The sequence below is a fragment of the Gavia stellata genome, chromosome 15 (assembly GCF_030936135.1).
Source record: "Gavia stellata isolate bGavSte3 chromosome 15, bGavSte3.hap2, whole genome shotgun sequence".
Classification (NCBI taxonomy): domain Eukaryota; kingdom Metazoa; phylum Chordata; class Aves; order Gaviiformes; family Gaviidae; genus Gavia; species Gavia stellata.
Genome location: NC_082608.1, coordinates 18,498,195 through 18,566,559, shown reverse-complemented (window position 1 = coordinate 18,566,559; position 68,365 = coordinate 18,498,195). Strand labels below are relative to the sequence as shown.

At 44.2% G+C, this 68,365-nt stretch overlaps 4 protein-coding genes across 4 annotated transcripts; 1 reads left to right on the top strand and 3 right to left on the bottom strand.

Annotated features, from left to right (window-relative positions):
* The first annotated feature begins 8,043 nt into the window (after window positions 1-8,043).
* On the top strand, window positions 8,044-16,448 carry MPHOSPH6 (M-phase phosphoprotein 6). The gene is made up of 5 exons (XM_059824900.1): window positions 8,044-8,126; window positions 12,153-12,265; window positions 13,842-13,932; window positions 14,967-15,064; window positions 15,514-16,448. The coding sequence occupies exons 1-5, from the start codon at window positions 8,076-8,078 to the stop codon at window positions 15,656-15,658; spliced, it is 498 nt and encodes a 165-aa protein (XP_059680883.1). The 5' UTR covers window positions 8,044-8,075; the 3' UTR covers window positions 15,659-16,448.
* A 5,456-nt stretch (window positions 16,449-21,904) lies between these two features.
* On the bottom strand, window positions 21,905-22,777 carry LOC104254174 (arylamine N-acetyltransferase, pineal gland isozyme NAT-10). The gene has a single exon (XM_009807856.2). The coding sequence runs from the start codon at window positions 22,775-22,777 to the stop codon at window positions 21,905-21,907; it is 873 nt and encodes a 290-aa protein (XP_009806158.2).
* A 4,273-nt stretch (window positions 22,778-27,050) lies between these two features.
* LOC104254175 (arylamine N-acetyltransferase, liver isozyme) lies at window positions 27,051-31,027 on the bottom strand. Its single transcript, XM_009807857.2, is given in 3 exon segments — window positions 27,051-27,943; window positions 30,783-30,829; window positions 30,831-31,027. Coding segments are annotated over 3 exon segments (1,137 nt in total).
* A 1,578-nt stretch (window positions 31,028-32,605) lies between these two features.
* LOC104254176 (arylamine N-acetyltransferase, pineal gland isozyme NAT-3) lies at window positions 32,606-34,676 on the bottom strand. The gene has a single exon (XM_009807859.2). The coding sequence runs from the start codon at window positions 34,653-34,655 to the stop codon at window positions 33,783-33,785; it is 873 nt and encodes a 290-aa protein (XP_009806161.1). The 5' UTR covers window positions 34,656-34,676; the 3' UTR covers window positions 32,606-33,782.
* Window positions 34,677-68,365: the final 33,689 nt, after the last annotated feature.

Here is a 68,365-nt window from a genome sequence, read left to right as displayed (position 1 = left end):
CTCAGCTTTCGGGTTTTGTACCCTGTTTGGTTTCCTAACTAGCCCTGCAACTCAGTTCATGGCTCTAGGAAGAGGTGCTCTCTGGTGCTAAAAGCCATTAGAGAGCAGATTTTACTCTAAATTTAGACTGGAACCATCAGGTCTTAACCATACAACCATGGTTTCTGCCACCATGCAGAAAAAAAGACACAGGAGCAATGTCACAATACTAATCACTTGGTATATGGTCCCATGGCATGACGCAATCGATATACCATGAAACGTCACTGTTTATCTACCATCTCTTTTCAATCTTTTCTTTTTAAATGTCATGGAAAGCTAACCAGTCTGATTCTTCTGAGCGAGCTTCTAAAAATACATTTTTCTTCTATAATAGGAAATTCCTCACGATCACTTCTGTGCTTCCTTTCTTCTACAGTTTAGTTGGAAAAACAACACAGATATTCATGTATATTAAAACAGTGCTATGCAATGGCCCATTGCAGGACAACTCAAGAAGAAAATTAAAACAACAACTTGTAAGAAAGGCAACCAGATAACAGATACACTTCCCAAAGGAGGAAAAGGGAGAGTCTCACTGGCCTTTTTCCCAGGGCAGCCCTAAGCCAGTAGCTTTTCCCATTGTTTTATGTTATTACTCCATTGCTTTTACCCTCCTTTTAGACCCTGCCCTTTCTGCACTTTCTTAGCCGGCATTGCAAAAGGTCAGGAAGGTTCATCAGTTCATCTCTTCCCTGTTGTACAAGACTTTCAGACAGGGATTTTTTTCCTTTCTCATCCTCATGTAGCTTTGTAATGAAACACTAACTCGGAACCCATAAATCCAGTTACTTTCAAATAAGTTTCAGATAGGCATCGGGACTTCAGGGACATATTAAAAAAGAAATAGGGTTTTTTTCCTGGGTTTGTCCAGGAGCATCCAAGACTCATAAAACTTTATGTTAAATATCAGCCTCACTTTTCAAAATATTGCAGTGATGAAGAACTAGCTTGAAATTGATTTATTGATCCCTAAAAAGACAGATATATAAGGTTATTAAAGTTAACACTTCAATATGTGCAAAATCTATTATTTGAGCTTGTTAACATTCATGTGTTGGTTAACAGTGGCTATGAAAAGGACAAGGCAGACAGCTCCCTTCTGAAACAACTGCTCATGGACAAGAATTCAGCACTATACCTTTTCTGGTAAGTATCCACATCTAGGCTGAGAAGCGTCAGTTGATGTTTAGTCCCTTCAAAAATTAAGCCACGTACTTAGTCCACGTTCCAAAATTTGTACTCAGTTTTTCCAACTTTGGTGTCTATAGTCGTACCAGGGTCTTACATATGCATCTGAATTATTTAGCTAATTCTTTTTCCTATGCAGTTACTTGCAAGAAGAAGTGAATGTTCACCATGTTTGAAAATCAGCCATGAGTCAAAATACGGATTTAAGGACTGTTGAGTATGCAGCTATATATATTCAGATAAAAGTGTTTCACTTTACAGATGCAAATGAAATACATTTTCAGTCAGAGAAAGCAAGGTTCTTCGTCCTTCATTCTGAATCCATTAGAGTTTTCAATAATTTATTCACATGCAGAGTTTCTGTCGCAGTGGGTTTGTGTTTGTCACATCACCCCAATTTTTCTAATGAGTTGCTAATGAGAGGTCAATTACTAACAGAAATTAGAAAAACATTCATTGAGGAACTGTACTATGGTAAAGTGTGCTACTTCATAATGTTATGATATAAATCATTACAGTTTTCATGAATATTTTACTCTTTTTCATGTTACAGCTTATTTCCCACCTTATAAAATGGCCTCAAGATGATTTTGAAATGAACATGAGCAACTTTCCTAAAAATGTTACCGTATTATAGTTACGATAATTGCAGAAGAATACCTTACTTTTTCCTTTTGTCATTAAAAGTTTGCTCATGCATCAACATCTTGCTGTGAAATCTCCAGCTGATTAAAACAGAGGCGTTAGAACACCAGATTTGCCATGCTGAATCAGAGCACTAATCTGTCACCTACCGCAGCTCCGTTTCCAGCAGTCACCTTCGTTTGGCACTATGTGGGGAAAATGGACATCCCATAAAGCACCTGGCCAGCTGGATCGTATCCAAACTGGTGCTTGCAAAGGGTCCTCCTGACCCCTCTTTCAGGTGACCAGCATTAGCAGCACGGCAAGAAAACAGCCAGACCCTGCAGCACTTCATCCTGACCCCAATGTTGGTGAACTCTACCCATCTTTTTAGTGAAAGACCTTCAGGAACTGGCAGCGGGTAAGAAGTTTAAATGTTTGTTTCACAATTCATCTTCTTCCTGGGCATCTATTTTGCACTTTTTAAAGGTCTTGAATGAATGGTGTAGAAACAGAGGAAAAGAGGCAAAAACAATTCGAGGGACCAAGATGGACAGTGGGTTAGTTGCAGTATCATGCAATTAAATTTAGAGGCCAGGGATATAATTCACTGCTGAAATTCAGCTTTGCGCTGTCGTAAGTTATTATTTCAGAACAGAAGCTGAAATGGCCAGAGAGAGGAAAGTGTACAAGCAGAAATATAATTGGACTTCAGTATTTCATATTGATACCCTGAGACTTCCACTGCTAAAGCACTGTTTCAGAGTCTGGCCAGGGTAACATTGCAGTGAACAAACGTAAGATCTCCCTTATTCAGACCATTAGATTATTCCATTTCCCCTGCAGGTGCTGTAAATCAAAAGCAAAAGACACCCTGTTATGTGCTACAAGATGGTTTTTTTGGCTTTTCTTTCCAAACACATTCTCAACACACATGTTTTTTATGTGAGTCTCATCCACTTCAGCTTTACTGTCTTGAATACAGATTTAAATCGGGGGGAGAGAATGGAAAAAAAAAAATCAGACCTTGAAACCACGCAGCTATCCACAGAAAAGGAATGTGGCAGCTGGCTAAATAAGAACATGAATGCATCATCACATGGATATGATTTTCTCAGTTTCTAAAGAATTACAAGGTCTTTGTCCCTTTGAACAAAGCCCAGCCTGGATTTAGGCGAAAACCTTGCAGTTATTTGACTTAGGTGTGTTCAGAGCCCATCATTTTGGTGCAAAGAAATCCATTGTGCGTATTAGGAGGTAAATCAGTTGGTCCAAAGTACAGTTCTGCCACTTACTCTTAATATCACCTTGGGTAGCACTCACATTTATGTCTCTAATTCCCCCTCCCTTCCCTTCTTCTTGGAATGATAAACATGTTAACAACAATGAGGTGTCCGACTACTAATCGAAAGCAATATAATACTGCACAGATCACCTGCATGATGGAATAAAAAAAAAAAAAAAAGAAGTGAGCGTGAATCTGAGTACCTTCTCCTCATATCAGAGCCTCTACATTGTTTTCAGGAGCATTTTTGTCAGGCAGTGATGAAAGGCTGAGAACAAAGTGAGTAAAATTTCCTTTTACTGCTTAAAAATTCTCGGCTGGTTTGCTATATCAAAAAGCTGTCTATTTAAACAAATCACACGGTTAAAATTGCCAAGTTATAATTCAACAACTAACTCAGAAAATGACAATTTAATCAATCAGAACCAACCCTCCTGAAAAAAAAATTAAAAAAATCTTCAAGCTTTCATGCAATGTGAGTGGTTGAAACTATAAAAAGGTTCAATCACTGTAGAACAAGCCTGCAGCATCAATGTTTATTAAAGTCAGGGGAGCCATTTATTGACCTGGGAAATAGAAAAGCACCAGCAGCACTGCTGGATTGCATTTTTATAGTTAACAAACGGAAGGTGATATTTTCCTTTTCTCTTTTAATTGTGATTCCATCAAATCCAAAAAGTTAAAAGCCTCTCGATTTTTAAAGGAAAGCAAAGAGAAGGACGCTCCACACCGTTCTTCAGTCATTCTCTCTGCTCTGACTCCTAGCACTGGGATATATCAAATCATTGCAACACAGGATCAAATTTTTAGGCTTATCTGCATGCCAGCAGAATGACAGACTGGTGTGTGTTCCCCCCGCCACTTTAGGTGATGGCAGAAGATAGGGAGCTACCATTATGAAGCTGCTTCTTTCTGTAATCAAAAAGGAATTACTGTATTTATTCACATAAAGGTCACCCTGCCACCAGGACAGCGAAAAGCACTCAGAATGAATTGTCTTCACCCAAATTGACAACAGGCACTTTCTCCAGACAAAGACACGTCTTGGTTGTGCTGCAGATTTTGTAACCCTATTTTGCTACAAGCACATTCTCAAGGCACACCTTTTCACGCTGCATAAGTTGTGAACCACGTAACGCTATTAAAAGGAAAGCATCAGCAATGTGAACTGTGCTTATGGATCTGCGTCACCCAAATTAAAGGAGTTTGGCTTCTGCTTCATTCTTTCCATATCGTTCCCCAACCACAGGAAACCTTGGGGTCAACCGAGGAACATGGAGCAGGGATTTAAAACACTCTGCGTGTGTCAGCTGCCACCTAAACCAGTGCCAACGCCAGAAAAGGGGACTTCAAAAGCTAAGAGGATGAGTCAGTGCAGTCTGAGCTGACAGGCCGCATGCTGAAGCCGAGAGCTGTAGCTAACCCATATCCTCCGTGGATTAGGTACAAAGCGGGCTGAGCAAGGCACGCGGGACAGCAGGTTATACGTGCATGCATCAAAGGGTAATGAATATGGTAACAAATCCCCGCTCACCCAGGACCTTCGTAGTTGTCAATATGCTGCATGCATTAACGGCTGAAAGCTTGGTGGGAGCAAGAGAGATAAAAACCTAGTCCTCCTCTTCAAAACAGTGCCTCTCTACCACTTGGAGAATTTCACGCTATTTCTGTACGGAGCATAGGGTACAAAACTGCCTTTCTGATCCCACCCAGTCGTACACAGCACTTCGCACCTTCCTTTCAGGTTTGCAAACAGACCTCTGGCAGCTCTGCTTCTCATTTTCTTCTCATTCATAGAGAAAAACACATAATATCCTTACTTAAAACATAGTGGAGGAGTTTGACACAAATTAATGACTCACCTGTCATACTATAAGAATTTTGATATTTGCAGGGGGGGAAAAAAAGCCTTCAAGTATTTTGAGAGATGTAAAAAGCTGCTTCAGAATTCAAAGACAGCTCATAAAAAATCAAGTCAACTGATAGGTTGGTGTAAGATTTGAGATACCCATTTTGCGCTAAAATCACAATACTCTGAGAATATGAATAAATAAAAGGTTATGGAAAAAGTAACCCACAAGTTCCTTCAAATTAGATCCCATTGGTGTGAAATTAGTTCACAGCTGTCACTTGTGTTGCTCCAAGAGAGATTACTTCTTAAATAATGTTAATGACAACTCTGATTTGACTTCTGTAATTACTAGAGGGAGAAGGGACCACATTTCCTAGGAAGAAAAATCTTTTATCTGCTTGTTTAATGTACAATCTTTGATGAGATGGAGCTCCTTTCCCCTGAGTTATTTCCCTGAGCATTTTTGTTTTGAAAAAGAAATGGATTTCCAGGTTGAAAGCGGAGCTGCTGTGCAGCTGTCAGAGCTGTGGGAGAGGTGTCTAATTGTCATTTACAATGACCCTTGATTCTTCTCTAAATAGAGCATCTCTCCTACCTCGTCTCCTCACCCCCGCTCCGCCTCACAAGCAGGCGTATTTACAGGGCTGGATTCTTCTCTGAGCTACCTCCACCACCACCCGTAAATCATAAAAATTTCTCCTATAATCAATGGAGTGTCTTCAGATTTACCAGACAGTATAATCTGGTCCGTGAGACAGCTGATTGTTATCTATAACCTCCCCATCCAATTCAAGCGATGGGAGATGTAATCCAAAAATTTCCTTTGGACTTTTTTACTGCCAAAATAGATCAAATTCTGTGGCAGCCTTTTTACAATCTCCACTTTTCTAAATAAACATCACATAGCCTGTACTGCCTTTACTGCAAAACACTTCTCCCTGCCTGTATTGAGGTGGGTTGTTAGCTGATGTGCCAACACACAAGATAAACAGTGGCAGCATCTCTGTGCAAGCCTGTCGTGCAGCACCGAGACACGGGGTGCAACGGGGCTCAGGCTGTGGATCCTGAGCTTTCACGCACCAGGGAGCACCAGGAATAAACCTCATGGTTAGATGAGCTGAAAACCCCTTGTACTGTCCCCCTCCCAGTTAGACACTGCATGGCGTTGTAAATTATTAGACTCAGCTCCCAAAGATTAAAGGGTTGGTGGCATCACGCTCCTTTACATCAAAGGTGTCGGGCAGCTGATAGACATCAAAGGTGTCTGGCAGCTGCTGTGTGCAGTGGCTGCATCCAAAAAAGGCTGCAAGCAGGTCTGCTGAACAGGGGGCAGCAGGAATTGATGAGCCAGGTTGCTGCACGGGCAGGACAGGGGGAACAGGAACAGCTCTCGCAAAGGGCACCAAGCAAAGCCAGGCACTGCCATAGCTCCAGTGGCTGGAGAAGGGCTGATGGGTGCGCAGCAATGTATTTAGAAGGAATCATTTGAAGTACGTTCCTGGACTGTAAATTAACTGAAACTGCTCAGAAAAAGCCCTGAGTGACATTGAAGGCCATGCAATTAAATGCAGGGCTCCAATTTGCAATGATCAACAAAAAGCAAATACATCATTAGAATGCAGAGCAAATAGAAAATAACACCAAAAATGGTGATATTATGGCTGAACTGTGCCATTATATTAATTAACAGCTTTCCCCTATTGGTTTGTTCACTAAGATTCAAACATATTCATTCTTTGATGCACATTTATATTCATAAAACTGCAAATTTCATCCCAGCTTTCTTTTGTTGGGAAGGGTTGATAGCTGTTAATGAGAAAGTGAACAGAGAAGGAGCTAAACACGATGAGGCCAAACGAAGCAGGATAGCTCCCACGCTCACAAAGAGACTTTCTCATTGGGGCCTTGAATTTCAGAGCAGCTTCAAGTCGTTTATGGAGCCTGGAAATGAAGGTGCCTTGCCTATATGAAAATTAAATATTTCCATGCAGTGTTATGACTTTGCCTTGAAGCGGTTGTGGCTCCATGTTTCATTCACGTTTGTGGCCATTTTAACCCACTGAGCTTAACTGTGTAATAAGGATGCCTGGATGTGGATAATTCTTCCTCCTCCTTTTCCACTGCAATCAGGTTTTGCCCTTCATTATACATTTTTGTGGACTTTATTAGAGCATAAATCTTTACAGAGTTCTTCAAGCTTTGACCTACAACTTGCATATAAGGGAACTTTCCTCCCTAGATTGTCCTTTGGAGCACAACAGTTCATTAAAGTTTTGAACACTGAACCCTCACTCTTATTGCTTTGTCGTCTGGTTTATGTGCCGAATGTCAAAACAGGCATCAGAAATCTGATTTACGAGGATATATACAGAAATTGTGGTACCTGCTTGTGACTGGGAGCCAGCGGGCAATTTCCTATCAGGATTTCCTCCTCAGCTACCAGGGCCCAGCCCGGCAGCCCAAAGACAGCACTGCCAAGATTGAATTCAAAGATCATGACTCTGGACTAACAAAGCTTTGAAGCTTTTTGTAATATCCTTGAATTTACGTACCTTCCAGTTTTAATCATGTTTGACCATTCTGTGATTATTCCTTTTTGTAAGTAGAAGTCAGTGCCGATTTTAAAAAATTAAAGCTGCAAATGCCACTATGAGATAGACTTTACACTCTCTTCCTTCTCTCTTTGAACCTTCAGAAAATTACGGATGAAACCGTAAGCCCGCAGCACTACAGAACGCACAAGCACTGATAAGAGATCTCAGGTTCCCCTACTAATTTGCCATTTCATAGCGAGTCACATTTATCTCCTGCTCACACACCCGATCTCCCTCACCCCACATAACCGGCTCTGGACAGGAAAGTTGCTTTTTTTAACGTTGTTTTGGCACCAAGGGTGCGCACGCCGGCGCCTGCACACCCCGCGCTCCCCCGGGCCGTGGGCAGGGGCCTGTCCCTGCAGCCGCGCCCCGGACGCGGAAGGTGGAGCCGAACCGCCGCCTCCTCCCGCTCCTCCTCCGGCGTGCGCGGCCGCGGCTGTACGCGAGCGCGGGGATCCCGTGCGGCCTGCGGGCAGCGCCGGCCGCCATGGCCGCGGAGGTGAAGACCAAGCTGTCCAAGAACCTGCTGCGCATGAAGGTGAGGCGGGGGGCGGCGGCGGGGCCTCGAGAGCGGCGGAGGGCAGGGGGAGGCCTGGCGCCCGGCCCGCGGGGTGGTGAGGAGCGGGCGGCCGGGCCCGGCTGCGAGAGGCGCCCGGCTGCTACCGGGGAGCCGCCCGCCGCGGGCCCGGTGCCGGGAGGGGTCCGCGGGAGCGAGAGGACGGGGCCGCCGGCGTGTGCCGCGGCCGCACCGGCAGCCGCCGCCTGTGCCGCGGCCCGTGAGGGGCCGAGCCGTGCTGCGAGCGGAGGCGGGGGGGGCTCCGGGTAAGCCAGGCCCGCGCGTTGGGGCATTTCCCTCGGGTCCGTACTTGGCCACGCAGCGTCTGCCCTGGGCTGACACAGGGGCGCGAGTGTCTCCTACCCGCTGTAATGCACGTTTGAAAAGACGTATTTATCGCTTGCGCTTTCGCTCAGGCCTGCAGCCTTCTGAGCTGCTTCCTTCCCCTTCCGACCCCCTGGCAGGAGGCGGTCACGAACAGCGGTGCTTGGGCACCGGCGGGGGCTCTCAGCGGGGTTGTAAGCTGTAGTGTGCCGGAGGGTTTGGTCCGGGAGAGCAGCTTGGTGACTGCAGCAAAAGGCTCACCCTAGCAAGAGCCGACGTTTGGGCGCGACTGGGAGTCTTTTTGTTCCACCTGGTTTCCCTGCAGTTAGGTTGCTTGTCATGACTAAAAATGGTAAGACTTCTTCCCCCACCACACACACACACACACGTTGAAATTAAAATATTAATGTCGCTTGCCTTACCTGGGGGCGCTTTTAATCTTGGGGGGAAAAAAAAAGAGGTTCTTTTTTGTGATTGTGCCCTTTTTTGTGTCTGTTTACATTGACGGCTAATAAAATACCCAACCTGAATGGCAGTGTTAACCGCCTTTCCCAGCTCATAAATGCGAGGGGTGTTAGTAACATCCTGACGTGCCCGTCACCCTTGGAATTGTGAATCTCACGTCAAGTCCAATGTGAAATTAGTCTCCGCTTACTGGCTAATGGATTCTGCTTCACGTCGTGTACTACAACACCTAATTCAGCAGAGTACATTCTCCCGTGATTGATGGTTCTTTATTGCTGGAAAACAACCAGTGAAAGTTGAGTTGCCATTAATTTTTTTAAAAATCTTAACATCCATTAAATTTTTATAACTGAATATGACGGGGCCTTTGTGGCTTCTTGCTTGTGGTGGTTTATTTAACCATTTTTTTCCCCACATGTTTATATGGGACTGTATTTCAGACACTGGCTGAAAGGAGTTTAGCTGACTTCAGTTCAATCTTTCACATAAAGTGTACCCTGCTACAGTAAGATGGTGGAATATTTACCCCAATTAACAAATGCTGCTAATGAAAGACTAAAACTCGTGCACGGAGGGAACGGAACACATCTTGCCTCGCTCTCAAAAGGGAGTAGATGTTGAGCTTAGTCAGCCAGCAGTGTATGACGGGGTAAGACTCCCATAACCCGGACTGCAGCATCATTATTTTTTTCTTATTTTAATGTAATACTCTCTTTTAAAGTGAAATTTCTGCTCCTGTTTTTTGCCAGTTTATTAACCCCCTGGAGATTTCAAAAGCCAGTTTTTAGATTTTCTTCCTTGGAAGGCCTGTGAATGTGCTGCTGTGACATTTGCAGGTTTACAGTCTGGGCAGCAGTAACCAGCTTTGAAGAGATGAGTGGGTTTTGAAAAGGTCATACACAGATCTTGTATTTAGTACTTTCCTTCTGCAGATCTTCTTGTTTACAAATGTTTTAATTAATCCTTTAGCAGCTGCTTCCTCAGGGACTGAGAAGATGTATTACCACAATTCAACGGGCAGCTGAAGTGTCACCCAAAGGTGACGTGTGGTCAGTGGTAGCATTTTGAAGACCTTTTGTGCTAAGTACTGGACCACATTTGCTCACCTCTTGATGTCAAAGGATGGCTCATGCTTTTAGATCTTGCACCATTTGATCCAGGTCCCATTGCTTGGGGAAACTAATCCAAATAACCACTCAGTTACTGACTTGCATACTCTGTGTCTACCACAATGGGTATGTTTTTAACTCATCCATGTGTGTTTACATTTTAGATAAATGTGATCACATATTTATTTTTTATCTAGTTATTCCTGTAGTAATCTGTAGGAACATAATCTTTAAAATGTAATGTGAAATGATTATTTAGTTGGGTGCTTGTAGCAGAATTTCTCCTGTTGAGATTTCTGACTGGCTAACCAATTTCCTTGAGCAATATGGTTTTCCACATGATAGATTCTCTTATTTTCCTCAAGAAGATACTGTTATTTTAATTGGAAAGCTTTGACATATTTTGGATCAACTCAGAAAAGTCAATTTTTCTTTCATTAAAGATCTTGTACAAATGGATGCAAATAGAAATATAAATGGAAAAAGGGGCACTAGCACTATATTGGCTTTTACTTCTGAGTTTGGTTTGGTTTGCTTGGGCATTTTGTAAAGACCGAAAATGTGTGGGGGTTGTATATAATATATATATTACACATCTGTGTTACCTATATATTTTAAATAAGCTCATAATGCTTTTTTTTTGTGGGAGGGAGGTGTTTTGTGATGCCTTCTTGAGCTTTATCCCCCAACCATTTTAGCTGGGACCTAAACAATGTCCAAGTCTCTGCTAGTGTTCAAGAGACAGATGTGCCCCACTGGCACGTTGTCTGTCAGCCTGCAGGCTTATCTAAACACAAAAATGGTGCTGCATTAAATGAGAGGGGTAAAATTAATTGATATGAAATTCCTCTGCAGTGTTAGACATACAGGTACGCTTTGATAGCCACAAAGCAATTTTCGTACAGGAGTGTGTATAAACTGTACTGTTAGACTTGCCTCTAGCTGGGAATTACATTGGTATGAATGTACACCTCTGACAGATACAGTTATTCAAACACTTTCTGTAGATTGTAAGGGAGGTCCCAGCTCCTAGGGATGCAAGAATGTAAGGATTACTACTGTAAAGTTGTGAAGAGTTCTGTTTTTTCCAGCATGTTTAGTTAACATTGTTGATACTTAAATTGCCACTCAATTCAGGCACCTGACTTGAGACAAATGGAAATAAAAGGGATGTTTCACATCTATCAGGTCTGTAGTTTTGCACTCTCAGCAATTTTTCACAGGCCATGACAGATGTCCTCTTTTATTCCCAACTGTGAGAGAGGTTACTGTTCCTATCTGCCTGTTCCCATCCTCTGCCAAAGATTATCACCGGGGAAGCAATTTGGAGGAATGTCATTGTATTAGGCAAAATTAGCAGCCTTACCCTAAACTAAGTTATTGGTCTCAACAACTTGTCAGACTGTTCCTGCAGTGAGCTAACAGGTGCTTACACATACTGCTTGACTGGTACTTTGGTGGGTCATCAATGAGAAGTTAAGAGCTGGTAACATCTTCCTCTAGCACAGCTGGATACAAAAGACTTCTTTTCATAGCCTCAGTTACTTTTTTCCACTTCCAAAGGCAGGTTCCAGCCTTCAGGAGTACAAATGAAAGACAGTTCATTAAATGAAACCTGAGAAAAGAGAATGGTTGAAAGTATAGATGTTTCAAACAACGGCCAACCTGGTATGACCTACCCCTCGCTCTGAGCTCCAATGCTCTTTGTATGGGTGGCGTTGGTTTCTGATATGCAGCAATAACTTTAACATCATTGCGTTCTCTCCAGCCTTTGCTGAAACATTAGAAAAATCTTAGCACAGTTATGGAGTTGTAACAACTTGGATCCATCAGAACTAACCAGGAAAGGTCTGTTTCTTTGTATGTAAGTACAGATGTGGCTGACTGTTGACTTCCAGTGTATAGCTGTGAACAGCAGTTGTTTACTTTTCCATTGCCTGTTCGCCCAAACTTAGACCAGACCCAGAGAAAAAACACAGAAAGCATTTACTTTCTATCAATTATTAAATACTATGTAATGGATAATTGTCGCCGTGTAATTATTGCATGTTCAGAACATACTCATGATGCAAAAGACTGAAACTGTGTGTTTATGTGTCTTCCTTTTTAGTTCATGCAAAGGGGTTTGGATTCACAAACTAAAAAACAACTAGAAGAGGAAGAAAAGAAGATAATTAGTGAAGAACACTGGTATCTTGATTTACCAGATCTAAAGGAGAAAGAGTAAGCTTGTACCCTTTTTTACTTCTTATCATCATTGGATTGTTGTGGAGTGGGAATAGAATATACATATTTTTGCTATAAAAGAGGTATTATTAATAACCAATTAACAGAAGCAAAAATAGTGACAGACTGGCATTACAGCTTTTTTATTATTTATTTTCAGGGACATTCTCAAGGTTGCCTAGTGCAGTTTGACCTACTTTCATTTCTTCTGTGTGTTGTTTTCTTTCACTCACAGTTTCTTCTAGATGCATGTAATTAGTTTATTTCAGGCAGGGACCAATTCATTCACTGCTGCTTTTTTCCCTTCGTTTGAAAAAAGAAGTTTGAAACCTTGTGTTAGTAAATTCAGTTCCAGTCACACGGTTAGGTCCATTCAGGATAGTTCTGTCTTCTTGAGTCCAGCTCACTTCAAATCCTGTTTTTGAAATAGGAGAGATAATGGCAAAATAAAGAAAAGCTTAGCTAATAAGGAAGAAAATGCCCATTCCTGCTATTTAGAAAGGTGCTTTAAAATAGCAAGAGAACTACTTTTAAAATTGCTTGATTTTTGTCCTTTCAAAAGAGGACAAAAATTCCATTGAGGGAGAACATACACAATTTTTAAAAAGCTGGAATCCAAGGAATTAACTATAGTTGAATAAGGTCATTGATAAACTATTTTCCATTGCTGTTGGTGGATGTGAGAAAAAGGTATTTGAGCTTCAGTTGCAGCAAGGAAGGTTCAAGCTGGACATTGGGAGAATTTTTCTAACAATGAGGCTATTGAAGCGCTGAAATAGATTGCCTAAGGACACACTGGATTCTTCGTCATTGGAAGTCTTTTGAGGACAGGTTAGATGGACCTCTGCTGTTCATGGTGCATGTTGAACTGATCCTACCTCAAGGTGGGAGAATGAGCTAGATCTCTTCAGCCTAACTTCCTATGATCGCAGGAGTTTGTTTTACATGGGAGATGAAGAGGATGAGGGAAGAGGTGCATATGTGTGCGAGGAAAAGAAGGATGGAACAATTCACGGAAGTACTTTTATCTAACGCGTGTATTATGAACGCCTGAGGGTCATGTTTCTTCTCTCACTCCATGCTCATTAAAAGAGGAAAAAAGGAGGGAGAAAGGGGAAATCTTTCTCTGCTGAACAGAGAATTACACGGTGTTTTATATCCTGACAGACTCAACTAATGCCAGTCTAACATCACAATGAAAAATTAATTAGAAGCTTTTGCTGGTATAGTAATGCCACCTGGAGAGTGATATTTATGTGGTATTTCTATTCTGGCAAAAGCATTAATGTAGGTGGAATCATACCAGCAAAGAGTGCTTTTTGTCAGGCGAGTTAATTTTGCTTGTGGAACTGGCACAGCTTTACTGGCAAAAAGTATTCCTTTGTACTCCAAGCTCCTTGTTTTGAAAGATTTATCAGACAATTAAGCTTCAGAAAGTACTTGATGGTTTAAAATACACTGTGGTTTTGTTTATTTGTGCGGGGGGAAGACAGCAAATGCTTTTTGCATTTGTTTAATTTGATTGTTTTAAAGCACACCGTTTGACAAATGCTGGGTTTGGGGTTTCATGCAGGAGCTTTATAATAGAAGAGAGGAGCTTTATGCCATGTGAGGATCTACTTTATGGCAGAATGTCCTTCAAAGGATTCAATCCAGAAATTGAGGTACCGTTTAAATATTCTGTTTTGAGGTGGTCTTGCATTAGGATAGAAGCCCTTGGGGATGGGGATTTGAGTGTTCACACTGCATGCTGTTTGGCCTTTGTAGCACCTTCCACAAATCCTCCCATGTACAGGAAATCCCTGATTCAAACCAAAATGTTGATCAATGCCGCATCTGGTAAATAGAAGCTTTTTATGTCCTTGTGTTGATGGTCAGTAATTGCGTGACTCCTGCAGATTTTCCCTCCCTGAAGTGAGGAAATTGTCCCACATGCTGCTCACCAAAACAATAGCTCACTTTTCCTCCTGCCATTTACTTTAGAGTCCAATCCTACAAACATTCAACCCTATTTATTCAACACTTACTTCTGTAAGTAAGGGCTTAAAGTTCCAAAGTAAAAATTCTGGGCAAGAGAGTCTTTAATTTCTTTCTGGCATGATTCATGCTGATAGAACTAAAATGAGATAGTAGTAAAAACGTTACCACTGAACTGAAGCAAGAGAATGAAGGTGTAAAGACTAAGAGGTATACAGAAGGCTATGCAAGGTGACTTATTAGGGGATTCTTTTAGTTATTTTGAACTTGCTCTCACTGTGATTTGGCATATTATTGCTTCATGGTTTTTACTAGTAGTTAATTGTAAATCCTTGCAGATATTTTTCCTTCTTAACAAAACCATTTCAAGGACTATGTGCTAACATCACAATGAAAAATTAATTATGATCTAATTCTCTGGTCTCCTGAAGATGTCTGGCATGTCCTTGAGGATGTTTGAATAGTACAATTCACTGAAACCCCTGTCTCTGTGTTGCCTCTTTTCCCAAAGGCAAACTCTAAGCTCAGCTTAGCAACAGGCAGGCATGTTGCCTGTTCTTCATGAGTTTTTGTAACAGTATGTTCTAGCCTGACCAGGGAACAGCAAATAATTATTAAATTTGATTCTTGCCTTTTATGCATTCCTCCTACCAGTGAATTTCAGCATAGTTGCCATTGTGTCAGGGTTACACGTTTAAGCTATTTCTTACTTCATTTTCAGAAGTTAATGATCCAAATGAACTCTAGGTGCAAGGAAGAAGAAATTGAAGTGGATGATAAAATGGAGGCTGATGTGTCAGATGAAGAAATGGCCAGAAGGTAAGTTATATTTTATGACATAATCAATATTAGCTAGGAGTATAATATGTTACTGCATTATGTGTGGGAAAATAAACCCAAAAAGCAAACAAACAAAATAAAACACACAAAAACCCACAACAGAATATGGTACTTTACAGAACTGATTTTCCAGGAATTCTGGTGTGTATTCAGAGGAATCTTCATCACTTTTGGGGGTGAAATGTCTTGTAGGGGTTTTCTGCCCTTTGGTATCTAGATAGTCCATGCTAATTCCCTCCTTGTTCCAGAATGCTAACAAACCCAAACTATGAGAATGAATAATAATGTAGTAAGTGATCATGTAGTACTTGTGCTTCTGATGACTGGCTTTTTTACACCATTTAAATTGTTGATTAGATTTATGATTTGCTCCATTGAAATTCTCTCTAATTTTAGTAAAAGCTGTAAATTTTTTATTATCTTTACAGATATGAAACATTAGTGGGAACAATAGGGAAGAAATTCTTGAGAAAAAGAGACCAGCGTGTCCTCCAGGATGAAGATGAAGATGGGAATAGTAACACAAGACCTAGCAAAAAAGCTAAGAAAAAGTTCTTAAAACCTCAGGATTAATGCCAACTGCACAACTAGAGCTAATAGAAGTGTTATCTACCAAATATACTACCACGAACTGGAGATTGTTTGGAGTTTTTGCTATTTAATGTAAAGGATAGATTTGTAAATCTGAGTCTGTTCTCATTGAAAGTTCTACCATCCACACGACAAACATTTATCAAAGTGGATGTGTATATAATGGATGTCATACATCCTTTCCTCTCTCAGCAGCTTTTAATGTGTGGGGCACTAAGCCCATCAGCCTTTTTAAATGTTGTGTATAACTAGATCGAGTGTCACATGCAATTGAGACCAGCGTTATTTACAATTTATGATAACATCTGAAAGAAGTATTTGGAGTAAAGACAATCCAGTAAGGCAGTTCAGCTTTCACTGCGTTTTTTGTTATGAAAATGAAAACCTTTGCTATCTTCAAATTGAAAAAAGTCAGCAGAAACATGTTCTGGGTTTTTTTACTGTGCTAAAAATAAGATGGGAAAAGAACAGAGAGATAAAATCCATTTTGTTGAATATTATTTTTTATAAAGCTTATTTAAAAATAGAGGGTTTTTTAGTAAAACTTTTTTTACAGAGCAAGCCAAATATTGGGCAACGTTTACAGTTTAACACTTGAGCAGATTGTGTGTCTTAATTTCTGTCTTCCAAAAGAAGTTTGCTAATCTTGTCTCTTTTTCAGCAGAAAAAGTTCAATCTTAGAACTATCTAGGTCTTGTCGTAAAAGCATAATAACGGCTTCAGAAACGTATCTGAAAGCTGAATAAAAACTGATACTTTTTTTGGTGGTTAATGATTGTGGTTTAGCTAATTTAATGTAGAAACATTATGCTTAATACAATCTGATATAAGAAGTGATCCTGTTTTGTGCTGGCCACAGATGTCCCCAAATACTAGTTGACTGCACTGACTTCTTCTGTTTAGCATGCAATGAAGCTGCCTGAAGCAATGTTAGGACGGAAACATCGTGCCCTTTGGTCAGTCGGTGCTCTGGGCCTATTGAAAAATATCAATGTGGTCTTGTCTAAAATCATAGCAGTTCTCTGTATCCTGGCTTTCAACAAGAAATATTTCTTTCTATTACTTCATTTCCCCAGCTAGATGTCTTAAGTTACTCATCCTTAACGCTGACTCTCTGGAGAAAGGAATTTGTTAAATTGAAGCAAGTAGTGGCCATTCCATCATGGACACAAGAGGCTTTTTTTTTTTTTCTTTTTTTAACAACTCAGTGAAGCAAGACATGAAACTCAATTATATAAAGAAAGAGACTGTGTGTCTGCTGTATTTTGCATGTGATATATGAACTATAACCCATATATCAAGAGCACCTCATTAGATATTCAAGATGGATAACACATGGAAAGAGAAATGTACTTTTAACCTAGTAAGGGGACCTTAAACAGGTGGAAAGTCTGTGATTCATGATGTGAGATAGTTTTTCAGAGCTAATTAAATGCTACTGATTCAATTACTTAAAACCTGATCATATATTATTGCTAGCTGAAAAGAAGTTAATGATGGCAAGACATTTTTCTTCCCATGGAAGATGTGACCTGAGCTAAGAAATGATTTATTGTTGGTCATCGCAAGAAAAACTCAGAATATATCCCATTATTCTTTCTTGCTTATTAGTAGGAAAATGATCCCCCTCTCTCTGAACACATTTCTTAAATGGAGAGAGAATTTCTGCATAGCTGTGCTGGATAGTTGAGGGGGAAAGTGTGTTCTAGGGAACCACCAGCAACCAGGAGATGTCACTGCAATTGCACACCCTGAGAGACAGCAGGTTGGAGAAGGTTCCAGTGGTGTCATGTAACGGAGCTTTTGGGTAATTCTGATAACTGTTAGTGGCTCAGATGAACTCCATGTGAAGTCTTTCTTTGTCAAGGCTCTATGCAGAGACCTCTTTTGCATTGCAGAATTCTGTTCAGTCCAATGGGGGTTAACTTTGCGCAGTTAAAGGGCGTTCTGCCATACGTTGGTCCTTAATTTCATGTCATTTCCTGAGGGATGGCTGGAAATGTGAGTAGCATGGTGCGTGGGTAAGAACATGAGTGAACTCTAAACAGCTTCATAGAAAGTCCATGATGTTGGAATTTGGGAGGGGGGAAGGGTGGTTCTTCTGTCTCCTAAACATGACCAACACCAGCTGTGAAGGAAATGATAGATTTTGGTTTATTGTCTTCAAATCTGGGTGCTCTGCTGTTCCCGTTTAGCTGGTGGCTAGGTGAGCTATTGAAATGCTACAGTGAGACCGACTACTAATTTTTAGCACAATCTCTTGTTCATGGGGAGTTTGTAAAATGCACCTTTAAAAGCACCATTCATAGTGCATTACTATGAGCAAGACAACACTAAAAATTAGCCCTACATGACTTTTTAAAACTCCTTCAAGTGCCCAAAGCTACAAGCAGGCATTTTATGATGGGATCTTCTGAAATACCCATCTATATTTCCAACCTTATAAATACATATATGTGTATGTATTTTAAGTCTGGCTCTAGCTTCCTAGCCAGGGTAGAAACATTCTGCTATTTAAAATCTGTGCTTGAACTACTCTTGACAGAGATGTAAGTGTAGCGGTGAAATATTCATAATGCGAACCTACATTAATTCAAGCTTTCTTGGCTCTGACAGTCTCAAACACAGATGCATTTTCATGTGCAACTTCCTAAGCTGTAGAACAGCCACGTGGTCATGTTTCTAAATGAAAAGCATTTCTTCTTTGAGAACAAAAGCGAATTGGGTAAGTAGTAAGCATTTTTGTTAAAGAAAATGGCTACCTGCAAAATTAAATGGGTAAAGAGTTACCAGACACTGGAGTGTTTGTGCCTGTTACACTAAGGTACCTATTAAAGCGAACAAAGCGGTCTGCGTTGTAGTTCGTGCTCACTGACAGCTCACAGTGCTAAGTTTAAGCATGTCTCTTGTCAGGTGAAGTTTTGTCCCACCCTTTGACAGGCTGACAGTGTTTATTTCTGTAATAACTGCTGATGTTGGAAACAGGGAAGTATTGAACAAATTCATCTTTCTTGCTGATGTTTCTCATTTTGTTACTTTTATTCTGCTTAGTATTGGATCTTAGAAGTCCAGGACCAGAGTCCAACTGAAGCAAGCCATCCTGTATCCTCCCTTTAGTAATGCATGACCTGATTAAATTTTGATTCTTTGGGGAGGGGGGAGGATGTTCAGTGGTGCCATGGAGTTTGAACCGTGTTTCTTCTGTTATGTGTCTTGCTTTCTAGTGAGACACTCCATTCTGCAGTTCTACAATCGCGAATGGCTGTCGTTGCCATTCAGCGTTGCATGTGTGTGTAATGGGCAGCTGGGCTGGGATTCTGGGACTTAATCCAGCATTCTGACTTGAAAAGAAATTGTCTCGTCTTTCTGTTAAATGGAATACTATACTTTTAAATTGTATTTGGAATTGGACAAGTCAGGGCGGGGGCGGGTTATAAGCGTTTGTTCTGCTTCGTTTCAACAACAGTCAACAACTAAAACTGCACAATAGCTTAGGCTCTCATTAAACCTTTCTTGGAGAGAGTGTTAATAAAGCATAGTGGTGGTGAAGGATGTCAAAAATCCCGTGTTTACCTTCTGCATGTGAACACAGGTTTCTCTGAGAGCTGATGCTTTAAGGACTTGGTTGTTTCTTTTCAGCCTGGGAGAGCATCTCCCTTCTACAATAATGCTTTGCTAATGGAACCCCAGCTTGAGGCCTCTGGGTTTGTTTGGTTTCGTTTGTTTTCACACCATTCTCATCTCAAACCTTTGAGGCATTTTGGGTCTGGCATTCACCCCTGAATAACCTGCTTTCATCAGCTTTTGGGGTGCTTCAATTAAACTGGAACTTCCTTAGCTGTACTTGTTGCCACTTCTTCGTGTGATCTGATGTTGCACAGTGAGGACCTGGTTATAATTGCCACATTCAGAGGAAGAATCCCACTCAGAGAGTGGTTATTAACAGATGGAGTCAGAGAGAGGGTTGAAGCTTCAGTCTTTGGCAGCTCAGCAGATCTTTAGTAAGAACTGAGTAGTAGAAGGGGGTATCTGGGTTGAGTCCTATCGTTGCAGGCACGGTTAAAAATGCCAGTATGAGTCTGTAGACTTCTGCCCAAGAAACTCTTGCACACCATAACCTGAGCAATTACCTGGGAGCAACAGCAGGAACATCTCTAGAGAAGTATGGAAGCAAAATAACCAGTCTGTTAATGGCTGTCCTCAAGACAGGAAGCAGCAGCACCAGAAAACAACTAGTTCATGGCATAGAAATATGGTTTGGTGACCTGGATGAATGCAGATGGGAATTTCCATCAGCTAGAATGGAGATGGTGAGTGTTTTGAAGCTCGTAATGTTCACTGGGGTCTCGGGGAACACCTCGGTTTGATCAATCATTTAGAAAGGGGTAAAACCCCTTAATGGGACCTTAGTATGAGAGAATAATATGAACACAAATTAGAGAACAAAGTCCTTAGTTCCATTATTTATAGAAAAACTGTGTTCCCACCTCAGTAAGGTCTTTCAGTGTCCGCTATCGCCTCCTGCTTGGCCCTTGGTTCCTCGTCCCTGTGCAAGTACGCGTGCACCCAGGCCATCAGCCGCCACCGCGGCCGGTCAGCGGGGAAGAGCCGCACGCACTGCGGCCAGCCCAGAGCTGCCGGCTGCTGAGCTCAGCAGAGGAAGCAGCTACTGGGCCTCCTCTTTGGTGATCATCTTCCTCAGTCTACGAGTTTTTTTCCAGGAACTTGCTGGAACTTAGCATCTGCAACACTGCTGTCAAACTTGTTCAGTATTGGCCTGTATGGTTCAAGAAGTTTGTGGGGGGAAGGGTTGGCCAGCAGATCGATAGCATGATTGAACAGACCTCATTTGTTTAGCGAATGGTGTGTGCAGGGGTCATGCAGTTGGAGGGGGGAGGCTGTATTTACAGCAACTCTTCATGTTTTTATTTTCCTTTATTTATTTTCAGGTATACACTTGCAGCATTTGTGAGATTTATGATCAGATGATGTCTTTGAGCAAAAAGATACACTATCAGTGGGAGGAATCAACATTTGACCCGTAGTCAACATTATCATAGATTGGGGAGAAAGGGTGTTTTTCAGTGTTTCTGCTATTTTTTGATGCATTTGAGAATGTTTCCCCTTTCTCAGTGGTTTCCTTGTTTGGGCTTTTTGAAAAAAAAAATTAAAAAAAAGTGGCAATGTGATTGTGAAATAATTCTAAAGAAAGGGATTCCTTTAGATTTGGTTGGCTCCTTGATTTTTTTCACTTTGATACAGATGAATGAACTCACTTGTGACATTAAAGCTCCTGTGCTAAGTGGTACTCGTTCAGGATAGCCGTATGGACTCCCATATTTGCTATACACAAAGAGGCCAAAATTAAGGGTATAGTGGGGCTAGCTTCATTTTCTACCTTTCTTATACAAATAACTTGCAATGCTAAAAATACAAAATTTCCACCCCTTCCATCACAAGCCAATTGTGTTGTTTAAGCACCATTCACCCTTTATAGGATGATTACTTATCAGAAGCAAAGCTTGTATGTATCTCCTTAGAGCCCATCAGCCACAGTAATGCTGCAATATATACAATTTGCATCACCAGAAAATACATACATACCAAAAATTACTTTGGGCAGTTTACTGCAGCAATGACAAAAGGGATGCACACGATGGTAATTTTCATTTTGTACTATGTTTTGTGTAAGGACGATGGTGAAAGAATTATGCCTTCTAATGCTCCTTTCAAAGATGACATTGTTTTACTTACATTAAAGGTAGAGAAATGAGATGAGCTGCAAGTGGTTAGATCTTGTGAAAAATGAAGTTTTAAACATGTACTTCATTGTCTAAATGCTCATAGATTACTTTTCTCCCTATAATAACCATAGAAAATGTGTGGGCAGCATATCACAGTTAATAATCCATTCTCCTATTTATGGTGCTATAGGCACTCCAAAATTCCCCAGACATATTTATTACCCAAGTTTATAACCAGATTCAAATCAGATCCTACATTTGTGCCAAAAATTGAACTGCAGTCATCTCACAGCAAATAATTCTATCTGCCTGACAGAAGAGTCTTAAATGCCTGATTTTTCTCAGTGAAATTCATTTTAATCTGGTATTAATGTATTTTTCCTTCAATCGCCTGCAAAAGAATCCCATAATCTTACAGTAGTGATTGCGCAGACAGTGGAAGGTACTGTACATACATAGCATTATTGTAGGTTTTTCTGGTCATCTAGATTGTGTAAAATCCTTTGACGTTAATTGGGACAAGTTTTCTATCTAGGGTTATGTTGAATTTCTCTTTGAGTGTTTTTTCCACCTCTTCATCTTCAAGAGTTACAAATTCCACCAGATCCATATTTTCCTTGTAGTTGTATGTGGTCTCAGTGAGCGTCCACCCAATTAGCGCTCGAAAGCCATCGGGGGTCTGGAGGGTGCAGATGGACTTCTTTGTAAAGAGGGAATCTGGAGACGTCTGAAGGTACGTGCACTGGAAACGGAAATCTTCCACTGTCTGTGGCTCGAGGCTGAACATATACACTTTCCGACACTCTTTTTTCTCCAGAAGATCAGAATTAGAGAAATTTTGATTGGGGATATATTGTTTCCGTCTCATTTTCTCAAGGTACCAGATGGCATTTTTTTCCGTGAAGCGAAAGACGCCGGGAGCCTGGGGCTGATCTTTCCCCGACACAAGCTCCATCGGTTGCCACATCTGATAGGATACACCAAAGCCTCCGTCAACAATATAGGCTTTGCCATCAATAACGACCTTTACTACGAGATGGGTCATGATGGTGGCATACGCGTTTTGATGTGGATTGAACACATACGCTCCCAGAAAGCTGGTGTCGTACCCCAGGCGTTTCAGGACCCAGCCCAACAGCTGGTTGTTTTCCATGCACCAGCCACCCCTTTTCCTCCGCACAATTTTGTTATAAACGTGCTCTAACTCCAAAGTAATTTTCTCCCCGCAATGGATGCTGAGGTTTTCGAAGGGAACAGCACGGATGTGGTGCTGGAATATATCAGTTAAGGTTTCCAAATCTTGTTTTTCAAGGGAACCTTTATAGTCAGTTCTCGCAAAATACTCTTCAAGGTTCATGTCTCCTGTAAAGGAAGGAAATGCATTTTGGTTTTGTTTCTTTACATCAGTGATTTACGATGCTGTGAAAAACTGCCCAGGCTGCTGCCAGCAAAGATGCTTTAATCTACTGAACCTCGTCAGAGCAGTTTTTAAAGGTAACAAGTATTCATGTCAAACGGTTCCCCGAGCAAAGAGCACTGCACGTGAGGGTTTGCTTTTTGTCTTGGAGCCATCCCTATAGCACACAGCTGATGCAATTTCAGCTTGATACGCGGTGGCTGTGAAACGGGGATTTGCTGTATTTGCATTGTAACAGCGGGGTTAAGAAGAAGTGTAAGATCATGCTAGGGAGTGTTCAGGCGGGTTCATGAAAACCCGTCTAAATCCACTGTTCAGTGAAAGGAGTGTCAGTGGGGGAAGCAGTGTCATCTGCCAGTTGGAGGGAGGATAATGTGAGTCGGTATTCACATGTTCTTTTCATGAGTCTGCCACTGATCTACGTGACGGTAAATGAATTGCTCGTTCGGTACACATCATTTTTTCACCACTTACAAAAAGTGAAAATGATACTCTGTCCATGTTCTGTAAAGTGTCACGTTTTATTCAGATAATTATAACTGAAAAAAACCTCTGACCTTTGCAAGAGTCGCAGACCACTGAGTCTCTTGTCTGCTCTGAGTGTTGCACAAACTCATTTTGGTGTTGGAATAATGAATCTGAATGGAGGCGAGTAACCTAAAAGACAAAGAGCACATCTGTATTCCCTGCTGTGCCCCACGTCTAGCAGGGTGCCCTGAAAATGGACAGGGGCTGCTTTACATCTCTCTAGTCCTGGCCTTTCCCAAAAACTCACATTATTCCTTCCAGAGGAGGCATAACTGAGAATTACCGAAGCCTCGTAAGGTGCATCCCTGGTCTGTCCTGCCTCCAGCAGTGCCAACCTCCTCGCCTGCCTTGGTAGGACTCCTCATGAGCAAGATTGCTGGATGAGGAACTACTCAACTTATTTTCTGCCTTCTAATACCATGGCAAGTCACGCGCAGCCATCTGGCCTTGGCAATGGCCCATCGCAGTCTGCTGGCCACCGTTACGAGCTGGATTGCTCTGTAGGTATCTGATAGAAACTGTTTGTAAGACACACTGTAGATTGTCTGCTTGGGTATGGAGCTGGGCACAAATGTTTTGAAGGCTTGAACCTTTGCAAAGCACTAAGTGTTTCAGCAGTCTACAGTTACTGCAAATATTTAGCTTCTTAACAACCCACAAAGCTACTTGGAAATCTTTTGTGCCTACAGTAAGCCGAGGTTTAGACACTTAATATTTGCAATTCAGGAAGACTATTGTATTCAGATAAATTCAGCGGTGAACCGTTGAATGTTTACTGCAAACTAGAATGTCTCAAGATGATTTTCAGTGACAGATTCATGATGTGCATATGCATGGTATAGAAGCAGCTGTCCAAAGTGAATGGAGAGCCCCATCAAAAACCACGTGTTTTCTTGTAGAGAAAGGAATTTAGCTTCCAGTGGTGTTTAAGTGTATTGTTGGAGGATATTCTCAATGTAATATTTGTTAATTAGAACATAAGACTTCTGGCACTTTTTTCTTTTGATTTGCAGAATCCAAGTCTATCCGATCCTACCCGCTCAAATTGTGAATCCTAAATAGCTCACACCAGCATAAAGCTGGTTCTCGAGGTTATATTCTTTGTATTGCAGCTCCATAATATGACTGAGCCGCGTTAGATCTTGACTGTAGGAGATGAAAGCTACCATTCTTTTGAATTGTGAGCAGATCAGATGAAAAGCTAGATACTGAAATGGTAGTCCCACAACTGTGGCTATGATTTATGCAGAGAAAAACACCAGCAGAAGAACTTTACAGAACTATTTCTAAATGTGCAAATGAAGGTGCTCATACAAAAATTCCTTACCAGCACTATACACGCTATCAGCAATTCCACTGTTAAAATACATTATCTGTCCAGCTTTATCCTAATACGTCAGCACATGGACTTTCAGGGGTACACAAACCACAGTTCGTAATTTATTTTTTTTTAAGTTGTTTTTAAAGGACTGTAATTTTATTCCCATAAAGCAGAATCTATTGATTATTAGATAGCTCTTTTGCTTCCTTTGCATTTGCAGTATTTTTAAATAAAAAGCTAAAAGAATAACTTCCAACAAGAGGCTATAGTTCTAAATTTATATCTACTATTGTATCTAAACAAAAGCATCTCTCTCATAGTCAACTGAATCTCCTGAAGAGTGAAAGATAGAAGAATTGAAATCGCATTATCACTGGTTTGCCCTCTTTAAGAGCCCGTGTTTAGCAGGCAGTATTTTAGCTCTATAACCACACGTTTTATTACATTTTTCCTAAAGAGAATATTGCTTATGTTATTGCCCGTGACCTTTACCATCATAAAGAAAGCAGGGGGTTTTGTTTCTTTGTTTGGAGGGTTTTTTAAGAAAATAAACGTACCTTTTAAGATAGGCTTATTTATTGATTGGTGTATTCAGCTTCTGGGTTGTTTATTTCTGGGGCAGCAGTCAGTAAAGCCAGGAATGGATACAAATTGTGAGGGTTGTCTTCCTCTCTAAGCTCCGCTGGCCCTCACTCCTGAATCTTAAATGCCGAGAAAGGGCAGAGTCCACCCAAAATGAATGCACATTTTTGGACTTCACTGATCCATGAACAAATTAAACTTTGTTTCTTCTCTATTAGTAGATGTTTATGTTTTCCCCTGGTTAAGACCAGACTGAACTTGTTTTCAATGTACAATAATTACAGTAGACAGTTGCAAACGGCTCCGTAACTTTTTAAAGTTAAATTATTGTTATTTTGCAAGCCAGCACTTCGCAGTGCAGGATAGTCATCTGCTTCCTTGCGGGTGCACGGAATTGCCAGGGCATTGCAGGCTGCGTGTTCCCACGCTCCGCGGATGCACAAAATGACCTGTCTTTGCCCACGAAGGAACGATCTGTTCAAAGCTTCAGCTGCAGCAGGTAGTTATTTTGGAGGTGCCACACTTAACAAAGACCATGACAAATATTTATTCGCAGAAAGTAATGCATTTCCTCTCTAAAACTTGGCCTTCTGCATCTTCAAAGTGTTGCAGGGCTGTTGATTTAATTCTCTCCTTGTCAGGCATGTCTCCTCTTCATTTGATGGAGGTGGAAAGTCGGAGGTCCCTTTTGGGAAGGCAAAGAACACATGGGACTGCATCTGGGAAAGCACCTGAGTTTTAGGCACATCAGGTGCCCCGTCAGTCTGTGTGGTTGACCAAGATGAGCATCAAAGTCTTTTCTTTGGCTGAGGACCGATGCTTTTATGTCGCCCTCTTTCCTGACACATCCTGTACAGAACCTGCCACAGGTATCACAAAGGTAAAAGGCTTTTGTGTTACGCGTAACATGCTGTGAAACCACACCGGCGGCATGTCCTAACTTCCCAGCGTTTTCTTTCGCATCTGCAGTATTACTGATTTAAAAGCCTGCTTGACATCACAGGAAGGTTAGCCCCAAAAGTTTAGATTATAGTTTGCAAAGGTTGATCTAACTTTTATTGCTTCCATTTTTGATAGCGAAACCCTGATTTTTAAGAACTGTTGAATCGTCTCAGCTTCTATGGATTTTGTTTGTTTCAAAATTAGAGAGCTTTGGGGGTTTTTTAAGTGCCCTTGCATAAGTAGCTCACTTTAAGTCAATTTCTGGTAAGGGAATAGGACTCAAGTCTTTCAACTTACTTCATCATAAGCTAATCAGCACCTAATAATGGCTTGTTTTGAGAAAGTCTTAACCTTTCTTTTTTTAATGAAGTCTTTGAAAGCCAAATTCAGCTTGACTTTCTATTTAAGACTGTTAAAGGAAGTGAATAATTTGTAAAACTCTGCTGAGAAGAAGATTGGAGATAATACCAAAAAAGGTTAGAGGTCTTTTGTGTAAAACGGTAACACAGCTTCTCCTCCTGTATCGTTGTGGTCTCCTTTGCCACAAAATATATCTGAAATAAAATAAGATCCAGAGAGGTGGAACAAAATGTTATGGAGTCAAAAAGCAATTTCAATATGAGCAAATTAGAGGTAGTAAGATGTCTCAGTTTCTAAAGAAGGAGAAGCTTAAGAAAAAAGATGCAATCGGTATATACAGTTAATTATCAATGTACTTGAATTTACCAAGCTTTGTGTTCATCTGACTAGCTCAACTTTAGAATCAGATTAATGTTATTAATGTTAATGTTAGAGCTTTTTATATTTGATATTTAAAGATCCATCTAGCACAGGTTAGAATTAGATCACATCCACTAAATTAGGTGGCAAGCCACGAACGTTTACTGGTACGAGTTTGTTCTCCAGCACAATATTGAATTTATCTTTCAGTGTCTTCTCAACCTCTTCATCTGTAAGAGTTGTGACCTGCACCAGGTCCATGTCCTCCATGTAGTTATACTTCATCTCAGTGAAGGTCCATCCAACTAAGGCATAAAGCCCTTCAGTGGTCTGGAGACTGCAGATGGACTTCTTCCGAAGTATGTTATCTGGAGACACTTGTAGGTATGTGTTTAGCTCCTGGAAGTCATTTATGTGTCGTGGCTCAAGAGTGAATGTATATATTTTTCTGATATTCCCCAGTTCTGGAGTATCAGTGAAAGGGACACTTTGCTCAGGAATATAATGCTTCCTTTTGACTTTCTCGAAGTACCAGGTGCCGTTGTCTTCCATGAAGCGGAAGATGCCGGGGATCTGGGGTTGATCCTTCCCAGAAATCAGCATCAATGGCTCCCACGCCTGGTAGGCACCACCAAAACCAGCATCAACTATATAGGAATTTCCCTTGATCACCACCTTCAGTAGGATATGATTTATCTCAGCAGTGTATGTCCTCTCTGCTGGTTCATAACTATTTCCTCCAAGAATACAGATGTCATACCCTAATTCTTGCAAGGCCCAAAATAGAAGGTGGTTGCTTTCCAGGCACCATCCACCACGTTTCTGTCTCACAATCTTATTGTAAGTAGATTGTAAATCCAGTTTGATGGTCTCCCCACAATGCATGCTGAGGTTTTCGAAAGGAATTGCCTGGATGTGATGCTGGAAGATGACTGTTAAGGTTTGCAAGTCTGCATCCTTATGGGACTCACTGTAAGAAATTCTTGCGAAGTACTCTTGAATGTTCATTTTGCCTGTGTGAGCAGAAAAATAGCCAGTTACTGTTGTGCGGCTGTCAAGGGGTTCGCTCCTGTTTCTGCAGCACAGGTTAACCAGCGAAAGAAAACCTGTGCCCTTGATAGGAGAGAGATGAATGCAGGCTAGACCTGCCTGTGTCATCTGTATTTCTTAAAGAAGAGATGAGGGTACGCACAGGTGACAATAATGCTTTCTCTCTCTCAGATGTTGCCTTCAACCCAGGTGGGTGTCTTTCCTATGGGAAGACACAGCACATGGCACAACAGAATCTCTGGCCCCAGATGAGGGTCCCATGGGACAAAAAATTTATAAAACTGACAAACAACAGGTTTGCAGAAAAGCTGCTAGACCATACCAGCATAAAAGTCACAGCAATTTCTTACTGTTTCTTTTACCAAAACAGGTAAGCAATTCTTTATTTATCTCACACGTTATGTAACTGGAAGGTTTTACATTCATGGCTTCAGCTAACTGGGATTAACAACTCAGTGTGTCACCATTTTAGACAGGCTTCCATGTGAAGTAGATTGTTGTTTTCTTAATCTCCCTGTGGAGTTCAGACAGAGCTTTGACCCTGGCTGTTGAAATGAAGGAACTGTTAATTTTTCTAACCTAAGGGTCAGAGGAATTGATAATTACTAAGAATACATTCAAGGCGTATTCATCAGCTTTTGGTTTCTTTTACGATCTTTTACAAACCAATGGCCTTAGTTTCAGCTCAAATTATTGGATGTATTTTGTGTCTTCATGTGTCTGATCCCCTCTCCTTTCATTTCATTAGCAGAAAGAGACTGTCATTGGAACTGGCTGCGTGGCCAAGATGCAAAAGGTTCCCTATAACACTTCTAATCCACTGACTCATCTGGTATCTGCAAGGATTTCTTTTGCCTTTAATTTAGATTTAATTTGGCTTTTTTCCATGCAAGGATATTTGTTTTCCAGAATGATTCACATTCTGCTAAGGACTGTATTAATTTCCAAAAGGTCTGAGGATTTCTTGCTCCTTGAAACCGGTCGCACGTTCCCTGGGAGGATTTTCCAAAAACCATTTGATGTAGATGAGATGGGAGGGATTACCTTCCAGCCACTATTCTCAGCTTTGGGCCAACTGCTCCCCTAGGAGCGACCCCCAGTTTGACCCGATGTCCGTGCCAGCGCTCCAGGGAGTGCTGGGGGTTTTAGAAAATCCCACCCCAAATACACAGACGGACATACCCCCGCCCCAGTAGGTGAGCACATCAGATGACCTAATCTCTAGACTTCAACCCCAGTTTTGATGCCAGCAGCACAACTCACTTGATGTAGTTGTATTGCTCCTGATCTACACTGGTACCAGGATTCAGACTGGCTGATGCAAAAACACAGGAAAATGTAATAAAATAGAGGACTATCCCAATAAGGGAAGAAGAAATAAACATTTTCATTTCAGAAGGACCCAAAGAGCCTACATGAAAAAACAGTAATGTGTCTTTGATACTGTATTTTATGGGTTTTTCCCATCCCTTTTTTAGGAGAAGGGCACTCATCTCTGGCAGGATCTCCTTGGAAACGCTGGTTGTAGAAAGCCATTCCCTCTCCACCAGACAGTGCAGGCGTACGCTGTCAAGCTCATCCTGTGGTCCTCATTTTTCTTTCTATTCCCACTTTTAGCCATTTTGCGTAGCCAGATAGAAACATCTTTTCCCTGTGATGGTGTCGAGCTGAACCTCTGTGACCAGGAGGGATCCAAGCGAGTCCGTTAGCCTGGTGGGTCTGATACGCTTTAAATTTGCTTTCAAGCAAAAGCCAATCGGTCCCGGCTCTGGACCAGCAGCAGAAGACCTGATGCCCTCCCTGCAACCTGTCTCCTGGGTCTGGGTGTCCCCATCACCCTGACAAGAGTGCAGCGTTTAACCAGCTCCCCTCTTCCAGCCATGAGCCACCTCTCCATGGAGACCCTCCATGGGGTGCTGGCAATGAGGCTTCGGGAAAGCATATTTTCAGAAATTCGCAGCCTGTGCCTCAGTTTCCCCAGCTGCCCTTTCTCTGGCCTCATCAATTTAAAGTCTGTGTAGTAGAGACAGCCTCGTGGTGGCTTACAAAATGGGCTTTGATTTAAATGAATACTTAAAGAGGTTTAAGTACAATAAAGCTGCAGTACAATATCATTGGCGTCAGGGAGCATTCACATAAACCAGTGTTTACTCCCTCGCCGTCCCGGAGACAGCTTTTCTTGGCACAACCGTTCCCACCGTGCTAGCGATGGCACTGCAGCAGCGAGCAAGCCCTCGCCCAGGGGACAGTTTGTGTTCCAAAGCCGGGTTGCCAAATATCTTAAGCCTCAGTCCAGATCTCAGCCTTATTTGCTCCCTCAGCAGCCGAGCTTTGCTGAGCATTCGTGCATGTTCGTGGGAGCAGCTTGGTGGGTAGCGAGATTCAGACGTTAGTTCTGCCTGTCTGCAAGCGTCCCTGGGGATCACTGTGTCCTTTCATAATTAGGCTGAATAGTTCTTCTCTGCTAAAATTCATGAGAGGCTTCCAAGGTTGGATCCTCCTGCACATGCCTATACCATTTGTTTGATTTTAAGCTATACTGCGAGTCAGGAGCTGGGTTTTTCATACGCTCTCGCTCAGCATAGAGGGGTTAGTTTAAGTCTCAAGCACTTGATCTTTGTACTTGGACAATGTCCTTGCAACGCAACGTATGCTCTCAGCCCTGGGGTTGCTGTAATTTATACTTTGCTAATATGCCTACAGCGCTAAGCATATGGTATGCAGGCACATAGGGGTGGGCTTTTCCAAACAGGCTGACCCACGGATGCAGGATGAAGTTAAAGATCAGACACGGACACTTACCTCTCAGCCAGCAAGCTCAGGCTTTCCGCCCTGGTTTGCTCCAAAATTCCAGGAAGGGTTGTACTGGGAACTGCTGCTCTTAAAGGTCCAGGCTGCCTTTACTGCCTGGCAGGGACACTGTTATCCTCCAGCCAAGCATGAAAAGAGGGGAGAGAGTTTCTTCTTTTACAATAATTTATATTCTGATGGTTTATATGGTTTATTTGTATTGGCATATGCGTAGAAAGCCCTGTCATGCAATTCATTGTGTTAGGTGCTGTACAGAGATCCTGAAAATGATCCAGTCCCCAAACTGCTTACAATATTGAGTAGATTTAAACCTCCCACATTACTGATTGAGAACTGAAGCCCTCCAGGAATGCAAAGGAGAAATACAGCATAGGTATCGCAAGCAACTTTTGTAAGTGGTTATAACCCCGTCCTCAACCCCGCAGGTCACCCGGGTACTTCAGTCTCTGGGGCACCTTGATGGTTGCACCCATGCTGAAGCAGCAAAGCAATAGTGCAAATTTTGATACGAATTTCACATTGTTGACAGTCACGTGGCCTGGATCCCTGTAGGAAGTGACTTATGATTGAGAGCTACTAATCCAAGCCAAGGAAGTCACTGATTTATTGGCAGGGGATGGCAACTGTTGAATTAATCCCATGGCACCAAGCTATTCTTCATGGCTGATACTAGACCTCCAAAGCGGCGAGGTCAGATTTGCAAAGCCATTTAGCTGTCTAAATCCCCTTGGGTCCAAAGAGAAGCCCTGTCCTTCGGCAGCGAGGGTGCTGCTCCCGGTGAGCACTGTGCTCCCTGAGGCTGCTATGCCTTTAATGGTTTGCCCCCAAAGTTAGTGATAAGGAAAAAGCAAACCAGTGCGATCTGAGATGAAGACCTCTTTTTTTTCCCCCTTCCAACTGAGAGCTTCATTCGATTGCTCAGCAATAAAATCTGCTTCCGTGGGTGTGCTGAGCAGGAGGTCCAGAAGCGCTGAGCTGTGCCACGAAGTGGGCAGCAGCCAGAGCAGCGGATGGGGCACTCACTCGAGGAGATGAGTCAGCTGAAAGAAAAGCAGTTTCTCCTATTACCGTTTGCCCTTCACATGCTGAATCTCTGGGGCAGCGGACATAATGCCCTACCCCTTCCCCTGAGCCTACAGAACAGCCCAAAGCATGAGAAACTCCCAGGCGCAGGGAAAGGAACCGGCACAGCCCTTTCCAGGTGTTTCCTGTGTTTGTGTTCCCACAAATGATGGAGCTTCCGGGCTCTGCCACGGACTGTCTCCTGCCCCACACCTCTGCGAGACCTGGCCAGGCTTTTCCCTGCGTCCCAGCTCTGCCCCGGCTGCCAGGCTGCTGGAAGGACAAACCCACCAGGTCTGTTCCGTCTGCCACAAACACGGAGACCAAAGGCGGCTACAGCTTGCAAACAAGCCAGATTCTGGGACGGTTTCTTCCAACCACCTGCGTTGCAAGCTGCTGGTCCACACCATGAGAAGCCCCTTTTTCTTCTGCAATCCACTACAGGGTCAGTCATTAACATTTCATTTCTCTATGGGATGGGGGAGCCTCATGCGCTATAGGGGACTATTGCACACGGCGGCCAAGCACATACAGATGCGTTTGGGAAGACAGGGATTTGGGGAACTCTCTGTGTCTCTATGAAATACATTTTGAACATGCAGAATAGCAGCAGCTTTTATTAACTATAAATTGCTAGTTATAGAAAGCTGCACATACTGCATAACAAATAAAAAAGGGTCAGTGAGTTACTGTATTTTTAAAAGCCTTCGCTGCAAAATATTAGCACATACAAATAATCAGGACAACTGCAGTGATTAATGAAATTTTTTACTTTGGGAATACACGTTGTCATTTGAGGAAAAAACAGCTGAATACTTCTACTTACAATTCTTGATTTTTTTATGTAATTGTCATTCACTTACACAGTTCACTTAATTATAAGTGCATAGTTGTACTCCTTCCATGATTTGTACATAAAGGAACATCAAGCATCATCTCAAAGGGCAAAGTGATTACATCTGAGTAATTTCTCATACTAAAAATCTTAGCGTTTAGGTATCTGATGAAGATTCATCATTTCTCCTCATATCAATATAATTAGTTTCAGTGCAAACACATCCTCAGTAGAACAGATATGTTTCAGAAAAATAATTCTGCGCATGTGTTTGAGTTCAGCCACGGTAATTAATGTGCAATAACACTCGGAGAAGAGTAGCACTCTTACGAGAGGAGCATGTATTCCCAGCAGTCTGCTGCTGGGTGGGAGCAAACCCAGCAAAAATGCATGGGAGATGCTTTCAGTTCAAGGCAATACTGCTTTTTGGTTATGTCACTGAGAGAACACGAGTTGAGTAAAGTTTGAAACAAGACAGAATTGTCTGCTGATATTTCTCATCATCAGTTTTACGCCATAAATAGCCCGTCCGTAAGTATTCACACAGTGCGGCACAGGCGTGGGACTGTCCAACTGCCACGTCAGAGGGTGTTGTGAATGCAAGAGCAAAAAGGACAGGCTTATGGCTTAACTGCAGCAAACTTGGCACTGGATGTCTTTGTTTTTCTGGCTATTAAATTCCAAACATAATATGGTATTCATTTAAGAGGTGGGTATGATCTTCCCCAGGTGGCAGCGCAAAGTAATAAAGAAAGAGACAAACAGCTCCATCGCTCTGCCTTGCTACTCTGGGTGTATTTGGAAAAGCTTTTAAGAGATGAAAGGAGTAGGGAATGGGCAGAGTTTGCTTCCAGCTAAGCACAAACAGAAGGGGAGTGATTTGATTGAGCTAGGAAGAAATTATTTGTACCCAAACCAAAAAGAGATGCAGGAACAGTTGTAAAAATCAATTTCTTTTCCAGATTCATGCTAATATGTTCTGCCTTGCACTGGTGTAGACGGAAAGAGAAAGCTTAACCTTTAGATGCTTGTCAGAAATAGGGGGAAGGATTACATGTAATGCCACTGGATTGAATTATAATTCAGGCAGTGTGTTAAAACATAGACAATCTACTTGTATTCATGGGTACAAATTTCTTGTCTAGTGTTATATTGAATTTCTCTTTCAGTGTTTTCTCTATTTCTTCATCTGCAAGGATTCTGATTTCCACCAGATCCATATTATCCTTATAATTGTACTTCATCTCGACCAGTTTCCACCCCACCAGAGCCCGGACGCCGTCGGCGGTCTGCAGGCTGCAGACAGACTTCGTCACGAACGGCGAGTCCGGCGCTGTCTGCAGGTGGGTGTTGCAGGCTCTGAACCCTTCGATGTCTCGTGGCTGAAGGGTAAAGATATAAATCGGACGGCAAACTTCTTTGTCCACATTATGGGAAGTGGAGACGCTTTGGTTGGGAACCCACTGCTTCCTTTTCACCTTCTCGAAGTACCAGACCCCGCTCCTCTCCAGGAAGCGGAAGACCCCAGGAATCTGCGGCTGGTCTCTCCCTGAAATCAGCTCCATTGGCTGCCACATCTGGTAGGCCATCCCAAACCCCCCGTCCACGACGTAGGATTTGTCGTCAAGCACCACTTTTAGCAGCAGATGATTGATTTCATCTGCATACACGTCGCGCTCTGGGACATAAACTTTTGATCCCAGAAGTGTGACGTCGTAGCCGAGGGTTTTCAGGACCCAAGATAAAAGGTAGTTGTTTTCCATGCACCAGCCCCCGCGTTTCTTCCTCACTATCTTGTTGTAAGTCACTTCCAGGTCCAGCTCAATGCTTTCCCCACAGTGGATGCTGAGGTTTTCAAAAGGGACTGCGCGGATGTGGTGCTGCAATATATCCGTCAAGGTAGCCAGGTCCGGCTTATCGTAGGAGCCCCGGTAAGAAATCCTGGTGAAATACTCCTTGATGTCCATGCTGCCTCGGAGAGAAGGGTGAAAAAAATAATAGGCTCTGTCAGAAGTGATGGCAGGATCTTCCCTACCCATTATAACAGGGCGCTCATCAGTATGGGCAGGCTGCTCAGAAGAGGAGTGGGATTTGACTAATGGCCCTATCAAAGGCAGCTGAGTGTGAGTATTAGTGCTGAGGGGAGCCAATGGGACACTGCTGATGAGCACAAATGTTATTTTTAATTGTTTCTTTTACAGCTGTGAGGAGAGGCTCCAGCTGTGCTAAGCACATTTCAGCAGAGAGTTCCTGCCCAGCAAAGCTACAAATCTCCGTAGGAAGGAACAAAAACAGTAGTAGCACTGTTTCCCTGCTAGAAATGATAGGAACTGAGACTCTCCAGATCTGAACCGCTTTACTCGTGATTTGACTCAGCGAAGTGGAAGCAGAAAACAAACCCTCCCACTCTTGCAGAGCAATCCTCTGCAACCAAACCTGAAACAAATCTGCCCTGCCGTGGCATCTCCCTCATTATTTAGGCAAGGCAGCCTGGCACGAGCTGCTCTCACCTGCTCCTGGTCTCCATGCCGGCGGTAGCAGACGTGACCTGGAGCGCAGAAGGGGTTTTTAGGGCAGAAAAGGCCATGGGAGGGTTTTTGCTGCATCTGCTGCGAGCCGCCTCCCCGCAGCACGGCTTAGCTCCCCTGCTCTGCTCATCACAGCCCTGTGCCAGCAGCAGGAGGAAACCAAGGTTTGAGCCAAAACTACAAGTTTCAGGGGGGCTAACGTTTTCTGACATCACTTTTTGGGATGCGTTTGCACCTTCAACTCATGGTCTCCCCAGCGGCGGGTGCCTGCCCGGGGGTAAGGGACCAGGCATCGCCCTCCCCAGCACGGCAGAAGGGCTCCGCTCGAGCCCTCCCAGCCCTTGATGGGGAGGAAGCAAGAAAGGGATTTTGATGTAGCCAAGTACTTTTGTTATTCCTTCCCCAGGCACCGCTAAATTTCAGAGAACACTGAGTACAGAGCAATGTTGTTCAGATTATTGACCCGAGAGGTCGCAAAATGTTCTCCAGTTCCTGCGTGTGACTCTTAAGGTAAAATCATAAGAAAAAGTCCAACTGTTCCAACAGGATTAAATTCTCAATCTGATGAAAAATGGCACACCCCAAATTATATGGGGATTTTGGAAAGCTACTTTCAGTATATAAACAAAGCAATGAAAATGAAAAATTTCCGTTTGGCGTAATGTCCTGGCAGAAGCAGAGGGTGCCCTGCTTTGGCTGCCCGCATTTCCTAACCGTTAGGATAGAAGCGTTACAGAAATCTGTAACTATTGCATCACGGCCACCACCACGTCTCCAACATCCAACAAGCAGGCCTGAATGATCCACCATCGGGTTAAGAGCATCAGATGATTATTTGGGGGATTCTCTTTGTTCGGCTTTTGGCTCATTCCCCAGATTTCCCCGTAGCCCCAGAACTACAACTCTATTCATTTTTGAAAACTTGGCAGAAACTTAGTTCTTGCTGTGTGAACTTTAAACCAGCATCACCAGCAATGAGCTGGTTTCTGGTTTTCCTTTTCTTTCTCCCTTTCTTTCGCTTTGCCGCAGCAGACAAAACACGTATAGTAACTTTCACTTAAAGGGAAAAGATCGGTGTGAGGTTTTTTCTGTTTGTCTGTCCATCTCTTGTGGGTGTTCATAAGGCCCTTTCAACAGTGGTATCTGAAATAAGTCAGGTGGCACAAACGCCCCATCTGCTTCAGGCTGATAACTGAGTAAACAAACCAGTGTTACCTATTACAGCGTCGTGCGAGGCAGCCTCCGCAAGCGGCTGGAGCGTCCCCCGCTCTGCCGTTACACCATTTTCTGCTGTGTTTTGCCTTCATACAGATAGAACTTCCTCCTTAGGGAGCGCTCAGCTACCAAGATTCAGGGTTTAAAGAAAACCTTACCTGGGAGATCAGTTCACCCACCAGTGTGTCTCCGAGGTTTGGGGGGGATGTTTTTAGGCTAAAGCAAGTGGTGTGGCTGGCTGTCCTTTACCCAGCGCAGACAGGGCTCGAGGACTGTTCTCCAGCTCCTCTTCAGGGGAATGTTTTTTCCTTGAACTTGCTTTGACCCGCCTCTATCAGACTGCAAAAGCTGGGGAAAAGAAAAAAAAAAAAAGGCAGAAGGGCGGAGCATGAGATCTGTAGGGAGTAAACAAAACCAGCAGCACTAACTCAACGCACGTGCAAAACCTGGTTGTTATTAGAACAGCGGCGGCTTTGCGTTTTCACTCATTTCATGCTTTCTGCAGGCGCTAGCTTCAGCTGTGATGAAAAGCTTTTCCGTTTCAGTAGCTAGCTGAACGCACTCAGGTAAGAGACGTGCTTTTTTCCCAGGTATTAGGTTACTATTTGTTTGGAAACTTGGGGAAGAAATCTTGCATGCATTCAATTTGAAAAGGGTTTTGCATTGTTTCTGAAAAGCAGCAAGATTTCGGCACAGTCATTTGCACCTACAACCCCCTTGCCCCGACCAGAATGCACGAGAACTTCAGTCCTGCTTTTGCTTAATTTGCTCTCTCTGGTTTACATGCATTATTTTATTACAGTAAAGTTCATAGAATGTAAGAACACATTGGGACAGCAGTGTGCTTTGGTCTTTGCCTACAAGTAGCACCTGAGGATGCCGTGGTGGTGAAGATGCTGTTGGCAAAGTGATTACTATGGAGTGCTAACACTTAGGGAGCTCCATCCTTTCAGTGTGTTTCATGCTGCTTTTGTATCTATAAATTTTGCTTGCATTTTGCCAAGCTAAGTCTCATTAATTCTCTTTTATATACAGCTGGATTCTTTTCTGTTAGCTCCCCAACAGTAGTTCCAGTCCTTCACATTTAGTAACAACAGGAAGTTTCATTCGAACACTGATTTATTGGAATAATGAGCAGCGATAATAAATCAGACCAGAGATGTCTGTGATAACCCATTACACAGCTCCACTCCCGTATCAAAATTTGTCTCTTTATTATGCCATCAGTGGCCGGTGTTCGACCCTGCAAGCGGGAACTGATGCCCAAGCCAAGAGGCACTGAAGGGAATGGGTATTACCTGCCCTCACCAGATCCTCTGGGCAGATCCAGGTTGGTACAAAGAGAAAGTCCATATTCCTGGGTGGATCTTGCTGTGCGTGGAATAATCCCTTCTCTTCACAGAGACTGAGCGCCCCTCATTTCGATAAGGAGAAGCCAAAAACTGAGCAGGCAGACCCACAGTCCTGGTGGGAACCATACTGAAAAGAAGCCCGTGGACCCGTTGCTGTGCAGCGTCGGAGCAGACCCGGCCGTGCTCCTTGCCCAGTGTCATTTGGGACCACAGCGGTGCCAGATGCAGCTGCTTCCTGCGCTCCCTTGGGCAAACGTGTGAAGCACTTTAGGATCTGTTTCAGCTAATTCTGGGTTCCCATTAAGTCGTGAGTGTTTTCTAACCAAGTAGGAACAAACCCCATTTCTCCTGGTACTTTGGTACTCAGCTTTTCTCAGCTCCTCTCCCTGTAACATAGCTCTGATATTGAACATTTTCCTCCCGTGTCTTTCAAATTTTCATCCCAACTCACTATCCCATGCCGTCATTCCTACATCACTCTCCTTTTTTTTCTTATCCTGCGCATCTTCCTCCTCAAGCCATTAAAAGCAAGAGCTCTCACCCTCCCCAGGCGTGCCGAAGGACATCAGAGGGCAAAGCTCACTCAATGAGCACTAAAGTTAAGAAAAGGCTGATCTTGACCCAGGAGCCTTACCAGAGTCTGTTTGCATTTCAGCTCTGTGCCAGATCATTGGGGCTAATTTCAGGCTTGGTGGGGCAATAAACTGCAATGACGGCTGCTGGGTAATGCAGCCACGACATGCGACACAGCCCCGCCTGCACCCGTCCCCGAAAGCAGCAAAGGGCAAAGCCCAGCTCGGGCCAGCTGGGTTGCGGGGAACATGGCCACGGGGTGAAGGTGCAAATGGGAATGGCCTTGGAAAGGATACTGCTTTCCACCTGGGCACTGTAATGCCGTTTCGCAACCTTGGCAGGAGCTGAAGCTGGTTGGGCTTTTTCCAGAAGACCCTCAATGTCATTGCACTCGCTTTTATTTATTTATAAATTTAAACTGCCGACAGCATTTATTACTGAAATCCTTCTCTCATCCTAACTCTCCTGAGAGGCTGCATCAAATATCCCTCCCTCCCCACTTTAGCAGAGTATTATATGCTGCAATATTTGCCTGGGGTAATAAAAGCGTAGGGTACCCTGTTTGGGGTAATAGTCAAGTGTCTGCTCACTACTAAATCTGCTCCCCTCTAAAATGACCTCTGTGATGGGCTGTGTAACAAAGCAAGGTATATTATTCATATCATATCATATCATATCATATATCATATCATATCATGTTGTATTAATTAACTGGATGCTTAATATACAAACTATATGGTATTCTACTTAACTGTCTGGTTTTGGAGGGGAGGAGAGAAGAGAGACTTTTAAAGTAATAAAATAATCAAGGCGTTTTAAATTGAATTAGTATAAAATCTTAAATTCTTACACAAGGTCAGATTCTCCCATCCTGCTGAGTTCTGAGTCACTGGAAAAGGAAACGCTGCACACCCCGAGCCAAGTGGATGGCTCTGGCCTTTCATTTCCAAAGGGAATTTAATAGATGAAGGCTGCCCTAATACAAGATTGGTAAATAATATTCACGGCCTATAAACACATTCATAATGGCAGAACTCCCTCATGCTTTATATTCATTGCCTTCCTTATGTAATTATAGGTATCAAATAGCTGTGGCTACATATCTTTCCGGATGTGTATCTGCAGCGTCCATCAGGTGCCGTTTTGGCAGCCTCCACCCCACCGGCCGACGGATGAGCGTGCAACTACGGCAGCAACTTTTGCCCGTGGGACTGCAGAAGGGAGTAGCTGTGCTGGACATTGCTTGGCTTTTTCTTGGTAAGGAAGAGACCAAATCCCATTTTTAGTGTTTCCACAGTCTGAGGCATCTTTCTGAGGGCTGGTGAGTGCCAAAAATTATCTCCTCTGCTTATCTTTACCCTGCCAATAGGAGGTTTTTTCACACAAGCCAACTCCAAGGGTGTTAATGCAGACCGAGGAGACCACGTTGGTCTGTAGGGCCTTCCAGTCCTGAGGGTTTCAGCATAAATCTCTGACATGTAAGTGGTCCTAATGCAGTTAAATTCCATTACAAGGGGAACAATCAGCTTTTCTACATGAATGGCTTTATCTCATAGAGGGTTTGAAGAAAAAAAAACCATTTTAAGTAACTGCTTTGATGAAAAACATGCCCATACATCTGGCTGTTATTTTCCCATGAATCGTGACATGAAAAGTGGGACATGTCAGGGTGGGATTCTCACTGAAGCATGGTCACAGCGCCATGAGGACACCCTATAGCTGCCTCTGCCACCCCAGCGTGAGGCTCTGGAGTGCCTATTAGGAAGGAGAAGTTGTCTTCCATTTCACAAGCAATAATCACACCCTCAGCGTGCTGTCACTGTCCCCATCTCGTGGGCCAGGTCTCCTGGAGATGCCAGCAGTGTTGTCAAGCTAGGAAAATGTTAAGGAGAAAGTCCTGCAGAATGGAAAACAGAGAGTCGTGCTGATTTCTCTGAACGTGCCGGTAGCCGGGTCTGCGAGGGCTGGCGAGCGGCTGGGGAGGCTCCGAGCCACAGTAGCAGTGGCTTTGCTGGCATCTGGAGACGAGGAGTGGTGGAGAGCACTGAAGAGGAGGATGAAGAAGACAAGGAGAGCGAGATGGTATGTATGTACGAACGCTGCTTGTCCTGGTGGCTGGAGAAGGGGCTGGAGGAAAAGCCGGCAGCCTGGTTAACAGCCTGGGAGCTTTCTGTATCGGATTGCCTGCCCTGCCCAGGGCTGCTGCGACCAGTGAACTCTTCACCAAACATTTTGGGTAACTCAGGCTTTCGCAGCAGCTCTTTGGCCAGCTTTGCCCCGTCCCCACTAGTTCCTTTGTGAGAGAAACGCTGTCCTACCTGGGCTCACACACTTTTCCTGTTGTCCACCTTGTGTGTCCACGATCCCCATGGCCACAGACTCCTCTGGTTTTTCCTTCTGAAGGGTCTGGTTCAAGACAAGCTGGTCAGCAGTTAGCAGTGATCTCCTCCAGGGTCTGGGGTGTGCAGGTACTGATCCTGGAAACAAAATCAACCAAAACACACTCTGCCACACTTGGACACAGTTTTCTCATGCAGCACTTGGACGTGCCGATAAGGCAGCACTGAGAAGTCAATTTGTTTGGGCGGGCAAGGAGGGGGGGTCCCCTGTGCCAGGCAGGGAAGGGAGCTCATGCAAAGGGTCGGCAGACCCCATCCCTTTCCATACTGAGTGCTTGGAGCAATGCACATCTGCAAGACACATCTGCAGTCTGCAGTCCTTTCTTCCGCGTCTGATTTTCCCCCTCCTCAGCATCCACAAGCGCTGCCCAAAATGCTCCCTACCAGACCGGAGGTAAGATAGCACCAGTGGGGTCACATGTAAGCGGTTTCAAACAAGAAATTCAGCTCAGCAGGAACAGGATCAGAAACCAACTCTGCTCCCTCCTCGGCCGGGCGTACCTCTGGCTGCAGCCCCCCCCAGCAGCCGTGGGGCTGCCCCCGGTCAGGGCACCCTCCCGGCGAGCAGGAGGTGGCTGCGTGATTCGTCCCCACCATGAATGTCAGCAAATGGTGGGGAATTTTTTCCCCCTTCCTGAAAGTTCAAACCACTGCCTTACCACTGCTTCCTGCACCACTGCTTCCTGCAACGCTTGGCAGGGCGGGTCCGTCCTTCTGTGGGGCACAGGGCTTTGGATCCCTCCCAAAGTCATCGGGGAGGTAGGATTGCCTCTTGGCAGCCTCCCAGGGAGCTGGGACACCCAGCACTGCAGGTGCCTGAGATTCTACTTTTGCAGCTTAACTGTGCAAGAAGTGCATGAATTCCCTCCCTCTCTCTGCATCTGACCATTGCACACAGTGCCTCAGAAATATCCCAGCGCTTCCCAGATCACTACGTAATACGCACCCAGAGCACCTTTGGAGACCCAGGACATTAATCTTTCTCTCTTCATTTCAGTGACCTATCTAGAAGTTGGATATATTCCTTTTTACCGGCTTTTTGTGCAGATAAATGCTCCTATGGTTAACCAGTTCATAATCGCCGCTGTGTTACACTGTCAGTGCCGCAGGGAAGTACGACAGTGTAATAAGTAATGGGGCATCAGCATTGTTGGCTGGACCCTGAGACAGGGTCATGCTGTCAAAAGCCTCCTTTGGATGTTTTCCAAATGGGAAAAATTGGAAATTTGGAAAAATTTGGGGCTGAATGTTACAGAAGTGCAGCCGGGCAAAGTGGGCATCCACGGCAGAGCCTGCAAACAAAGCAGATGGTCTGTGGGGAAATGTTCAGTTGCTAAAGACCAGTTTATAATTCTCTTTAATTTCACCACATTTTCACCATTATCAGTAGCTGCTCGGTAATTGCAGGGCAATGCATTTTCCTGTGCGGAGATGAAAAGGCCTCATTTGAAAATAAAGAAGTTACTTTGGTCTAGTCCAAAAAGTGAATATAAGACATCCTGTTAAAATTAATTAGCTGATCATCTGCAAAAATTCTGTAAAGTTGCAAAACAAATGCATAAAATAGCCTGTGACCTGGGCATATGAAATTCCACCCATTTAGGTGTGACCTGCCCGCACAAAGAGGATTCGCAAGTTGACCGTCTCTATCATTATCGGGCACATAAATGGCTGGGTATTCAAAGCTGTGGACCACATGCAAAAAAATATCGTTGCAAGATATTTTAAGAGGAAAATATTCCCAACTAATCAGCAGGTGCACTGAGTAAAGGAGAGTTTTATATGTATATGAATATGGGGGTGGAAACGAGAGTTTCTCTGAAATTCCTTTGGTGAGCTCACATTTGGGATAGCAGAGAAGTACTGATGAAACACCTGCAATATTTCTGCAACTAGGATACGAAGCAACAGAAAGAACATCTCAAAAGGAAATATTCCTTAATTTTCCTAAATGGAAAATATCTTGGCTTTATAATTCATATGTATGTTCTTCATATAGTGATCTAATTTATATTAGTGGACAATGTATATATTTATATATATACACATGTATGTTAGCTCTGGAAAAAAAATCTTTGTACATGTGCCTAAATGCAGCAGCAGTCACCATTTATGAGCATTGAAACTACCAAGCCCCATCCTCAGCAGGGTCATATTGTCCTTATTCCACCGAAGCCGCGGAGGAGTGCTACTTGCACTCGCCTGGCTTTGAGCCTGCTCCTCCAAAAAGCTCCTCCGAAAGAAAGCTGTTGTTTCAGGGAAAAGGCTCTCATGGACTTCAGTGGGAATCTGGATCAGCCCTAATTCAGGCAATCAGCCTGGAAACATGCAAAGCGGGAACAATTACACGAGTTCTGTCATTCCCATTACTCAGATTTAATTTTTTTTCGGCGGTAGGTGGGAGGGAAAACTTTTATCTCAGTGAAGAGGAGGAAACAGAGAGTTACAGTGACAGCAAAGGAAAAAAACCTGCACCTTTGGAAAACATGTATTTATTACAATGCACTAACATGCATCACAGAAATAATATATGGTTGCGATGACAACGTATTCCCTCCGCCCCACTGCTGAATCAGGAGTGCAGTTGGGGAAAAGAACGGAGAGATGCTCTGGATTCAAAATGCTCCCCCAGACTTACCTTTATTGGGGATTTTTTGGCAGTGTTGAGGGGAATCTGGAAGTTGTAGGAAGATTCAGAAGCAAGAATATGGTTGTGTGGGGCTCTTCTTCAATTCTTGGCAATAAATAGCCCCACCACAAATATTATCAGTGTCAGGCATGTCCATGGAGCCGGGTGTTTACAGAGTGAGAGGTTTTTCCCGGTGTAAAAGCCAAAGGCAGTGGAGCAAGGGTTACTGTGGCAGCCCTGACTCTGGAGCGCTTGGCTTTCCTCCCTGCTACACACTCATGGGGGACACTGGTGTGACTTCTAAGTAAGTGGCACTGCAGGGACTCATGGACATGTAAAGACCCTTTTCACATGTTTTTTCCCCCTCCCCATGCAGCCACAGCTGGTATATACAGCACAAAGTAATGTGCACCACGTACAAGTGTATGGAAAAGAAGAGAGGCGAAGTATTCACACCTGGAGCAGGAGGGAGCGGACGGCGCTGGGAGGAATCACCCCTGGTTTTGCCGGCTGGCACCCTGCGCACTGCTGTACCCGAGGAAGGAGGAACGCAGCCCTCCGGGGGTTTGGGAGGGACTGAAGGCTGAGAAGCAGATTTTAGATACGGTCACTGCAGGGAGTCGTATTCTGGAGAGCAGAGTGCAGAAAGAAATTCACTATTGACAAGGTAAATTGTCATAGCTGGTGGGATCTAAAATCACATCCACTTCTGCATTGCTCGGCTGGGAACTGAGAGAATCTTGTAAAAAAAACATTTCAAGTTACTGAATCTAATTGTCTTCCAGGAATCAAGCTATGCCAAGAAGAAGCCCTTTCCCAAAAACCTACTCCACGCCTGCTGTGCTGCCCCAGGGCTGATACCCACAATATTTTTTTTTTTTTTTTCCAGCAAGGACCAGTTTGATCCTTGATCATCTGAACAGGTGAATGGCCTTTGCTGTGGGATGATGAACCTGATTAAAGTGACATCGACCCTGTGCACTTTAATCCCGTAAGGTAAAAGGTAACTAATTTCCATGTGATGGCGATGGTACTTTCATTTCCTTGTCACACTGTCGCAAACTGATGCTACAGCCAGGTCAGTGTTCCCTCTCAGGCAGATGCTGAGGATGCCGTCATGCTGGAAGATTGTCATCCCCCTTTCCAAACCTTTACTTAATAGGAGCTGTGGTATGAAATTCTGGTGAAATAGTCCTTGAAAAGTAACCACCTGCTTTACGAGCAGCTGGAGGCACATCTCTGCTGCTCCCCTATTTAAAATAAATAGACCTATCATGGAGAAAAGCCTACGGTTCAGCCGCACACCGTGAAGTCCCACTGAGACCAAACCCAGCGCTAAATGTGTCGATTCAGACTAACGTTATTTTTAATTGCTTTGTCGGCAGTTGTGCTCAGAGCCCGCCTAGCACTGGGCGCTGCGCCTCGTGCTTCATCGCAGCTCCTGCCCGGCGCAGCTCGCAGTCCCCCCGGGCCAGAGCAAATGGAGACAAATACAATGTTGACAAATACAGTGTTGTCACTGGGGCTGGAGACCAGGACCCCGAACCCGGGCAGGCGATGGAGGAAAGAGCCTTCAACTCAGGATAGCTTTCTGCTAAAATATCAGAGCTGTGCAAACCCTTTGGGAAATTTCCGAGACGTAGCAGGACTCAGCGGCTGGCCGGGCGAGCAAAGCGGCTGCAATGCCCATTTTCCTGCGGTTTCCAGCTTTCAAGAGAGGCACCAGGCGCTCCCCAGCCCTGCAGGGAAGGTGGGGTGAGCAGGTCTGTAAACCCTTCAGCGAGCGAACCCCATCCCTTTCAATGCCCACGAAAGCACTAAGCATCCTCACCAAAAGCAATCGCCAGTCCTCTCTCAGCTGTCTTCCGCCGGGTCCTACCCACTCTGCAGTTATTCTTCTAATTCCTGCCTATGCCAGCATAGCTAATAATTTTCCAAATAGTGTTGCATTGACAGCTTTGAAATGCAGCACCTGAAGTCCCACTATACATTTCTTCCATCTAGAAAATCACTTGCCTGATCATAGAAACCCAGTAGTTAATTTGGGCTACCATTTTTAATAAACTCCGTTCTGTTGTTACTGCTCACAACAGTCAGAGGCGGCCATAGCATCTGATGTGCCTGAATCTGTCTCTCCCTTATGCGTGTATCTGAGGCATATTCTCCAGCGGCATCTGAAATCAGATGGTGGGAATGTATATTCTGCTTTCAGCTAATAACTGAGAGACTAAACCTGCCTGGCTGCTAAGGACTCAAGGGAAGGGCTCGGAAATTGGCTGGGAGCTTCCTTCTCAACTTTTCCTGAAGCAGCTCCTGAATGTTTCATGATAAGAAAATTTGACTGCATGTTTATATGGCCACGAAGATACCCAGTTTAAAACCACAAAATCAATTCACCAACCGCATCAGTTATCTCTCGCTGTTGTTACTCCAGCTAACCTGGCTGATTCGGTTTTCATCGCTTTGCACAATGAAGGCATGAATAGGCAATGTCCCACCCCATCCTCATCAGAGAAAGAGTTTCTCTCCATCGTTTGCTCAGTAACATACCATTTGTTCATACCTAAGGCTCAGCTACAGCAGGGTACTTCAGCAGGACAGCAGAACTTAAGCCCAGCCTGACCGAGTGGGCATGACTGCGGTCAGACTGCCCGTCTGGTACTCAAAACCAGAAGAGAAATCTTTATTTTTAAACCTGTCATCGGTCAATCAATCAGTAACACTCAACCTAAACATCACAAAACCAGTGAGTTCCTGTTGCTGCCAAATGCAAACCCAGATCCCGCTTTGATTCAAGATGCAAACCTGAATTGTAGCTTTGATGCCCAGTTGGTATTCTCTCTTTATTTGGTTTTTTTCCTTCAGTGTTGGGCTGGTGCTCAGGCAGAGCTGCTGCAGCACTGCATATTCCTACCACGGAAGAGGGTTCATTTTGCTTTTCTCTCCCTGGGGACTAGCACGTACTTTTCAAAGCTGCACATCATTTTATTAGTTCTATTCCCAGTCTCCAAAACGTCGAGCTTCTTTTATATGAATGTGCTGCAATTTAGTACCATCAGCAAACTCTGCTGAAACAGTGAGAAATAGAGCCCTAGCAAAGATCCCTGCAGAAACCCACCCACAGCCCTTCCCCAGCGCCGGCACTTTGCTCTGTATCATCCCCGCAGCACTTTAATTCACATAATCTACCCTCATTTGCATCCCAGCTCATTCCCTGGCCTCGGTTAATGATCTGATTTTGTGTGGTATGTGTTTAAAATGCTGTCTAACAAGAAATGTGTTATTTTTTTCTCTGGTAGCACCTTTGTGAAATATTCATGATCACTAGATGTCACTGTAATTTTACTCTCTCCAGCCCTACCAAACCAACGGGATTCCTGGGCTCCCGCGAGCTTGCTTTAAAATCCTTTTGAAGTATTTACTAGTGATCAGAAAAATACCCAGCTCCTGTCCTGATGGAGGGCTTCCTAGGTTGGGAAGGCAGAACTGGCCTGGCTCCGGGCTTTGGCTGAGTTTTTCTGGGCAGTTGTTAGGCTGTGGCAGTGTGAATAATGCAAAACCACGCAACTTTGGAGCCAAGTGCTCGTGTGTGTGTGTGTATACACTTACCATGTGTGGCTGCACACACAGGTTTCTGCTCAACTCATGGAAGTCCTCTTGGTTTTATGCCGAGTTACTAAATCCCACCGGTGCATGCACGGAGCAAAATGTGTGTGCAGACACGCACCGCCCTGGGCTGTGTGCAGCTCATGGGGGCTGGCACATCTGTAAGGCCACTCATCGACTGCAGATTTCCCTGCAGCTTTAGAGGACCAAATGCCCTTAGAATTTTGTTGTTCTTTAATAATGGCCCCACTTCCCTCCCAAACACACAGCCCAAATTCCTTCACTGTCATCTGAGCGCTCCCACTGCCTTCCTTTTAGTCCGATCATCCCATTCCTACTGTAACTTCAGTTAATCACACAGGTTTTAGGGCTCAGAAATCTCTATAGAAGCATCTTGCCTGTTTCACTCGCTTTAAAAGATTTTACAGAATGTTTTTCTTCAAGGCCAACTCAAATCCACACTCCCCATTTCCTGAATTGCTGATTTCTCTATTGGATTCAGCCTTTGGGATATGACAATTTAAATATTATAGACCACACTCCTGCATAGGCACACATGGGATTTTTTTTTTTTTTTTTTAATTGGAAAAAATTCACCACTGAAATTAGTGGAAACGCCTGCTTAAAAATCACTTGTCTCAGTCTGACGCCATTATCCAGATCAGCAGAATATGTCTTCACTCTGTACTCCGGGTCCCACTGGGAAATATGCCAAAAGCAGGTCTTTCTTTCAAGAAAAATCAGTTATTGGGTGTGCAGCGCAGAGGCTCCTAACGCTGAGCCCGAGGAACAAAGCTCTTTGCTGGCATCTTTTGGTGAGCAGGGAGAAAGGACCGAGGGCCACGGCTGTCTCCATGTCCCTGCAGTGGCAAGGGAAGGATGGCAGAGCCTGCCCACGTCCAAGGGTGCTTCGCAGCCGGGGAAAATAAGATCTTGGAGCCACGGTGGTAGGAGGGATGCTGGGGTGATGTGCTCTGGGTAGAAGCTAATTGCAACATCTGCAACAACATATTTCCCTTTGAACTAGTCCACATTGACTTTGTAGCGGTCTAGGCTGGCGGCAGCAGGTTTTTAAAGGCTCGCGGGTGCCCGCCGCTCCTGCAAGCGGTAGCGAGCGGTGGGCTGTCTGGGCAGGGGGTAAAGCCGCAAATGAAAGGCACCTTCTGGCTTGCTACTTTCACCCAAATTATACGGCCTGTCCACCTCTATTAATCCCAGCATCTCGGCTGCTCTAATACATTACATTCTGGTATTGACACCATCTCGCTTTTGATCAGTCTTTCTATTCAGGATTCATTAAAAAGAGCCTAAACGAGCAATAATGCTTCTGGACAAGCATTTTATTTTTTTGTGAACTGCCAGAGGCGCTTTGTTGTTCCCATGAGGTCAAACGCCTTTCATCTTCTGTGCCAGCCACGGCCTAAAAAGTCCTAAATTTCCTTTGAATTCTGTTGATTGATTAGTTGAAGCGACATAGTCCTCTCCGTAGAAACTCTCTCCACATCTCGCCCAACAGGACGCACCACATTTTGCCTAATGAGTAACAGCAACACACAAACCAGAAGATAAAGAGACTTTTAAAAGTTTTGCCATTGAATTTAGACAAATGTTAGGGCTATGCTGCTAATCCTAAAAAAGGACTGGGAATCTTGTTAGTACAACCACATCTATGTTAGATTAGTGGCCAGTAGACAGAAGCATCTCCTTGTTAATTGGAGACCCATTAGTCCAGGGTTAAAGCTAATAGAGAGCCACCAGTGCTTTGCCCGGGGCAGGAGGAGTGGGTTTGGGGTGTGGTGGGTGCAGCACCCCAGCTTTGCATGCAGCCACTTGTCAAGCTCAGGGCCCCGAGGGCTGATGTCTGTGATGGACACTGGCGATCATGCCACCACTCTCGTTGGGTTCCTCTGCCCGGAACAGTGCTGAAAGGTCTTTCATCAAGATAACTGGTAAAAAAGGTAAGGAGGGACAGAGAAGGACTAAAGCAACTAACTAATGAAAATTACATCCTAGACCTATTTTCGTATATATAGCAGACTCTTCTTAAAATATATATATATAGTATAGTGTGTATATATATAGTATAGATAGTATATATATATATAGTATAGTGTATATATATAGTATATATACACTATATATATATAGTATAGTATATATAGTGTGTATATATAGTCTATATATACGATATATATACTCTTCGTATATATAGCAGACAATTCTTAAGGAATTGCATGAATTTTCTTATTTGTTTTGAAGGGTTATAAATTACCTTGGAGCCTGATTGTGCATACATAAAAAGTGTTGAAACAGTTCAATTACAAGTGTGACAAGTTTAAGTCCCATTTAAACATGGGCAACTCCCTATACATGAACTTTCTCTGCAGGTCGTTGACTTATTTCAATGTAATTCGACTCAGTCAGGAACCCTTTCAAAAAAACCCAACATAAACCATCGTCAATCCAAAGTGAGAGATTGCATATTAAGAGTAAGCACACGTTTCAGTTCATCAGTTGAAAAACAGATCAATATTACATGGAAAACTGTTCAAAATTAGACTAAAGTTCTGTATGTGGAACTCCCTTACATAGACAGTACTGTAAATCATATTTTTAAACAGATTTAATTTTGTTTACCCAGAAATACCCCAGAAGACCAACTTGAACAATACAGGGCTATGAATTCATAGCACAGATTAGTTAAAGCAGCTGGCGAGCCTGTGTGGATGCACTCTGTCAGAGAAAATATGGCCATAATTGGATTTATTTTAATTCACTTTTATACTTCGACTACAGGAGAAATGCTAGTGAAGTTCCTCATGCAGACAACCCCTGAGGTTAGGGCTTTCAGGGAGCTGCTGGTTTCCTTGCTCTCAACTCTGGTTCGAAAATTGGACTTAAATGCAAAAATAACATTAGGTGCTTATAAATGACAGTGAATTCCCAGTCTGAAAACCTTTATTCACGGTCAGATCTTGCCTCCTTAATTCACTCTGACTAGCACTTTATGCAAGTGGCCCTGAATGAAATGATCCTCCCCACAAACAGCATCTCACTTATCAAAGTGTTTTGCACAGACTAGGCTAATGCTGGGCGCGGGAGGGCATATTGCTCACCTCCAGCAGTTTCAATTTTCACATGCTTTGCAGCAGAGAAAGGAGACAAGTTCCCGTCAGGAGGTGCCACCCCTGCCATGCAGTGCGGAGCCAGGGGAAGGCAGGGGACAGCCTTCTCCAGCCGCATCTTCTGCTGCTGCCTTGGATGTGCTGCAGTCCCACCTCCGCAGCCCACCTCCCTTCAGGGGTTTTCTCTCCTCCTCTTGATTTGTAGGCTTCTTGTATTCCCACGCAGCCTAACTGCTACCTGAATGGTACCTAATCATCACTTTTAACCTGGGTTCTCGTTAAAAAGAAGGCAGCTTGCTTTTTCCTCCTAGAAGGGTGCTGGTGGTCTGGGTCCTGACTTGCCGGAGGACGTGCGCAGCGGCTGTGAGCGCTGTGCCCCAGCCAGAAAGGGGGAAAGGGATCACTTCTCTCTGTACAGAGCTGTAATGGGTGTAAATATATCCAGTAATTACAGGCATATTGCTGTGCAAACACATAATAAATGCAACTCCCATTTCCTTATGAATTATACATAATGGGCCACCCGCATTACTAGCTGGACCACATGTTGCATTGACTGGCCATGCTGAGACCCAGCAACGGCATCATCGCAAGCCTCAGTTTCCCTTATAATTTCCCAAATGTTCTCGATTTCAAACTGCCCCAGGAAATTATAAGCGCAGGATGCGTGTGAGCTGCTGACGAGCTGCCACGGGAGCACGGGGAGATGTGTGACGCAGAGGCAGATGGTGCGTGGGGAGGAACGACCTGCCTGTAGATACACCTCTGATACCCGTTTATTTCACCACACGTAATTGATGCTAGCTCTTTTGTGTGCCTGTGCTCATCCTATGTTTTAACCTGAGAAACACTGGCTGGGTGAGGCAGTGCCCAGCTAACGAAAGGCTGTGGCTGCATGCTGAAGAGCACACCGTTGGAAATACAGCGATGCCACGCGTGCCAGCCTTCTCCCCAGATTAGTCACTCTAAAATTATTGCTGATTTGTTTGAGCGGAACCCAAATACAATTTCACTCGTTCATCACTACAGAAATCAAAGTACGTTTCCCCATTCAAGGCACAGAGCGGAGAGCAATGGGAAAAGACCAACCTCACATCTGTGCTCAGCCTTACAGTGCGGGTAACCCTTCCCCAGCCTGCCCTGGGGGAAACAGCTGCCAAGAGCCCTCCAGTACACAGATGTTGCTTCCTTTCTGCATTTGTTTTTTTCAAACATTTCCTCAGCCACACTTATCTACGCACCTCTGATCTATATTGGCAGTAGCCTGTTCTTGCAGGCTGCACAACCTATGCATTTAAACTCAAATCACATCAATGGTTCTTGTCTAAGTACCAGTTCTACTTGGCACGAAATCAGTCTATATTCTAGCACCCAACCCCAAACCTTCCAGCTTCACAGAATATTTCTTTCTGTATTTGCTAATTAACACATAATGCCATATTATTTTCCTTGCAGTTGGCTTTTCAAAATATTTCTGTAATTGGCCTAAATTTCTCTCACTAGACAACTGCAAACTAATCTTCCTGCGTTATGTTTTGGCAAAGAGCCAGTCCATGGGTGCTGGTGAGTGCACTGCCTACAGAGAGCGGGGCGGTGGGACACGGGAGTCTGTCCTAAAGGAAAGCAAGGATTTGGGGACCAAAGGCTGCTTTGATTACAACGTTGCCTATCTTTGTTCTCTCCAAAGCATCTCAGGTGCTGGGTATCACCAGGAACATGGGGACGGCAGGGGAGCGTGATGGGACTGCTTGGACAGCTGCGGTATTCAAAGAAATTCCAGCGATCTTGTCCTTGAGCAAGATGGGGAGGTCTCTAAATTCAGGCTGTGTAAGTCTGTTGGTCTTGAAAGGTTTAATATTTCTGTCTCTATTTTGTGCACAGCACGCTTAACTGTCCAGAGCGAAGGTATTCTCACCTCCGCTATCACCGCCAGTTCCCCGCAGCCACTAGACGTCACCACCATTTTACTTGCTCTCCAGTCTGTGCCCAAATGGGGACCATAAGAACTCAGGAAAATAATTAATTATTAATAATAAAAAATTATTCAGCTATTACAATGAACACAGAGCTCAGAGAAAGGGGAAAAGTGACCCAGACCTCTGCTTTTGTGTGTGCCATCTCTGAGAGTATTTAGACCTGTACGCATGGAGACGACTTTTAATTTGTCTGTTGATGGCAGGAGGATAGTTTGATATAGTAATGATCGCGTTTCTCCAGCTAGGCATCAGGCTAAAACTTACTTTTGATAATGCATTTACTAGACCCCTATTTAGTTCTCCAACCTTGCTAGCTTTAAACTTGTCCCCCCCATTTGGTAACCCTGCCTGGAGAGAAGCAGCTAACGTAGAGCAGCATCACCGGGCGGTAAAGTGGACAAGGAAGGATATGGGGATGAGATACACCAAATGGCTCCACATGCAAACATATCAGCAAAGCCATTTCTGGGAATACCTCTGCCTCCAAAATGTGTGAAGCTGTAGGAGAACAAAGGGCTCCAGTGGTCAGTGCAGCTGACACATTCATTTCCATTAACCTTCACTGGTTAATTATTAGTCTGTAACCACGCCACTCATAATCTGGAGGATAAAGATTAGAAATTGTGTTCATAATCCCACGAGGCTCCACTTTATCTGTCACCTCACAGGCACAAAGTCACGTAAACGCAGCCCCAGGCAGAGGTGGATTTTGGCAGCCCACCGCAGGCTCGGTGAGCGCCGGAGCCCGATCGCAGTGTCCCTACCTGTGCCAGCGGAAAATGCAGGAAACCTCCCCAGATATGTGCTCAAACACATGATGCACGAAACAAGTTGTGCGTGCAAATCCTACCAGGTACACGCTGAAGCCTCCCGTGGTGGCGGCACAGCCCATGCCGTAGCCACGGCAAAGCCTGAAAACTGATCTTTCCTTTTGGTGATTCTCTCTCTCTCTAACATTAAGGAACCGGTGCTAGTTCATGTGTCTGTCCATTAGTCATTGAACTTAAGGTCTGGCTTTTAAGATATTTAGATACTGAATTGAGCAGAATTCTTTGCTTTCTCTTAAAATCCCTGGTCTCCAACTGTTGGGTTTATTTTAACACAGATATTTTCACAGTCCTACCCCACTGACCTAATACTAGCACAAGCCCTAATGCCTGCCTGTTCCTCTTTGGCTGTTAAATTCTCCATCCGGCTCATCTCTTTAATCAGACCATCCTTGTCCTGTTGTTCTGCTTCTTTGAGTCCAAGAAGATGTTTGTGCAAGTTCATCCCCCTCACTTACTTACACAAAAGCCCAGCAACATAAAAGTCCTTCAGAAGGAACTGAGGTCAATACCTCATTTCCTAAATCATGCAGTAATTCAGCAGATCCATGTGAGACCACTTGGCTTTGGATAAGCCCTGAATGGCATAAATTACTGTAAATAGGGGTCCCTTTCTGAATACATTTCCTTCGAGATTTCCATAGTCAACCCTTAGCAGGATGAAAGTGTCCGTCCCCCACATCATTGCCCCCAGTTACATCCCGTTTCTCTGCTCAGAGCTAAAGGTATATACCCCACAGCAATAACTATGCCCATGTCTGCTTAAAGGATCACGCTGGGTCTCCTACAGCACATATTCCAGCAATCTGAAGTCCGCTGTCTTCCAAGAAAAGTCAAACAAAACAGACTTTACAGCTCTGTCTGAAGACAGCTTTTTCAGGTTAAGTCCAGGGTTATTTTCATTTTTGCTTCATGACACATACTATATTTAATACAAAAGAAAATATGCCTGGCTCAGAACTTCAGCCAAAGATGACAAGTCCAAAATTATCTCAACTTAGAAATATTACTACCCAGGTTGTTAGTCTTTGGTTTGGTTTATGATCACTTTGTCCAGCAGTGCCGGAATTAATTGCAGCTTGTGTACTTTCTGTAGAGAAGAAGGTGAAACAGAGTGTGCATTTTATCACTACTTCTTGCACAAATATAAAAAGAGCAAAGGTTGCTTATTTTAATTTCTTTCATGCAAGTATATCTGTAACTTTGTCACTTTGCAGCCTGCTACTGGTTACGAAGATGATGTAGGTTATCTTTCGTTTCAGTTTTCCTTAGGAAGTAAGTATCCCTTTTTTAGGATTAAGAAATTCATTTAAATTTCAGATTACCTTTTTTGACAAAATATCTTCTGTTCCCTCTGATAGTAAAACGTGTAAAATACCCAGCGGGACTGGCCAGATCTCACTTCCCTAAGAAAAACAAAAAGAAGTGCGTATCTCTCTCTCATGCCTCATTTCCCGTAATCCTCTCTTCTCTTTTCTTGCTTCCCACGCCACCATGCTCAACGTATAAAAGATCCACCTGACAGGCAGGGAAGGCGATCCTGTACCCTATGCCTGCCCACCCAGAGACAGCTCCCACCTGTGATAACCCCGGACAGAAAAAGAGTCACGAGTTCTCTGCTCAGAAATCAGACATTGCTCAAAATCCCCACATTTGGGCACTGAGATTGGCTTTTTTTTTTTTTTCCTTGACCAGGCAGATATATCCTTCCAGGGTTGTGGTTTCTTAAGGGGTGGAAAAAACTACCATTTTATGCCTTATCTCTAAGAAGAGGTGACAGATCCTCCCTATTGATTGCATTGTCAGGTGAGAGTGGCCACGGTTGGGGTAATCGCTGCCTCAAGCAGCATCACCAGAAGCTCCAGATGGTCACCTCAGCAATCTGCTAGGAACTCTACTTCACAACCACCACTTCAAAAAAATACAACTGCAATGGCCACAGATAGGTAATTCCTTCTCTACTAAATCATCTGGTCAAAAGCCTAGTGTCTCAGTGCCAGGTAGATGATAAAAGCATTTGCGGGCCAAACTTTCCCTGAGAGCCCCAGTTCCTTTAAAAGTTTCCCCCCCCCAAAGCAAGTGCCAGCATGAGTGATGGATGCTGGGGAGGTAGCTGGTGTAGAGGACCTACTGCTGCCATGAATAATGCAATGGAGCAATGGCATCTTGCTATTTCTCAGCCTTGTTAGTTTAATACCACTTATTTAACTTGTCTATTTGCATTAAACCCAACACTTTGGATGGCCTGATGTATTTTACGATACTTTCTTGCTGTTGCTTTTGATGGTCCTATTTGTGATTCAGCAAATAGTATGTAAGTAATCAATATTCTGTCTGGGTGGACATTTTATTTATCTACAGAGCCACCATATGAATTCAGTTGGTTTAGTGGAGGTCAAACACTTCTCATCTTCTCCATGTGCCAAAGAAAATTGAAAGATTTAAACTCCATTTGAATTCCTTTGATTAACTCAGGGAAAACATCTCACTTTTTTTTTTCAAGCTCAGAAGCAGAATTGTCTTCACTATAAATCTACCTCATTTTGACACACTGATCTCTGCATAATGTGTAACATCAAGTGTTGAGGCATAAACTGGAAGATGACGGAAGCTGTAGAAGAGTTATGAGTGATGCTGTTACCAATTATCATCCATACATACACACCTCCTTTGCATAGGATTTAGAAAAAACACACCACATAAAATCAATAAGAGCTGTGTAATTAGCTGTGGGGGAACAAGGGTTGGGATCCACACATTTGGGAAGTGCACCCTTGTGGCACAAAGCACCCGCACTGATCAGCAGATGGTTCCATCAGTATCATCCCCCCAGTTGGACCAAATTCAGACCGTACAAGCGCATGCAATGCCACTGCTTTCGTCACGGAGTTTTAAAAAGCAAGAAGAAACCCGTTATGTTTCAGACACGTGGAGGAAAAGAGAAGCTGAAGACCAGATTTCAGTTCCTGCACACCTCCCCTGCACAACTCTGCAGTGTCCCAGCTTGCAGGGCTGGCAGGGACAGAGAAACCCAAAGACTAAACCAACTGAATAATGAAACTAGCATCCCGGATCTCTCTCATATGCTTTTTCTGCTGGCTTCTATGATTTTTTTTTTAATTTGTAAGGTTTTAGAGTCATATTTTTAAGATTGCTTAAATGATCCAAGCCTTTTCATATAAAAGTTGCATCATTTTAAATAAAAGCATGGCTGAAACCCCATTTAGTTAAAGAGAGAAAGCCCTATACAGACACACTTATATCAGTTTTGGTGACTTGTTCCTAGTTATTGCATTTGATCTGGAGCTGATTTAAGATTAATTAGAATAAGCCACTCTTTCAATACACTGCAACTTGCATTCATTTAACTAAATTAATGTGAAAAGTGGAGTCAGGTTAAGCAAGTGCTGATTCTTCATGTTGACAGGACTTAAAGGCGATTCTTAGCGTGCTTTAGACACTACTGCCCAGGATCACAGAAACTTCAAATACACTTAGTTTAATCAGCTTATACTTTACGCAAATGAGAACTGACTTCTTCCAGTACAATCATGGCCTGAGCACCTGGACAAAACATCCAGAAGTTTGCCTGGGATGGTTTTCAGAGATTCAGATCTGCGATGATGAGAGTCCCGGGGACGCAGGATGTGAAGGGACAGCGAGAGCTGCCGGGCTCCCACCCCCCGCACTGGGGCAGATTCAAGTAGACGGCGCCTGCACCGCGCAGGACAAGAATTAAAGAAACCCTTCACATTGCAACGGCAAATCCCAGGTTTGGCACGAGGAGCCGAGGAGCTGCCTCAGCCCTGTACCTCCAACAGCCCCAGCTGCTGCCGCGCCAGCTCCCTCCTGCTCCCTGTCGGCTCCCTGCTCGCCTCCAGACATCTCAGACAAAATTTGGTATCCCTCCTCAGCTGTCTCCCTCGTGGACTAAACAAACCCTGTCCTAGCCACAGTTTCTGATAAGGCATTTGTTTTTAGAAAGCTTGAATTATTTTTGTTGGTTTTCCTCTGGGGTCCTTTCTCCCCCTCAGTGTACCTCCTCCCTCGTGATGTGCAACAGAACTGGACACATCTTTGCCTCTAAATCACTGCAGTGCTTGGACCATTGCTCGCTGCTCTTTGTAAACAGTCTTTCAGTTTTAATACATCCACCTTGTTGCATTTTTTTTTAGCCCGTATTTCCTCTACGGGTTTAAAGGAACGTCACAGAGGCGCAGCGTCAAAAGTCCCGTGAAGATAAAGACAGATCAACACATACTGCAGCTCCATCTTAGAAATAAATTAGATTGGCTTGAAATTATTTGTTTTCAGAAACCTTTTTAGCAATGTATTTGCCTGTAGACTTTTGTATACTGTTCAGTAAGGCTTTCCAGTAACATGGGTGGTACCGATGAGAGAGAAAGAAGAAATACATGGGAATAAAAGTCCTGCAGGTAAACCACTGGAGCCAGAAGCTGAGGGGTGAGGAAACAGTGGCGGACAACCCTCCGTGGTTCCCTGTGTGGTTTCAGTGGCGTTCTTCAGTTCTTGCTCCATTCAGACACGAGCGATGCTTTTGTGCACCTTGGGTGTATTTTTCTAGAGCACTGACACGTGTTTTAACCTTTGGCTCCAATAGGCAGGTGGGTGCGTGCACATCCCTGAAACGCCGTCCCACGGCGCTCCACCTTTGGGCTCATTTCTACACTCTGTTCGTTCAAACTTTCTCACGCTTCATTGGCGTTGCTAAATATTTACACGAGGCAGCAGTGATTTTGGCTGCGGTTAACAGGGAGTTACGCATTTGCACCATCTGCCAGGGTGTTTGCTTTTGTTCCGGCGCTGCTGGCTGAGCGAGCACCCACACTGCCTCCCGCGCCAGTGGAGAACCAACCGTCTCCTCACAGCCATCGCAAACACTTTTTATAAAAAATTACACCTAATAAAATAAGGGTGTTGAATCCTTATTGGGCTTCCCCTCGGTGGGGAAGCAAAATCAGGTCTTGGCTTTCCTGTCTCCATTGCAACACTGCGCGACCCTGCTGCCCGCGCAAACAGCTCTGGTTCTGTAGTGGTGATGGAGAGGGATCCCACTGGAGCACAGAAGTTGTAGATATGAAATGCATTTGTCAACACCGCAGCAGTAACAGGAGGTTGCCACAAGGTCATGACAGAAGTGTCCAAAATAGGTGTAACAAGCCGGCAGCGAGCAGCAAGGGAGGCCGCTGCAGCCGGCAGGAACGGTGGTGGCCGTGCAGGATGTGGCCCCCGGCTCTCTCGGAATGGCACCGCTTCACGGGGCTTTTTCATGGCCTTAGAAAACTTGGGTGAATGGGCTTCCATTTCCAACCAACTGCCAGGTAATAACAATTTGTTTACTACCAACCATCTGACAGAGAGGTGCTTGGCAGCGCCATACAAGAATACCGGGCTTTTCCTTCTGTCAGACCCCAAGCTAAAAAGAGATGATCCGCCTCAATCCAATTTGGCCACAAAAGTGCTTGTGAGGCATTCACAGCAGCCCTGGCCTGCAAGCCAGTTGGCTCTGAAGACCTTCAACAGTGTTTCTGGCCACCTGATTTTCTGCAACTGGGATAAGATGGCTGGCTGGCAGTCAAGGGGAGGGAAAAAACTAGAGGACTGAAGCAACTTGTGGGTGATGATGAGTCTCATCTCAGCAAGCAGAACAAGGTGACCTTCATCTCAGTAGCCTGAATGATGTTCTGACAATGTTTGGGTTTTGTTTTTTTTAAGGGATGATCCTTTACCATGTTGAAATAGTCTTCCGCTGAAGCCTTAAAAATCACCTCCTGGAGAGCTGACTCATGGCTCCATGAATCATTGGACGTTCAATCAATCCTCAACTTTTGTTTTTTGTAAAGTAGCTATTGATGTTGTATGTTATTAGTTTCTTGGCGCCTTATACTAGGCTTTCATCAAAGTAAAATGCTGATGCAATTAGCAAAGGATATCAATTTATGCAGCAATTCACATTATCCCTCAAAGCTTCATTAGCCTCAGAAGCTAAGGCACTGGAGAGAAAACGTGGGGAAGTGCTCCGTTACCTTCTGCAGCTCAGCACCCCTGCGTTATGCTGCCCTTCGCAGCCGGCAACGGGAGATTGGGCAGCACCCGCGTCCGCAGCACAGCGGGAGGACAACAACTGCCTCCATCCACCCCAGTCCAGCCTGAGGACCCAGTCACACATTTTGCCTGGGTCAAAGCTGTTGTGTGGGACTGAGCATGTTTCAACAGCCAGAGTCAGAGCAGCCAGGGGCGTTATTTACAAGGGAAAAATAAAAATAAAATTCAGGTTTCCTGTCCTAGAGACACCCTGGAGCTCCTGCCGGCGGGTGATGCTCTGCTGCCATGGCGGTGTGCCCTGACCGACTCATGCTTCTCCTCTTGTTCCCTACAAACACTCCTGAGGTCAACAAGGCGTAATTGCCCCATTATTTCGCAGAAAAGCCACCTACGTCAGCAAGAAGCTGCTGCTGGTGGGATGGAAACCTCACTTAGCGGCGCTTTTGCTGGGAAGGTAATTTGGTCTTTACAACTCTGAACACAACCACCTCTTTGTACTTGTTTCACTGCATTTACCAGCAAATATTTGGTCTCCAGGTTTTTGGTGTATTTTTTTTAATTTTTCTTTCAGCTGAATAATTTTTATTATGTTGATCCACGTTGTCATCTACCTCTCCACAATTCTGAATACAAGCCTTGCCCTTGACTGCACAACACAATGAAAGCCTTCAGGTCACAGCTTTTAGAACACTTGATATTGTTTTTTCTTTCTGGAAAGAATAAATAATGTTAACCTCTCTCTTAGTGTAGAGGAAAAATGGAAAGAAAAAGGCACGTCAAACAGACTGGCATTGGGCTTGGATGATTCTAAACCCATTGACGAGTTTGCATGGCTTAACGCAAAAATTAACTCATCTCCCAATTAACTTAATAATTAATGTACACGGTCAGATTTCCAGTTACATCCCATAGACGGATTTACAGGGGCAGCCATGGCCAGGTGAAACAATATTTTCCTTTTCCTTGCACGTCACGGCTGGAGTCGGCTTGTCCAAAACACAGGTACTGCCCCAGTGCTACACCTGGAGACGAAGGCTCGGGGCGGTGTGGGGCACAGGCGGGGGGACAGCCTGGGCTGCGGCTTGCCGCAGAGTAGGCTCCGTCTCTGGACGTCGTCACATCAGGAGCAGGAATATGTTTTAGTTACGCACAAATCGTTTGGCTGAAAAAGGAACTGATGAATGCCGCTGCCAGCAGGACACATTACGCTATTTAGTGATCTGTAGGAAGCTTAACTATCTATGGATTTATAGAAAATTGCAAAAAGTGACAGAATTTAAGTGACTCGTTGACGTCTGGTATAAATGCAGCACTAGCGTGTACCGGAGAGACATTTGGCTGAATGCACTCTTGAACAAAGCCAGTCCCAAAAGCAGTCAGCAGCCCCCCTACCTCACAGGGATCCCGAGCCCAGCAGCAAAGTGCTTTTGTGCGAGGTTGGCTCTCTCTCTGTAAGCACCCCATCCTTCTCAGTTAGGCTTATTTGCATTGTATGCAAACAGCTGTACAGCTGGAGGTAAGAAAGAGTGCCAACACAGAAAACAGGTCACAGCCCTCTTCTCCAGCTGCGTTCTGCTGGAGCTGCAGCCCACATGGCCAAAAGCAGGCAACGCTAGTCATTTGAAGAACACCTAATCAAAGGGATGGGCATGGCAAGCGCTCTCCTTTGAGAAGGTGCCATCTCGTTTCCTGGAGCTCACAGCATGGTTTGCAAGAGCAGGAGGAACTTCTCATGCCTTCCTGGGATGGTAAATTCAATTCCCAGCTGGCAAAAGCTCTAACAGCCCTGAGCAGAATAAATTGTACAGCTGAGAATAACTTTGTTTTCTTACCCCCTCTTTGCCGAGTGGCCTTCCCTTTCAACAGATCCTAGTCAAGCAAAAGAAAATGGTATATATGTTCCTACATGGAGATGTCTGATACATCCCACTAAAACAATAAACCTGTCCGGAGGCAACTCCTACCTCTTATTATGCTTAATTATTCTCTTTCACACCCTTTCATCTAGTTTTAAAACTTCTTGTAAGTTTGCAAGATGAAAGAGGTTAAAAAAAAAAAAATGCAATTAATTGTGCTATTTTGCTTGTCTACAACTGCATAAATTATTGTCTTTTTAGTTTTTTTAGCAGCTTGGAAAACAGCAGGAATTAGCAGAGGGTTTTTTAAGTGAACCAGTCCATTTAAACTGACTGCATTATCCAGCTTCCTTCTGGCTTCATGCTTGAAAATGCAGGCAAGCCCAACTGCTGAAAGAACAGTGTTATTGCTATGCTGGAGGTGAGAACAGTCTGATGGCAGAAACATCAGCACAGGACTTTGAAGAAGCGCACCCGGTTCCAGCTCACATGACAGGCGCGTTACATGAGCTCAGGTACATCTCGTACAGCCAAACTTTTAGAAGCAGTCATGTGCCTGACGATGCAGATCAGCACCCCATGGGCCCCGTGGGCAGGAACCGGGCATTTGCTGCTCTGAGGTGCTGAATTGCAGGCTCCCAGGTCACTTTAACGATTTTCAAAATTTTGGCATGCACAGACCTTTAAATTAATTGGATCTTAAATTTAATTAGAAGACGACTTTTGAAGATCAGGTAGAAAGAGCCTGGTGTGCCCCGCTGCAAACAGTGCATGCCATGAAGCCTTAATGTCTGTGCCATGGTCAGATCGACCCTTCAGCTGCCTGGGATTCAAAGTCCCAGAAAGTAAATAATTCCCACTCACGGCACCTTGCCGGGGAAACGCTGAAGTTGCTATTCTCTTTTCTGAATCTCACAGCCAGGATAGGGGACATAGCTTAGCTCCGCCAGGACTTCTAGGAGCTTTCCTAGTTCTGGTTTTTCTAAGTAGGTGTTTCAGTGGTGTATATGTACACCTAATTCACTCCTCTGATCCAGCTGAGGGTCGCTGTATGAGATAAAGCAAAGATTACTTTGCTCTGAAGTCCAAGACGCTTCCTTAAACCAGTGGCTAGACTGGCTTTGCAGGAATTACTATGTCTGATAAGATTATCTTGGTGCTATCTTCAGTTCTCCCTTCCCTTCACACTCTGCCCATTCGATCCGTGGCAGGATCATGTACATCCATTCACAGAAAGGCTGAGCCTCTCCCGCTGCCATCTGGGGAGTCACTTCAGGAGGAGCCCGTATCGTTCGGTAGCACGCAGATGGCCAACCATCCATCGCTGACCACCATATGGCCATCTTCACAGACATACATCCCTTTTGGCTAACCACAATTTTACCTCGTTGAAGCCGAGTGGTATTTCTGCAGGACAAACAGGACACGAGGCACTGCAAGAATGCAATCACGCTGTAAATACCACCCTTTTTGCCTTTTCCGTTGTATTTTCATGACAGACAGCAGATTGTGTCACAACTATAGCATCTCCCACTTAACTGCAGAACAACTTGCCCTTCTGGCTGCATAAACTCCGTCATCATACAAGCCCTCGGTGGCAGCTGCTGCGAAATCATGGAATATTAAGAGGCTGTCATTCATATGTCTCTGAGTCTCTGCAGGATCAATAAAAATTGTATTTCTGGATAAGATTTGGAAGATTAAAAGTCAGTCATCTAATTAAGAAGCACGGTCAGGCAGTCACGTAGATAAAGAAAAAGCAGAAGAAGTTTCAAGGTGAAAAATTGAATCTGCCTAGATGGACCTGAGAGGGGTGTAAGGGCTCCGGAGAGAGAGATGCACTTTAATTAATGCTGTCTGATGATGGGGAGCTCTACCCAGATACAGCCTGAGGGGTATTATGACCACAAAGAAAGAAACCAAGAGCCTGCTATCAGGAAAGGATTAGGTGAGAAGGAGGAGAGACCTCTCTCCAGTTTAACCGTAGTGTCAGTAAGCTGAGGCAGTTTTACTCATTTCTTCATGTTTTGCTTTGGTTTTGTTTAATTCATACCTATGTTATCTATTCAGACATTATGAACAAAGCCCCCCTGCCAAGGGGTTGACGGGTTTTGAACCTTTTGTGCTTCCCAGGTGAACATGAGATGACCACAAGACTTGGGGTCTTCTCTTCCTCCCCTTAAAATGCTTTTTTCTTTATAAAAATATATAATAAACAAACGAGGAGCCCTGGGAAGGCTCTGGACAGCCAGCTGCATGCAGTGGTTCTCATGCCTGGGAAGGTTTCACAATTTCTTCTGAATTGTGCATGAAATATCATTTCATTTGCAAAGTCAAGCCCTGTTGTTTTTTTTTTTTTTTTTCCTTTGGCTGTGTTGTTTGCAAGGATCCAGATTTTAATCAGAACACCCTGTGAATCCCATTCGAAGTATTTCTGGCAGCAAGCATTTACTCGGGATGAGAATATCGGTTGCCTCAGCTCAGTGAGTGTAGCTAAAGGAGGGGAGGCTGTGTGACTGCAAGGAGGGTGAATGGTTGGCACTCCTCTCCTTCCTTAGCCCAGAAAGAAAATCTGCGGAGTTAATTTCTGTGTTCAAACTAATTAAGACTTTAAGTTGGGACAGTGCGTACCGTGCACCTCCTTGCAAACCACCTCCACAGTTCATTCAGATTGGCTCCCGCTGTTTTTACCACTAGGTTTACATTCATGGAGCGCACAAACATAGGTTTTTTTGAAAAGACAAAGCAGCCCAGACTTGCTCATTGCAAACAGCTTCCTATAGACCCACGCAGACGGTGAGAATTACCTGCTGCAGGTCTAACGCTGTAATAGCAGCAACTGGACACTTGTCCAGTCCCAAAAATGCATAGGAGGGCAATGATGCTGTTTGTATAAAAACAGCAAAATCTTTCTACAAAATGCATGACCTCAAAGCTGCCAAATCAGAGACCTTCCTCTGCGTTCTGGAGCTGTAGGATTATTGCACCAGTAAGAACCAGTCGGGGCTGGGGGCTGGGTACAGTTCAGTATTACTGAGTTAAGCCTTTGGTACCCCCCTGCCCATGTGGGCTGTGCTCAGCGGGCCAAGGCCATCTCCTGGCACCTTGGAAAGGCAGGGTTGGGTTTGATGGGAGATGTCCTGCAGCTAACTCGGAATTTACTGCGCCAGGCGCTCGGGACGCCTCATTAGCTCGCTCCTGCCGGCTCCTCGCAACACGCCGGGACGCGTTCCCTTGCTTCTCATCACTTTCACCTCTGTCATCTGCAGAAGGGAAGCATTTCGCCTGTCCCTCTTGGCAGTGCACATCGAGGTGACATGTCCCCAAAACACCGGTCTCCCCAGATGCAGCTCAGCCGTGGAAATCCCTGCTTTTCTTCGTAGTCTCAAGGTGGTTACCTCCACTCCACTGCAGCCTGATTTTCCTCTTCATCTACCGCTACAACAGAAAAACAGCTAAATCATCTGCTTGTCTCCCTGTTAAACCTTACAACAATTAGATTATTGGAATTAAAAGGACCACAGCTCAACTGCAGAGGAGATGTTTATGTTGGGTAAAAGTAGCATGACTTTTAGGGATTCTTGGGATATTTTTTTTTCAGTACGTTGCATCTTTCCTCACAGCCCAAAGCATCTCTGTATGCAAGAGGATTTGCTGCTAAAATTCAGGTGTAAATATGCTGTAAATATTTAGCAAAGTGTAGTAAAATGGCTAGCTAATATGCTGGCAAAGAGCTGCTGGCTCTGCTGTCTAAACAGAGTTATCTGAGCGTTTGCAGCCGAGCAGGCAGCAGCACGTTTTGCTGTCTGAAGGGAGATTTTTACCAATGAGTGTTGGCCAGCAAGGTCCTACCGCCAGGTCCCTGTGAGCACCAGCACAGGGATGCCAGCAACATTCCTCCATGTAGTCCACAGAAGAGATGGGTTGTGCCCCAGCAACACCTACTTTTCACTTCTACCACTGGTCTCAATCGTATTGCAGCCTCTGAATAAATCAGATCGAGGAGAAAGAGGAGCTTCGGCTGGTTTAGGTTGAAAGTAGGTAGAAAGCTGCTCATGGGAAAAATTAGCAATCAGCTCTGCTGCCTAAAGGGAGTTGGATTGTCAAAGTCACCCTTGACAGAAGCGGAGAGCAAACAGCTCGATGGCATGGAGGGGTCACAGGAGAAACAAGCGGCTGTCACTACTGCCTCCCAAAAGATACCAGCGATATTTGGCATGGAGAGAATTCTGTGATGCTGAAACAGCTTGCGTGACAACCCATGGGGAATCCCAGTTCATTAGTGTAAAAATTAAGGCACTTGACTTAAATGCTTCAGTATTGAAAATCTAATTACTGCACCAGGAATTTGTTGCATGTGGAAACATCCATTAAGAACCAGGAACAACCCAGGTTACAACAGGGCTTCAAAAGGTTAGAGAAACCAAGCCTGAAGAGCTTTCATTTCTCTATGGAAGTATTTGCTTTGTCTCTAGGGACCCCTGCAATAGCGGCATGTGTTGGACGCTGCCCGCAGCCGTCCTGGCGCGGATGCCCAGGGACCCCACAGGCATTGCTGGTGCTCTGGCAGCGTTCCTGCCGAGCTGCACGCATGCCAGTGACATACTGACGGATGTAATCTAACTGCCTGTTCCCCGTAGGAGAGCCAACATTTATCTTCGCTCCCAGTGACTCCACTCCTAGAGACAAATACGCTCGGGAGCTGTCAGATGGAGGCAGCTGTAACATAGCTCTGATGTGCAAGCGTTGTCCTGCTTGAGCAAACAGTAGTAATGTCACTCTGGAAAGAAAAAGGCCTGTGTAGGTATATCACACGTTCAGGTAGGACCCTGCCAGGTACCTCACAGCTGCCACAAGCTGTAGCAGAGCCAGGATCAGTCTTACAGTGGCTGTCCTTTCATCTTAGCCATGGCAATACCGCTTCCACAAGATGTAGTGCTGCACGCCAAACAGCGAAGGAGCAAGGACTTTTCAAGAGCAGCCCAAATCAAGACCAAGCAGAGGCTCTGGGGAATCAGTGTCCATGCGGTGGTATATGTGACCCCAGGAATATGAGACCATCAGATCTCAATAGAGGGGCAACCACAGGCAAACCCTATTTCATCAGCCCGGTTTTCCCTCCTCACCTAGATACACGCACTGCCAGACCAGAGTGTCTTCTTGAGCTGATCAAGCACTATGGAGCAAGAAGAGAAAAGCAGCAGTTCCTGCTTTCAGCGGATACCAGGAGGTTGTGCAAATGTTTACATGGAAGATTAATCCTTCCAGAGGCGTCTGGCACTTCTAAGCCAATTCCCTCAAAGTGGTTGGGAATGAATATTTTCTGCAGGCGCTGGGTATTTTTATTGCAGTAAGATACAGGAAAGGTCGCAAGCGCTGCCTCTCAGCTCACACAGTCAGGAAACATCCCCATAATCCTTTCCTCATAGACAGAAAGGCTCACCTCTTAAGTCATTAATCCCATAAAAGACAGACAGCGGGGTGCAGACACCGCGTATTGCAACTAAAAAGTCTCGGATAACTTAAGGGTGAAAGCCCACACTTCCTCCTTTCCTCACGGAGGAAATCTCTGATGCTTAGCAACGTTTTTAAGAGACTTCAAACCAAACAAACAAAAACACAAAACCAAAAAACTCCGTTTCAGGCAGCCCCCTGCCCCTCGCCGCAGCACTCCCCACTGCTGCACCTCAGCACTGGCGAGGACACCACCTCTCCCAGACCAGGAGCTCCCTTTACCTCCATTGCACAAAGGCAGTTTGCTAGATTTTAGCTTTCAGCTCTGCCTGGTATGAGGCACATCCATCACATTGCCCTCGTTCATGCTCAGGCACCCTTTGCTGCCTGACGCTGAAATTCAGCTGACACCAGTGGAGTGGGGCTGCTGCGCTCCTACCCCTCGGACACAGCCATGCGTTACGCTGCACGTGGGTCTCTTACCATGGCCCATTTGCTTCTCCACACCATCTGTTAAACCAATAGGCTGAGCAGGATCGTTTATCTTCTTGTTTTTAACATCTATTCTTTTTTATTATTACTATTAGCTTTTTCCTGTCCTTAAGAACACTTGAAAAATGTGGCGGGAGCAATGGCATGGCCCAAAGGCTGGTGAGTGGGTGCCTTTTGGGGGATGTTTTTGGGTTTGTTTTTTTCTTTTAAGAACAGTGCTTCCCACTCTAACATCTAAGGGAACACATTTGCAATCATAGTGGCAACATTTGGGGTGACAGGATGTAGACACCACTATATTATTGCGTGAACATGTAATTCGAATGAGCCTAGGAAACAGTCAGCTCCCAACACAAACTTTTAACACAATTCTACATGATAAAACATTTTAAAAAATGCTAAGTTTAAGCCACTTATTCCCTTAATTCATCTATGCCAAGCACGCAATATTATTACATTGCTATATATACATTAAAACACAATAATTGTATCATGTTTGCTCTGTTTTCCCCCATTCATCTTTTTAATTAAATTAGCCCTTTAGGATTTTGTCCTTCAGGCAGCGAATTGAGTTTGTTTGAGAAATCAAAGGCATTAAGATGCATTCTGAGATATGCAGAAGCCATAACAGTGATTTCTAACCCTTTTTCTGAAAAGGTAGGATTCGCCCACACAGCAGGGGAATAAACCACCCTTGGGCCATTCTCAGATGCACATCTTCATCTTGTTTTCTTTGTTCGCTGTGTCATACACGCATCAGAGATTTCCACATACGCTGGTGGATTGGTGTCAGCGCTTGTTGCTGACACAGGAAACCCGGGACAGACAACGACGCCTACTCTCACAGATTGCTGCTATGGAAATTACTATGGCTAAAGGGCAATAATTTTTTTTTTTTTTTCCATTATGAAAGAAAGTACAGTGTGATATTCTTTCCTGCAAAGAAAGAGAGAGCAAAGAAGTCAGCACTGCCAGACTTGTGCAGGCTTAGTGTGGGAGCGCTGATGTGCATTGTCCCACCGCCAACATCTCCCCATTCCGAGGGACGTGGAAATAAAAGCCCTGCTTCTCCCATTACCACCCAAAGCCACCGAGAGCAGGTCAAGCTTGGAGCATCCACCCCTGTCCTCACCACCCGTCACCCCTGTCCCAGGGTTTTGTGGGATGGGATGCTACAAAACCAAGTAACACCAGTAAGGCTTCAAAGTAATTAATTTTATGACAGTTCACAGTCACTTAAGTAGCACTTCTTAAAGTCAGGTGTTGAAGGAGGTGTGGAAGACAGAGGGTAGGTTAACATGACTGAGAGCATGACATGCCAATGGAGCTGAACCTGCTCAAACCCATTTCCTTCCTTCGCCTCCTTCGCTGTCTACCATTTATACCAATCTCTGTCATTTTGTTTTCTTTAGATCTTTCATTCTCACAGCCCTTGATCTTTTCTTCATCTTTCAGCTCTTATTTTGCAGTTTGAAACATGTCCTTTTATACCACAAGGGGAAAGTCCCAAATCCAGATGGGCTGGGTGGAAAGATGGCCAGAACGTGAAACTCTGAAGAAAAATAGTCTCATTAAGAGG

What these genes read in the sequence shown, in the direction of transcription:
- MPHOSPH6 (XM_059824900.1), top strand. Translation starts at nt 8,076, where the DNA reads ATGGCCGCGGAGGTGAAGACCAAGCTGTCCAAGAACCTGCTGCGCATG. An exon ending in GATTCAATCCAGAAATTGAG is followed by an intron (nt 13,933 to 14,966) that starts GTACCGTTTAAA and finishes CTTCATTTTCAG; the next exon opens with AAGTTAATGATCCAAATGAA. An exon ending in GATGAAGAAATGGCCAGAAG is followed by an intron (nt 15,065 to 15,513) that starts GTAAGTTATATT and finishes TTATCTTTACAG; the next exon opens with ATATGAAACATTAGTGGGAA.
- LOC104254174 (XM_009807856.2), bottom strand. Translation starts at nt 22,777, where the DNA reads ATGAACCTTGAAGAGTATTTTGCGAGAACTGACTATAAAGGTTCCCTT.
- LOC104254176 (XM_009807859.2), bottom strand. Translation starts at nt 34,655, where the DNA reads ATGGACATCAAGGAGTATTTCACCAGGATTTCTTACCGGGGCTCCTAC.